Source organism: Grampus griseus (genome assembly GCF_964374135.1).
Source record: "Grampus griseus genome assembly, chromosome: 12".
NCBI classification, from domain to species: domain Eukaryota; kingdom Metazoa; phylum Chordata; class Mammalia; order Artiodactyla; family Delphinidae; genus Grampus; species Grampus griseus.
In genome coordinates, this window is record NC_139006.1 from 79,515,679 (window position 1) to 79,587,767 (window position 72,089).

General features: G+C 38.8%; 1 protein-coding gene across 1 annotated transcript; it reads right to left on the bottom strand.

Annotated features, from left to right (window-relative positions):
• Positions 1–23,742: 23,742 nt before the first annotated feature.
• Positions 23,743–35,866, bottom strand: DSEL (dermatan sulfate epimerase like). Its single transcript, XM_082667677.1, has 2 exons — positions 31,682–35,866; positions 23,743–23,789 (listed from the first exon to the last, which is right to left on the bottom strand). The coding sequence occupies exon 1, from the start codon at positions 35,327–35,329 to the stop codon at positions 31,691–31,693; it is 3,639 nt and encodes a 1,212-aa protein (XP_082523803.1). The 5' UTR covers positions 35,330–35,866; the 3' UTR covers positions 23,743–23,789; positions 31,682–31,690.
• Positions 35,867–72,089: the final 36,223 nt, after the last annotated feature.

Below are 72,089 nucleotides of genomic sequence, written 5' to 3' on the forward strand. Positions count from 1 at the left end.
AATTACTACCATGGTTCCCACATTTCCCTTCAAAATGCCACTTCAAAACAGCACAGGGGGGGCTTCCCTGGTGCCACAGTGGTTGAGAGTCCGCCTGCCGATTCAGGGGACACGAGTTCGTGCCCCGGTCCGGGAAGATCCCACATGCTGCGGAGCGGCTGGGCCCGTGAGCCATGGCCGCTGAGCCTGCGCGTCCAGAGCCTGTGCTCCACAACGGGAGAGGCCACAACAGTGAGAGGCCCGCGTACCGCAAAAAAAAAAAAAAAAACATTACAGGGAAGCAGATGTTCGGTGGGAGGAGGAAGGTTGAAGGAAGTCTTCCCTGCATGTGTTCTGTGCGTTTTGATTTTACTGTTGTGTGTGGTACCAGATGGTGCTTCTTCACTGATGAAAGGAAATATGGGGGACCAAAGGAAATCACCACTAATGAGTGAATTAAGGTGGGAAAAGTGAACTGTAGACTCCTTTGAAGCACTTTTACATAAATACAGTTGGTGTGAAAGAGGCTATTTTCTGTGTGGCATTCAAAAATGTCCTGCTAGGGCCTTCCCTGGTGGCGCAGTGGTTGGGAGTCCGCCTGTCGATGCAGAGGACACGGGTTCGTGCCCCGGTCCGGGAAGATCCCACATGCCGCAGAGCGGCTGGGCCCGTGAGCCATGGCCGCTGAGCCTGCACGTCTGGAGCCTGTGCTCTGCAGTGGGAGAGGCCACGATAGTGAGAGGCCCACGTACCAAAAAAGAAAATAAATTAAAAAATAAAAAGTCCTGATATGAGACCGTAATTATCCTAGAAGAAAATTACCATGCTTTTAAGGCTTACCTTGGAAAAAAAAAAAAGGTCAATATATATTTAAAAAGAAGATACAAATATATTATGGTACCTAAATATGTATTTGATTGAGAACTAGAATACTACCTAGACTAAATTTTTAGAAGTTCAGAAAATGGGAGGATCAGTAAGAGAAATTTTATGAAAGAGAGATAGATAATACATATGTTGGATGTTAGAAAGTGACTTGGTCTTTGAGCAAAGACTAAATATTGAAAAGATATGAGTAATCTGAACTTGAAATTGATAATATTAAGCTTAACATACTTTAATATTTTTGCTTCCTAAGTAATGTAGACTGACCTTACTTCATAATTTCCCCAAATATGTGGATGTCCTTTTCTAGGAGGACTAGTATTGGCAAAATTTTGTTTAAAAAATTAGGTATATTGGGCTTCCCTGGTGGTGCAGTGGTTGAGAGTCTGCCTGCCAATGCAGGGGACACGGGTTCGTGTCCCAGTCTGGGAAGATCCCACATGCCACGGAGTGGCTGGACCCGTGAGCCATGGCCATTGAGCCTGCGCGTCCAGAACCTGTGCTCCACAAAGGGAGAGGCCACAACAGTGAGAAGCCCACGTACCACAAAAAAAAAAAAAAAAAAATTAGGTATAATAGCAATTGCTTCTTGAACTTCACAGAAAAAATGTAAGTGCACATATGCAAAAGATAAATAATTTGTGTACTTTATTAAAATAAATTGTAAAAATACACATTTTCGAACCCATAGAAACACACACATTATTTAATGTGGCCTTTGTATCAGTCATCCTTAGAAGACAACTGCATAGTGTGTATTAGTGTTCTCCTTTTACAGATGAGGAAACTATGGCTCAAAATGGTTAAGTAACTTGCACCAAGTCATACTACAAGCAAACCAAGTATTAAAAGTTAGGAATGCCGGCTCCTAAGACCCAGGCTACACAGTGCCGCTCAGGTACCGCCCGCACTGACGTGGACTGCATATGGCTCCTCCTTGGTAATCCGCCTTCCTTTCTGCACTCAGAGCCCGTTACAGTATTACAGCCTCCACTTTATCCACATAGCCTTCCACCAGACTGCGAGTTCTTTGTGTCTTCCTGAAAATCTGTACCCAGTGCATAGCATCTCAATAAGTATTTTAATGACTGTTATTAAAAAAGCAAAGCCCCAGGTTGTAGTGAAGGGATCTTGATTTTGAGCCAGAATGACTCAAATGATATTTTGAGCTGAATTTAAAGCTCAGCTGAAGCATTTTTAATGATGTGTCACTTTCATAAAACAATGGTAATTTATCTCTCAAATAACTGCAAAAACTTTCTTTCTGCACATAAAATTTTCTCTCAGATGGAGAAGAATCACACTGCTAAAAAACCCACTTGGTAAACGTTCGTTTCTTTCCATTCCTTTCCTATCATACAATCAAGATTTGATTATTTCATATTAAAATTGTTTCATATTATTCTGTAACTAGATAAATGGTCGATATCTTACAAAAATCCATGAACAGTAAAAATAATATAAATTTCAAAATTATTTTCCGCGGTGGCAGAGAGACTGTATCGTGGTTATGTTTATGGCCCCAATATCTAATTTAATTAACATAAAAAAGCATTAAAATTTATTTTCTCTACTAATCCATGATGTGAAGTGTCAGTTCTGAATTTAGCTGATTTTTCCTTCCGTTTGGCACGCAAAGCACAATTTGAAGCTTTCTAGCACACCAAGGAGAGAGGGGATGGGAAGAAGTTTTTTGTAAGGAGACGGCAGGTTGGGGCCAACAAAGAATCCCATATTTAATTTTAACTTCTTACAGGCATCATGCTAAAACGCCCCTGAAATAACCCAAAAAAGTCAGGACAAGGTATCACATCATGATCTTTTATTAATGATGCATTAGAGGATTGAGAGCAGTTTATGTCCAAGTTTAGCACAAATCAAGCCGAGAGAAAATACCAAGCTGCAGAAAAGCAGGTCAGATTAGCAACTGGTATCAGGAGAAGAGAGGAGGGGTGACAAATCACAACCTAAACGACAGGTAGGAAACCCAGTGGAATCCTGTGAAATGCTGAGAAAATCATCAGAAAATTTTTGGAGGTCACTGAGATCGTAAATGTTATGTGGCATCAGAAGCCAAATTATGTATTTGTGCTTAAAAAAATTGGTAACCCCACAAAGCTGGATGTCTTAAGAACATTTCATTTCATTATAGGAATATCCTCATGCAAGCCCAAACATGTAACTTTAAATGTGGGATGTTTCAATCCTAGCAATATGTATCTTGAACATAGTTCAGGTGTATTAGTCATAGAGCCGAACTTAAGAATCAGAATGCTGAGTTCAAGTTCTGGATTTTTCTAAGTGACATGAAAAAAATCTCTAAGCCTTTATTTATTTCACTGGGAACGTATAATAGCTTAAAACATGCCAGCTGTTGTTCTAAGAGCTTTACGTGTTCAACTCAACCAACGTTTACAATAACCTCATGGTAGATTCTATTATCATAATCCTTTTACCGCTTGAAGAAACTGAGGCACAGAAATATTAAGTAACTGGCCTGAAGTCATGCATTGTAGAGACAGGATTTGAACTCAGGAAGTCTGGCTCCAACCAAATGGAAATGACTTCCTGTCTTGTTGTGGAGATTCATTTATTCTTTGCCTCAACCAACCTTTGCTTAGTTCCTGAGATGTGCATGGTTCCATCCCTGGTCTCAAAGAGCACATCACGCCAGAGGAGAAAGGTCTTCTATCCCACACCTTATACACAGATGCCTCATTTTATTGGGAACATACTTTGCAATTTATAGATTTTGGTGCAAAGGAAAACAGGTATTAGTAACATATTTATAAATAGTCAGATAATTATTTTTAATTGTTCCTCTCAGTATTTTCCATAGTTTAGACCAAAATTCTGTTTATTTATTCCAAAAATATATGTAAAACAGCTGTCACCAAAAGAAATAGTTTGAAACTGAAAGCTATTTGAACAAGTGGTAGAGCAGATTATTTGGAAAATTACTTCTTACAGTTCAATTTACTGGTGTATGCCTTGCTATTTCCCGACATGTTTCAGTATAGTTAAAATACTATATAATGTTACCAACTTTCTTTTTAACTGACTTTAATAGGTTTCTAAAAATTTGTATTTATATTCAAACATAAATGCTCGTTTGTCTTTATCCACACTGGTTTTAACGTTTTGAGTGAAGAGATAGATTTGTATTTCTAATGAAATGACTGGTCTTTGGGTGGAGAGGGGAATTCTTCCAACCCCCTGTGGTGGTTCCACCGGGAGGGGCTTTCACTGTGCCTGGTCAGTGGTTCTACTCTTACTTCTCCCCGCGGGGAGGTAGTGGATCTGAGAGGGGAACTGGCACATAGCCCACACTCTGTTGCACCCAAGAGTAGATGCTCTAATCTCTCCCCCCTGTGCCAAGAGTACTATCAGGGTGGATTCCCACGAGAGGTTTCCAACACTGCTTGGGAGCAATGGGAAACTTTGCCTGTATCCGGCCATAAGGATCAGGAAGCCCATTTCTCCCCATATTCCTCCAGTCTAGTCATTCTCACTAATAAAGCTTCCATTTCAATCTTTAGCTACCTATTCCTCTGTTGACTCTCTCTGTCTCTCTGTTTCTCTGTCTCTGTCTCTCTTTCTCTCTCTCTCAGTAGAATCAGAACTTAAGCAGGGAAATAGAAATGCAAAGTACGTCCCTCCTCAAGACTTACCAGTCTAGTCAATAATGTTGCGTCCATGTAGATTAAACCTCAGGTTTTCACTGGACTGTGACCTAACAAAACCTGGGTCCTCTTGCCCACCCACTGCAAAGCCAGTCTACTGACACCAGCTTGTGGTGAAGGAAAGGGCAGCATTTACTGCAGGCACAAGCAAAGGAATCCAGGCAGCTAGGCTTAAAAGACCTGAACGCCCCTATGGCTTTCAGGGAAAGGTTTTTAAAGATGGGTGAAGGAGGGGGCTTGTGGAGTGTGTGATCAGCTTGTGGACACTGTTCTGATTGGTTGGTGGTGAGGTAATCGGGAGTCAACATCATCAACCTTCTGGTTCCAACTGGTCTGGGGGGTCCACATGCTTGTGGGCTGCGTACAGTTAACTTCTTCTGCCTGGTGAGGGTTTCAGCATCTGCGAAACAGCCTAAAGGACCATGGCTCAGAATATTATCTATAGCCTTTGAGGAGGAACAGAAGTTTCTTGACTTTAGGGGCTAAACTGTTAATATTTTGTCTTGCTTGACTGTTTTCCTTTGTTCTGCATTTTCTCGCTTCTCTGATTAAATTTACTCTTTGGAACTCAGGGAAGGCCTGGGAGGCTAAAGTTTTTCTACCAACAAGAGACAGGCAGAGGATGGGGGAATCTGTCCCCAGAAGGCCCCATAGGGTCCTGCTTGGTTATAAGACTTGATTAACACATTTACATATGTATATATGTCATGTACATATATGCATTGTGTAAAACACAAATTGTGGTGTGGAATATCAGCAAACTTTCAAATATATTTACTAAGCTACAAATGGTGCCGCCTATTGAAACAAAATGGTGGAAGAGTCCCTGCTATCAAGAATCTAATAATTTATCAACCATGACCGTACTTGGGTAATGGTATTACATACAAAATGTATTACATACATACAATACAATGGTATTACATACAAAATAAAATGCATGGTGACAGGCAGGATAATGCCCACTAAAGATGTCCACATACCAACTCCAGAACCTGTGACTATGTTCGCCTATATGGCAAAGGAGAACTAAGGTTTCATATTGAATTAATGTTGCCAATCAGCTGACTTTGGGATGGGGGGATTATTTTAGATTTTCCAGGTGGGCCCGATGTAATCCCATGGATCCTCAAAAGGAGAAGAGGCTGAGAGAGGAGGCAGGATTAGAGAGATGGCAGTGTGAGAAGGACATGGCCCAGTGTTGATGTCTTAAAGATGAAGAAATGGGCATATGAGTCAAAGAACATGGGTGGCCTCTAGAAGCTTGAAAAGGCATGGAAACAGATTCTCCCCTAGAGACTCCAGAAAGAAACACTGATCTACCAGCACCTTTATTTTAGCCCAGTGAGACCTATAGTCAGACTTCTGACCTCTGTAATATAAAGGTAATAAATTTGGGTTGCCTTAAGCCACCAAGCTGATGGTAGTTTGTCACAGCAGCAAGAATAACCTTATACCTACACCTACAGTCAAACTTTTATGAAAGCACAGAAAAATGTGTACCCAGTCTTTCTTGGATGCTTCGTGAATATTGGCCATAATCAAAAGTCAATCACAAGCAGAAATTTTCTCTCATTTTAGGTATGATTTTGTTAAGAGTTTCACAATTATAAGCCTCATTGCCGTTACAGATTAAAGGATTTAAATTCAAGTGGCAAGAATTTATAGGTGGGTAATTTCTGTAACATGTGCCCTCTGGTTTTCTACACGACATGATTTTGTGTATCAGCTACATGAAAATAAAAGCAATTTGGGCACATCTTTAAAAAATGTTTAAGTAAACATTATAATTTAACAAACTCTGCTAAGAACTGTCAAAAGAAGCAAGAAAAATGAACACTTTTTAATACCACATTTGAAGTAGTTTCTCCTAGCATGAAGCCAAAATATATTAGTGACTCAGCACTGTGACAGCTAGCACCCTGGAGATTAGCTCTTTAAAGTGTAGAGACGGACTGAGGAAATTAATGGTATTTTTGTCTCATTCAAACTAAATGTCTGCATATAGAGTACTGCAATGATATTTCCTAGCACATAATCACATTTTCAAATTTAGTCAGATAATATGGTAAGGAATGCTAATTTTACTTTCAAATCTCCTGGCTTGCATAGCTAACTGATCAGGGCACCAAATACAGTTTTGCCCTGTACCAAAGTATTTGAATTTTCAAAATCATCTTAATACTTCCATGCCTGGAAGGAATTATTCACACACACTTATTAAGTGAATCTTGATTTTGCACATTTGTGAAAAATTATCACCAAACACAAATGTAATAGAATATTTTGAATTTTATTCTTTCATCAAATATCCACACCAGAAAAAAGATGAACTCCATTTCTTTTATCAAAGTGTAACTTTAATTAAAGTTTATAAGGTTTATAAGATTAATGGCCAGAACTCACTACTGATCAAGGATTGAAGATAAATTTTTAAAATACAAAATCACTTTATGTTAAATAAAAGTGAATTGCATAAGCTTACTGAATTCACTTCAAATTCTTGTCTTCCAGTCCAGTCAGCACACCTCTCTCTGAGACTGGCTTCTCTACTATGAGTTCTGTGAAATCAAAACACTGAGGTTGGGCTTCCCTGGTGGCGCACTGGTTGAGAGTCCGCCTGCCGATGCAGGGGACACGGGTTCGTGCCCCGGTCCAGGAAGATCCCACATGCCGCGGAGCGGCTGGGCCCGTGAGCCATGGCCACTGGGCCTGCGTGTCCGGAGCCTGTGCTCCGCAACGGGAGAGGCCACAGCAGTGAGAGGCCCGCGTACCACAAAACAAAACAAAAAAAACACTGAGGTTAACCTCCATGGGTGGTGATGTCATTTATCCAATCTAAATTATATCAATTAACAAGCAAAATGCAAGTTCGTCTGTCACTTTAAAAACATTATTGACAAACACAGAATTGATTCAAAATGTGCATACAGGAGTTTAGTACGGGGATTGTTAGTTCAGTAACAACTTTGGTGAAAGTTGGAGGACAACAAAAAGTTACAACTGTAACAATATTTCCTTTATTAATTACTTATGTGCACAATTTCAATGAATAACGTGTATAGTTTTGCAACAGTTCTTTTTTCCTACTACATATTTGATTGGATTATTGAAATGTGATCTTATGTCTGTCGAGTCTAATAATAAAATGGTTCTGGTTTCATTTCTCTCTCTTTTTTTTTTTTTTTGGGTACACGGGCCTCTCACTGTCGTGGCTTCTCCCGTTACGGAGCACAGGCTCTGGATGCACAGGCTCAGCGGCCATGGCTCACGGGCCCAGCCGCTCCATGGCATGTGGGATCTTCCGGGACCGGGGCACGAACCCGTGTTCCCTGCATCGGCAGGCGGACTCTCAACCACTGCGCCACCAGGGAAGCCCTAGGGTTTTTTTTAAGATTTCAAATATTGAGGTTTTTAGCTATAGAATTTCCTTTTATTTTTTAGTTTTTATTTCTCAACTGAAATATTCCATTTTTCAGGTATTGCAAATTAAGCTCCCTTTATGCCATGGAGCATGGTTAAAACAGCTGCTTTAAAATCCTAGTCTGCTAACTCAAAAATCTGGATCTTCTCATAGTCAGCCTCAAAAATATTGTCTTTAACTTCAAATATGGGTCACATTTCTCTGTTTCTTCATATATTGTGCAATTTTAGATTGTATCCTATGTGCTATGAAAAGTATTTTGTTGGAGAATTTAGATTCTGTTACTTTACCCTAAAGAGACATTTTTGTTTCATTTTTAGTAGGCAACTAGTTCAGTTGTTCTCAGATTGAAAACTCAGTCTTTTGAGTATCAGGTATTAACATTAAATACAAAATGGAGACCAGACTTGAGAATTCCCTGAGAAGACTAAACCATTTAAGCCATGCAGACAAAATTAAATCTATTTCATGAACATAAGGGAAACAACTTAGGTTATTTCCTGTAAATGCCTCTGACAATCATAAAAGAAACTTAAGTCATCTTCCTAAAAACAATATGAAATAATCACTCTTAACCAATCCCTTGCCATCTGGAAACCCCCGTTGTAATAACCAATCTCTGTAAAGGGTAAACAACTTCCTCATTTTCATGTTATAAGCCATCCTGTAATTTAATGAAGCCCTTTGAGCTTCACATCAGTTTTTACTTTTGAAAGCTCCTGATTTGCAAAATGTTCTTATATGCATGATAAACTCTTACTAAAGACTGTTCATTGATTTAGTGACTTTAATTCTGCTAATTTCTGGATTTTTGACACAGATCAAATCTTTGCTCCATAATTTCATTTTTATTTATACAGCCAAGACTCTGCCCTTAGCTCTTGTGGTTTAGGGATAGGCCAGATATGTAGGCAGAGTTTATGCATGTAATTTGTGCCCCCAATCTCTGGCACTCCCTTTTTCCAGTTTCTTCTTTCACTGGAAAGTGGCATTTTATCGTCTGTTGGCATTTTAGCTTCCGTGTATCGTGCAGGCGAGGCCTGCCTTCAGGCTAGAAGTGGTGAAATGAGAAAATCACTAGTGCCACTTCCTTTTTCCAATGGTGAACTTCTTTCAAGTTTCTGCTACTCTTGGATCACTGTGCGGTGTCTGCCAGTACTTGTGTGTGTGTTTGTTTATTATTTATTTTTTAAAATTTTCTCCAGAGTTAATAGCTGCTGTCTGTGAGAGGGTTGAGGCAATCACAGCTTCCTTGGCCCTTATCAAAAGTGAACTAAGTATATTTTGGAGATTACCCTTGTTGGTCACTTCGAACAAGGGTCACTTTTATACGAAGTGACCCTTGTTGGTCACTTCGTATAAAACAAGTCTATTCAATACTCTGTAATGACCTATATGAGAATAGAATTTAAAAAAGAGTGGATATATGCATATGTATAACTGACTCACTTTGCTGTACACCAGAAACTAGCACAACATTGTAAATCAACTATACTCCAATAAAAAAAATTAATTAAAATATAAATAAACTCAGGCATGTAAATGCTGAGTCATAGTTAGAAAGCCTTTTCCTGTACCCAGGTTGAAGAAAAGATTCTAAAGTAATCAGATAACTCTAGCACGGAGACATTTATCCTAATGCTTTCTCAAATATTTATTTTCTCCAATTCTCATTACATTTTAGTTTTTTTAAGAATTTACAATCTATGCTCTTACTTTTTCCCATATTTATTGAGATGCAATTGGCATATAACATTGTATAAGTTTAAGGTGGACATCATGACGTACACGTTTCAGAATATGTACATATTGAGAAATGAGTACCACGGTACGGTTAGTTAACACATCCACCACCTCACATAGTGATCATTTTATTTTTGTGGTGAGAACATTTAAGATCTCTCTTAGCAACTTTAAAGTATATAATACAGCGTTATTAACTATAGTCCCCATGTTGTACATTAGGTTCCCAGAACTTATAACTGAAAGTTTGTACCCTTTGATCACCTTCACCCATTTCCCCCATCCCCATTCCCCTGGCAACCACCACCTGCTCTCTATTTCGATGAGTTAGACTTTTCTAGTTTCCACATATAAGTAATATCATACAGTATTTGACTTTATCTGACTTATTTCTCTTAGCATAATATCCTAAGTTTCATCCATGTCATCGAAAATGGCAGGATTCCTTCTTTCTTATGACTGAATAATTTTCATATATATATATATATTTGTCGCATTTTCTTTATCCATTCATCTTTTGACAGATACTTGTGTTGTTTCCATGTGTTAACTATTGTAAATAATGCTGTAATGAACATGGGGGAAGGGTGCAGATTTCTCTTCGAGACACAGATTTCTTTTCCTTCAAGGCATATGCCCAGAAGTGGAAATGCTGGGTATTATGATAGTTCTATTTTTAATATTTTGAGGACCCTGCATACTGTTTTCTATAGTGGTTGCACCAATTTACATTCCCATCAACAGTGTACACGGGTTCTCTTTCTCCACATCCTTACCAGCCCTTTATAAGTCTTATGTTTTAGTAATAGCCATTCTAACAAGTGTGAGGTGATATCTCATTGGGTGTTTTCTTGTTTTGTTTTGTTTTGGTTTGTTGTTTTTGTGGTACACGGGCCTCTCACTGTTTTGGCCTCTCCCGTTGCGGAGCACAGGCTCCGGACGCGCAGGCTCAGCGGCCATGGCTCACGGGCCCAGCCGCTCCGCGGCATGTGGGATCTTCCCGGACCGGGGCACGAACCCGTGTCCCCTGCATCGGCAGACAGACTCTCAACCACTGCGCCACCAGGGAAGCCTTCTCATTGGGTTTTGATTTCCATTTCCCTGATGATTAGTGATGCCAACTACATTTTCATGTACCAGTTGACCATTCTTCTTCGGAAAAATAACCTATTTAGACCATCTGCCCATTTTTTAAACAGATTTTTTTTTTTACTATTGAATTGTACAAGTTCCTTGTATAGTTTGGATATTAACCACTTGTCAGAGATATAGTTTGCAAATATTTTCTTCCATTCCGTAAGTTTCCCTTTCATTTGGTTGATTGTTTCTTGTGCTTTGCATAAGCTTCTTAGGTTTATGTAGTCCTGCTTGCTTATGTTTTCTTTGTTGCTTGTATTTTCAGTGTTAATATTTAAAATATCATTGCCAAGCCCAATTCAAGGAGCTTTCCCTATGTTTTATGTTCCTCTTCTAAGAGTTTTAGAGTTCCACGCATTACATTTAAGTCTTTAATCCATTTCAAGTTAATTTTGGGGAGTGATGTAAAATAAAGGCCCAGTTTCATTCTTTTGCATATGAATATCCAGTTTTCTCAACAATATTTATTGAAAAGATTATCTTTTCAATAGTAGCCTTGGTTCCCCTGACAAATATTAGTTGACCTTACATGCACGGATTTATTTCTGGACTCTCGATTCTGTTCCATTGTCTGTGTGTATGTTTTTATGCCAGTAACAATATTGTTTTCATCCCTGTAGCTTTGTAATATACAGTTGACCCTTGAACAGCATGGGGGATAGGGGTGCTGACCCACTCACTGTCAAAAGTCCGAGTATGGCTTTACAGTTGGCCCTCCATATCGTTGGTTTTGTGGATAAGGCTATGGTTTCAGCCAACCACAGATCCTGTAGTAATGAAATAATGTATTTTTTTAAAAAAATCCAAACATAGGTGGACCAGTTCAAACCCATGTTGTTTAAGGGTCAGCTTTAGTTGGAAACCTGGAAATGTGATGCTGCCAGCTTTGTTCTTTCTCGAGATGGCTTTGAGTATTCAGGCTCTTTTGTGGTTCTATTTGAATTTTAGGATTTTTCCATTTCTGTGAAATATACCATTGCAATTTTGTCAGGGATTTGCACTTAATCTATAAGTGGCTTTGGGTAGTATGGGTATTTTTAAAATATTAATTCTTCCAATCCATGAACATGATAAACTATATCAGTTAAAGTCATATTCATTTTCTATCATAAGCGGCTTATAGTTTTCAGTGTACAGATCTTTCACCACCTTAGTTAAATTAATTCCTAAGCATTTTATTATTTTATATGCTGTTGTGAAAGAATTGTTTTTCTTATTTCTTTTTCAGATATTTTATTGTTAGTGTGTAGAGATGCAACTGATACTTGTGTGTTGATTTTGTATCCTGCAACTTTACTGGATTCATTGGTCATTTTCAAGTTGTTTTTGCTGGAGTCTTTATGTTTTTCTGTATATAACATCATGTCACCTGCAAGCAGAGATGATTTTACTCCTTTTCTGATTTAGATGCCTTGTCTCTCTTTTTCTTGCCTGATTGCTTCTGACTAGTACTGTGATGACTAGGAGTGGTGAGAGTGGGCACCCTTGTCTTCTTGTTCCTGATCTTAAAAGATTTCAATCTTCCACCATTAAGTATGACGTTAGCTTTGGGCCTGTCATATATAGACTATTAATGTTCTTGCACATTCCTTTTACACTGAATTTGTTCAGATTTTTATCACGAAAGGAATTGAATTTTGTCAAATGCTTTTTCTGCATCTACTGAAATGATCATATGATTTTTATTCATTCTGTTAATGTGGTATACCACATTTATTGATTTTTGTATGTTGGACCATCCTTGCTATCCAAGGATGAATCCCAGCTGATCATGGTATATGATCCTTTTAATGTGCCGTTGAATTCAGTTTGCTAGTATTTTGTTGTGAATTTTTCATTTGTATCTGGGAGATTGTGCTGAAGTTTTATTTTCTTGCAGTGTTCTTTTCTGGTTTTGGTATTAGGGTAATTCTGGCCTTGTAAAAGGAGTTTGGGAGCATTCCCTCCTGTTTTATTTTTTGGAGAAGTTTGAGAAAGATTGGTGTTAATTATTCTTTAAATGTTTGATAGAATTCCAGTGAAATCATCTGGTCCTAGACTTTTATTTATTGGGAGTTTTTTGGTTGCTGATTCAATCTTCTTATTATTGGTCTTTTCAGATTTTATATTTCTTCATTGATTCAGTCTTAGCAGGATACATGTTTTTAGCAATGTATCTATTCTTTGAGGTTGTCCAGTTTATTGGTATATAATTGTTCACCATAGTTTCTTAGGATCCTTTGTATTTCTGTGGTATTAATTTTAATTTCTCTCCTCTTACTTATGCTTTTATTTATCTGAGTCCTCTCTCTTTTTCTTGGTAAATGAAACCTAAAGTTTTATCAATTTTGTTTATCTTTTTGAAGAATTAGCCCTTAGTTTTGTTAATCATTTCTATTGTTTTCCTATTCTCTATTCCATTTATTTCTATACTAATCTTTATTATTTGCTCCCTTCTTCTAACTTTGGGCTTAATTTGTTATTTTTCTAGCCCCCCTTGAAATATACTGTTAAGTTGTTTATTTGAGATTTTTTTCTTAATGTAGTCATTTATGGTTATAACCTTTCTTCATAGAACTACTTTTGCTGTATCCCATGAGTTTTTATATATTGTGTTTGTCTCAAGATATTTTTTGATATCCCTTTTGATTTTTTCTTTGAGCAGTTGGTCTTTCAGGAGTGTGCAGTTTAATATTCAGGTATATGTGAATTTTCCAGCTTTCCTCCTGTTACTGATTTTTGTTGATTGGTTCAGCTCTGCAGATGTGCATGGCCACTGGCTGGGATCTCTACTCAGATACCACTATAAGCAGGAATGCGGTCCACCAAGATCTGAACACTGGTTGCTGTTAAGTCCCACCCCTCTTCTCCATTTCTGATCCCCAGTTATTGAGCTCCGCCTATTCCTCCAGTGATCCCCATGAGGTGAGACCAGAGTGGGCCCCCTGGAAAGTGCCCTGCAATGACAGGGAAGCTGGATATCCACGTTGGGCTTTTTTCCCCCACTGAATAGCTTGCAGGCCCAGGGCGCCCTCTTCATGCAGCAATGTGCCAGCCTTGGGGCCCAGTTATGTGGTCAGAGTGTAGCCTCTCCCCTTTCCCTTCTAATGCTGTCCCTTCTCAGTCTCTGGAGTCCAGAGGGCTGCTTCAGCCTCTCCCCCACCCCAGGTTCTTGGATTCTTATAATGGTATTTTGTCTACGGATCATTGCTAGTTGTTCTTCTTGTGAGAGGGACTGAAGTCGGGAGTGACCTTTGTCGTCACCTGCCTTGAGGACTGACTTGTAATGCACTGTGGTTGAGTCTCTGGACACAAATCTGGGTAGTGGTCTTCCTGTCCTGAGTGGCCTGCTGCCCTGCAGGCTGAAGTTGCTCAGCATGAGAAGGAGCTGAATTCCCTGAAGCAGAGGCTTGTGGCAGCTGTGTTGGCAGAGCCAAAGCTGGAGCCGAGCCAGAATGCATGGTTCTGGTGTTGCAGCTGCCACCAAAGGCCGCCATATTCTCTTGTTGACTTTTAGTACAAAACCAGTTTCATTCAATTAAGAAAAAAAACATGAATACTTTTGCTGCTAGTTGCAAAAGTTCAATGTCTTTTTAACAGCCTTACGTTAATAGCTGAAAAGTAAGTTACCTGCTACAATGCCTTATAAAGTAATACTTCAGTGACTCTCAGAGATATCCTAATCACCAATAGCAAGTAACCTAGGTTCATCTTTACTGAAAAATTTGGGCAAAATGTTATTTAGTCAATAATAATCTGTGCTCAGGAGGGCATGCATACATCACGAAGCCTCTAAATGATTCAATTTGGGAGTTACTTTTTCATTTATATGAAAGATGAAAAAAACAACCTAGGAAACAAAAGTGGCAAAGTTAATGATGACACCTGGGATTCATCCTATTCCTTTGCATTGAGTGTTCCAGTTCTTTACTGATGTGAGAGAGTACTTTCAAGGATACTTGTTTAACTGGAGTCTGTTTGATTAGGTACGAGTCTCCATGCTGAATGGTCCCTACATGCTGTGAATAGTTATCACTAGCATATCAAAAAAAACCCAAAGTGTCTGGGGGATTTTTTCTTTCTTTTATCTGCAGGTTTCCTCTGGAAGAGGCTGGTAAGGAGTATGTCCTGGGATATGAGTTTTATTTCAAGGTTACTGAAGTATCACAAGAGTGCAGTCAAATGAAAAACTGATGAATAATATCCAGAGGGCACTGACAGCAAGATAACTCTATAGCTTCAGGAAACTTGAGAAATGACGATAAAGAAACACTTTACATCTAGTTTGTTGTTAGTGAGAATAAAAATATATTTTGACAGACAACCAACATTTTTGTCCAAGTTTAAGTTAACTTATTTGTAACTGTCTAATTCACAATGAATACCTATCATTTTGTGGTAATAAAGTCTCATGTTCAAGAGATATGTAGTCTTTAAAACACAGATTTGTTGCCTAAAAAGTACTATAAAATGAAATACATTCAAGACCATTTAGGATATTCATGTATTTTCCTTTAATGGTAAGTACTGGGGTGACTTTCAGGGCGTTCACTACCAGTTTTGTCATTAACAATGTGCCAGTTAGAAAGATCACTCATGTTACCTAGGTATTATTTTCTTACAGCCAGACTAGGTGATCATAAAGATTCTTTTCAACTCAAAAATTCTTTCTTTCTACTTTAAGGCTGTCTACTATTTACTCTTGTCTACTAAGTTGAAAACTCTAGTAAAGCAGCCGTAAGATATACGAATTAATAAATAATCGCACAAGAAAATAAATGAAAAAGCGAACACACATGTTCTCATCACTCAGCTTAAGAAAAGTAAATATTATTTTATGTTTATAAACCCCTGTGTGGCTCTAAGCAAGTTAGCCTTATATTCAATGGCTAAAACTGAGCCAGAAGCCTGCATGTTTACTCTCAGCTGCTGTCAACAGCAGGGAGACAGAATTTGCAATTTGAGTTTAGCCAGGTTAACCTTTAAAAATGAAAGGTTATGTACTCCCTGTAAATTTAATCCTAGAAGAATAGGAGGGAAAATATATTTGAAGAAATAAAGGACAAAATTTTCCTCTATTTGGCGAAAGACATAAATTTACAGATTTAAAAAATTCATCAGTCTGAAGCAGAATAAATACAAAGAAAACAACCTGTACTCACATCATCATCAAACTGTTGACCATTAAGCTTAAGGAGAAAAATCTTCAAAGGAGAGATTTTTAAAGAACATTTTAAAAGTACATGGGAGAAGTGATATGAATGCAGACTTTACATCAAAAATGGTGGAAGACAGAAAACAGTGTAATAACGTTTCAAGAGTCTAGAATATTTTTAACCTAGATTTTTATGTCCAGTGAAAATATCTTTCAAAAAGTAAAGCAAAATGAAAATATTTTCCAGTGAGAGAGAGAGAGAGAGAGAGAGAGAGAGAGAGAATGCTTTGTCAGCATATCTGTACTGCAGGAAATTTTAAGGAAATCCCACAGGCTGAAGAGAAATTAGTAACGATATATATATTATGAACTGACTTGACCTAAACAACTATAAAATATTTCACTCAACAGTGTCAGCATATTCATTTTTTCCAAGTGCACAGAGCACATTTATCAAGACAGACCATATTCTAGGCATAAAGGAATGCTCAGTAAATATAAAAGGATTGAAATCATACAAAGCATCTTCCCTAACCACAATGAAATTAAATTATAAAATAAAGGAAGATTAGAGATGAAAACTCTTAAGTATTTGAAAACTAAACACACACTTCTAAATATCCTGTGGTCAAATAATGAATAATAAAGAAAGAATCAAAAAGTCTAAGAGCCAAGAGCACTTAACCTAGTCATGTCTGGGTCTGCTGCAGTGTAGCCCTTTTAAAAGCAGCCGACATAGAGCACCCAGAAGTAAAAAGCTAAAGGAAACTAGGACGGTAGGAAAATCCTATCCTAAGAACAAAACACAAAATAGTAAATCAGGAGTGACAATGGTTGTCAACTATATTCTTGATGTACTACTTCCTTTTTCATTCACAATACCTTAAAAAAAAATAAAACAACAACAAAAATGACAACCTAGCTCATTTTCTAAGTTTGGTGCTAAGTACTTACTTTGCTTATTTTTGACCACTGGATGGGCTTGGAATTGGGTTGGGTTGTTTTCCGGCTATTTTATTTTTCTAGCTATTTCCTGGAATGATCTGTATCAGTTTCCTTATTAATCTTTCATTTTATCCATCCATAATTGTCATTTCATCATTTCATAAATAGTCATTGAAAGAGGATAGGAAGAAAAAAAGAAGGAAAGAAGAAATTAAATGTCTCTATTTCTAAAATTTATAAAGAAAACTTCACAAGTCTAATTATCTAAGCTTTGAATTACTTCCTCTGAAATATTTTTATATTAATGAAATAGATTTATTTGGAACTTTGTATTGGAAGTGCTGAATGAAAAAGTATTCACATTTTTAAGCTTTTAATATTTATTGCTATTTATTATTTATGAAAGTTCTGTGAAGAGAAGCAGTATTTAAAAACCCAATTTGATCCATAATAATCAGAAGTGTGTGTGTGTGTGTGTGTGTGTGTGTGTGTGTGTGTGTGTATGTGCATAAAATGTTACTGTATAAATAGATAATATGTGGATATGTGGATATAAACATTAGATTGAATAATTTGAAACTACTGATATTTGATCACTGTTGACCTATTATAAAGACCATTTGACATAGTTCATTGGACTAGGTGGATATAAATTTTATTTAATATAAAAATAAGATCATTTTGTAGTTGTTTTGTAATCAATTAATTTTTTAGAGTATCAGGATATTTCTAATAAGCTAGTATGCATCTTCACTGATTTTTTTTCCACCTTTAAGAAGTTTTCATGTCCTGATATTATAAATGATGCTATAATGAACATCCTTTTGTATACATCTTTCTACACTTTTTTTTCTCTTTTGTTTTCCTATGGGATAAAATGCTTGAAATAGAAGTAGTAGGCCAAAAGGCAAGCTTTGCTGGTGGAAGAGGGGAATCTTGAAAATATCTGGCAAACAGCCAACTTGTTTTTTGTTTTGTTTTTTTTTTTTTTGGTACTCGGGCCTCTCACAGTTGTGGCCTCTCCCATTGCGGAGCACAGTCTCCGGACGCGCAGGCTCAGCGGCCATGGCTCACGGGCCCAGCTGCTCCGCGGCATGTGGGATCTTCCTGGACAGGGGCACGAACCCGTGTCCCCTGCATCGGCAGGTGGACTCTCAACCACTGTGCCACCAGGGAAGCCCCCCAACTTGTTTTTAATGAAGAATATACATGTATATTACCAAAGCAGTAGCCAATAATTTATTCTTTGGTATATTCACCAAAATGTATTTTCTTTTTATTGGTTTATAAACTAAGATATAATATTGATTTCTTTTTAAGTTAAATTTATATAGTTAATAATGAGATTTATGGTGTTCATATTTCTTAGTCAATTGTATTTTTTTGACTTTCCAAATTGCTTTTTATCCAGGCAGGTGTTGTTTTCTACTCCCATGCTGTGTAAACTAAAAAATAAACAAAAGAAACACAGTTTTGACATGACTTTAGAGTTAACATAAATTTGTGTCTATTAACTTGAGAGAAGGAAACTTTAGTGGGTTGAAAAAGTAAGTCCCTCACCTGTGGCTGGGTACCAGGCTGGTCACTGGTGACTGCTGATTCCTTTCCTGAAGGAGCCCAGGACATTGTGGATGTGAAGTGACCTGTAACCAATCCCTCTTTTTCAAAATTTGAAAGTAGAGAGCCCTTGGAAGTTGGTTCAGCATGACCCTCAAAACAATTAAGTGTGCAAGAAAGGACAAGAAAATATCTGAAATAATGTTCCCCTGAGAGGGGATTTTAGGCTGGTAATCCAGGCACAATAAAAATGTCTAATGGTTTTTGCAAGGGATAGGGTAGGGGGGTGGGGGGTGATTTCTGCATAATATAGACCTAATGTAGGCAGCTTTTCTAGACCCAAGAACAGTGGACCAGTAGATTGTGCTTTTGAGAATAAAATTAAGCAAAAAAAAAAGGAAATAAAAGGTGAATTAAAATGAACTGGCCTTTTGTACACGGGTCACCAATGTGAACTGTGCAGAAACAGTATAAGCATGTGATTCTAGTCTCTGTAGAAAAGTGTCATTTGTTGAGTTGGGCAGGACTGATCTTCTACAGTGACACTTTATACCAGTGAGAAACAGGGAAAGTTTTGGTCACATGGGATTATAGTTCTTTCTTCATTTGTTTGGAAGTAGTCCTAAACCTTTTGATTAAATCCCAAGTAATTTTAGACTTTTTTTTCCCCTGTATTTCTTTTTTTTCCCCCCATTTATTTAGTAGTTGGAGGACAGGTCTTAAGTAGAAGTAATTTGGAAGCTGAGATATGAATTGTTAAAATAAAAGGAAAGTGACAGTATTTGTACTCTGAATTGGTGAAACAGATTATCTGCTTTATGCATGTTCTGTCGCTTTTAACTTCTCTTTTAAAGTTGTAATCACTTTTGCTTACAGATATGTAACATCTTTTCCACATTAAAGATATTAAATCTGTACTTGTGTATAGTAAAATCATGTTTTCTAATTGGTGCTCTTTTTTATTTTTTCCCGTTTTTTTCTTTTCTTTTTTTTTTTTTTTTGCGGTACGCGGGCCTCTCACTGTTGTGGCCTCTCCCGTTGCGGAGCACAGGCTCCAGACGCGCAGGTTCAGCGGCCATGGCTCACGGGCCCAGCCGCTCCGTGGCACGTGGGATCCTCCCAGACCAGGGCACAAACCCGCGTGCCCTGCATCGGCAGGCGGACTCTCAACCACTGCGCCACCACAGAAGCCGAATTGGTGCTCTTTTTTAATGCTGTTATTAGTTTGTTATTTGATATACAGCAGAGCAAAGCTGTACTATTTAAATACCTCTTACTGTAATAAACAATAAATCCAGTTTGCTCCTGGTGGTTTTGGCTGGTGGAGATTGACAAAAAAGAATGGGGCATATAATTAAAGATAAAAAAGAGAAACAACAGAAGTTAGAGTAAATAAAGGAAATATGTAAGATCAGGAGCCAGTTATGCAATGCCAAATAAACATAAAATATTAGGTAAGAACAAAAAAGGCTAAAAATTAGTCTCTGAAAAGGCAATTTAATTTATGTAACTTATATAGAAGGTAATTTTTGGCCTATTATTGTCAATATCTACCAGCCAAAACCCACCAGGAACAGAAAGAAATAAGGCACACATACTCAGTATTAGGGATGGAAAAAACATGTGTAGGGGATGAATATTTAGAGGCAACAGAATGCATTTTGAGCAAATTTAGGTCAATAAATGTGAAAAAATAAAAAAAAAAAAAAACAGGACAAATTCTTTAAAAACATAACTTGCCAAAACAGGCTTCAAAATAAATACATGAGGTAAGTAATATAAGCCTATAACCACCAAGTAAAATCTTATATTTAGTTAAAATGTTCCCACAAAGAAAACAGAATGCTCAGATGATTTACAAATGAGTTTTAACAAACATTCTTGTATTAGATCATTTCAATCCTATGCAAACTCACCTATAAAATATAAAAATAGAACATCCTCAACTTTATGTGACAAGTATGTTGACTTCAAAATTAGACAAGTTTATTATGAGAAAAATCACAATTACAAATGTTGATATAAACATCTTAAATTAATTATTAGCAAACTCAATCCAGCAACAAATATAAATTTAATGAATCATTCCCAGGCTGGTTTTATCACAGCAAGCCAAGTTTGGTTTAATCTCAAAAGAAAAAAAAAAATTCACAAAATACACTACCTTAACAGATAAAGGCAAAGAAACATGATTATCACAATAAATGCAGCAAAAGCATTAAATAAATCTCATCATGCTTTGATGATAAAAAGTCACTTATCAACTGCGAGTACAAGGGAATACAACGTCCTGATAAAGTGAATCTATGCAATACACACGGCATCCATTCATTTGCTCAGTGGTGAAATGTAGAAGCACTCCATTCACATTAGGAACAGTACAGGAATATTCACATTACCAGACTCACTCAGTATTTAACAGGATGTCCTAACAAATCCAGTAAGAACATTAAAAAGTTATAAGATTAAAAGGAAGGAAATATATTCTCATTACTTGAAGATTACAAAAGCATCTGTATAAGTATTTTGAAAAAATTTACAGGTAAATTATTAAATTAGTAAGAGGATTTATAAGTTCCCTGATACAATATAAATACACAAAAATCAATCGTATTTTCTATATACTATAATCAGTTAGAACATATAGTTAAAAATAAATATCATCCACTGTAATAACAATATATAAAGTGCTCATATCTAAATCTATCAAAGGATTAAGAAATATTGTATAAAAGGAGCGATATACCATGCTTATGAACAGGGATTAATGTAAAGAGGTCGATTCTCCCAAAATTGATGTAATGCATTTACCATTAACATGTATTGTTGCTTGCTTTGGGGGACTATGCAAACTAATTCTAAAATGCACATAGAAGAACAAAGCCTAAAGAAATGAAGAAAAAGAAAGGAAGAAGCCTTGCCAGATTTCAAGGCTAACAAAATGACTATAGTAATTAAGATAGTACGGTATTGTCACTGGGTAATCGAATTTGCCAGAAGAATACAGTAGAGAACTGAGAAATCAGCTCACACAAAATATAAGGACCTGATATGTAGGGAAGACGGCATTGAAGATTAGTGGAAAAGAAAAGGTACTGAATCTCTTCAGTCTAGGACAGCAGGTTATTTATACAGAGAAAAAAATCTCAGAATAGACATAACAATTAATATAAAGCAGATTAAATATTTAAATATAAAAGACAAAATCTGTGGCAGGGACACTCTAAAATAAGCCCGTTCTTCCATCTCCTGGGATTCATGCCCTCGTGAAGTCCCTTTCCTTTGGGTGTGGGCGTAGGGGGACCTCTGACTTGCTTCTCACCAAAGTTGACTGGGTGTCACTTCCATAATTATGGTAATGTGTTAGCAGTTTCTCTATTGATTCTCTCATCCTGGCTTTTATGAAGTTACCTGCCAATGGAGAAGCTCACATGGCAAGTGACTCAGGGTCTCCAGTCAACAGCCAGAAAAGAACTGAGGCTTTTAGTCCAGCAACCCACAAAGAACTACATCTTGCCAACAACCACGTGAGCTTGGAAGTGGATGCTTCTCAAAGGAGATCCCAGGCCCAGCTACTTCATTGCAGCCACATATAAGAGCAGAGGACGCAGTTCAACCACGCCTGGATTCCTGACCCACAGAAATTGTGAGATGATGAACATGTGCTGTTCTAAGCCATTACATTTGTGATAATATTGTTTTGCGGCAATAGATGATGATGAGAATATTAAAATGCTTGGAAGAAGATAGAGGAGAACATCTTCAGTGCCAAGACCTTAAGAAAGATTATTTAATAAGATGCAAAAAAGTACAAGTAATAAAGAAGAACACATATTTGTTTACATTCAAATTAAGAACACCTGCGTGTCAAAATATATCACAAAAGTCCTAGTAGAAAGATCATGAAAATATAAACCAAGAAGTTATTCACGAGTATAACCAAAAAAGGATTAGTATTATTAATATACTATAAATGTCAATGAATCAATGAGAAAAAAAGAATGCAATGGAAAAATGTATAAAAGACATGAACATGGATTCCATTTCACAAAAGAAGAAACACAAATGGAAAAAGTAAGGACTACTGTGTGTGTGTGCACGTGTGCGCATGAGTGCACATGCTGCATGCGTGTGCCATGTTATTAACAGAACTTCAAAAAAAAAAAGAAATGCAACATTCTTTTACCCCACTAGACAGAAAAACATCTAAAAGTTTGAAAACGCCAAGTACAGGAGAAGTTTTGGAGCAACACAAACATTTCTACAATGGCTAGAGTGTCGATTTGTACAAACAATCTGTAAAAATAATAATTTGGTACCAAGAATAGTCGAGGATGTGCTTTGAGCCCTCAATATATATACTAGGCTGTAGTGCGGCTGGGTGGGAAGGTCCTGGGTACAAACAAAACACAATGACAAAATTCTTGTATGTGTGCATTATACAGCATCTATAAACAGTTTTATATATAATGTTTGAAATTGCAAAAATTAAAAATATTCCCAAAATCCAACAAGATGAAAGATACATAAAGTATGGTATTTCAGATAATAGCATATATTGGAACCTACCACGATGAAAATAAGTGATCTCCACCTACAAACATCAACATGCATTAGATAAAATTTTGAGCAAAGAAAAGCAAGTTTGCACAAGAATATATGCAATATGTTACTGTTTACGTAAAGTAGACAAACATGCAAAAATATACAATATGTTGATAAGGATAGAGACATATGTGGTGGAGCTATAAAGAAGAGCAAGGGGATGGTAAACACAAAATCCAGGATAGACGTTTCCTCTGGGATCGCTGGTGAGAGCAGGAGAGTACGGTAATGGAAGGTCAGATATATATGCTTTGTACCGTATTATAGAGTGTGTGAGTATAGGAATTCTGACTCTAAGCCCCAGCTCTGGCCACAGTTACTTATCAATATCATAGAAGAGGGCTTCTGATAGGGTCAGCACATCTTTTCAGTGTCAACATATTGGCATAACCTATCTTGCTTATCCATAATACCTACAGTTTGATAAGTAGGGGGCAGTAGAGCTGGCATATGCAAGAATCAGCAAAATAGTGTCTTCTAATTTGCATACAGTGAACCTCAGCAGGGATGTGGACAGCAATATCCAAGGAAAACCAATGAAAGAAAGAAAAGGAATTTCTCTCTTCAGTGGTATGAACCCTACTATCATAGATCTGTGGCACCTGGTCCCAATGCAGAGGTGCATGCTCTCTTGCACTCCTTGCTGGAAGGCTGAGTTTCTGGCTGGAGGCTCTGGAGTTTGCTGCTCAGTTGTTATCTACAGGCATGGAAAAGAGAAAGCATCCAGACTTACAAAGCACCAAGCAGAATATAAAGGACCGTAGAATTTTACCCCAACCCGAAGAATATGTGTGAATGACACATGAATTAAAAGAAAATAATATTCTATAAAGATGAGATAATTTTATATTGATAAAATCATTTGTTATGTTAAGGTGTTAAGGTATATAATCATGATATGTGTAATTTGGATATGCTACCTCAGATTGGTCTTCACTTATTCCATCATAGCCAGTGGAGTAAATGTCATGTTCACACATAGTCTTAGACACCCCCAGCTTTTATGCATATTTCATAATAAATAAGTGGAAAAATTAAAATAAAAATACAGTGATTACAATCTATAAGATCATAATTATCTACTGAATGAAGTTATGAACATAAATTATGATTAATGTTATACAAATGGCACTTGTAACATGAAATAAAATTTCAAGTAGTAGCATCATACTTAAATTAAAAAAAGTCTCTATCTCGGGCTTCCCTGGTGGCGCAGTGGTTGAGAGTCCGCCTGCCGATGCAGGGGACACGGGTTCGTGCCCCGGTCCGGGAAGATCCCACACGCCGCGGAGCGGCTGGGCCTGTGAGCCATGGCCACTGAGCCTGCGCGTCCGGAGCCTGTGCTCCGCAACGGGAGAGGCCACAATAGTGAGAGGCCCGCGTACCGCAAAAAAAAAAAAAAAAAAAAAGTCTCAATAAAACTCAGAAGGAAATACGATATTCTCTGGAAGAACTCAAACCATACTCTAGAAATAATGAAGACATTGAAGTACATGAAAATTTGAATAAATTTTTCTCTTAAAACGTGAACATGAAAAAAGCACTATTTCCAAATTAATATATGAATTGTATAAGTGTGATTTTACATGTTTGTGCAACTCAGCTGATATATGGAATACTAAAATAGGTGTCTATTTGGTCTACATACTATGTATGCTCAAATTCTCTGGAAACATTTTAATATTTTCTTACTGGGAAAATGGTGCATCACATTACATATGGGTTTGATATATAATGAATTGGAGATGATCACAAAGAGGAAACACGTATCTTCTATTAATTTTCACGTGTGATTTTATTTAATCCTTATATCAACTCTGGGGGAGTTTTATAGATGGGGAAATGGAGATTATAAATTAAGAAAATTGCCCAACACATCACAGCTGGTCATTATTTACTGACCTAGGGATTTGTATTCAGTTTTATCTAATTTCAAAGTTCATATAATATATAAAAGTGTTGTGAATATAACATTTTTAATAGAAATCTCCCTCTTCAAATTAATCAAGGAAATGGGAGAAAGATGCAAACAAACCTTGTGAAAAACCCACCAGTGCAATCTGTTGTTTATACACAGAAAACCTTTCACCTCTTATAATGGAATCCTGCCAAGTTCTTATGTGTGGATACAAGCAAATACCTTTTTACTCATGCGTTCAATAATGGGATTTTTGAGAGTTTTATAATTAATGTGGGGTGAAAGATAACGTATAACTGAATATATGTACATTTCATTTTGGTAAATCTCGAGAGAAATAACACGAGTTCCTTGGCGCACGAAAGCCCACCGCAAGCGTGCTGTGCTCTAGTTAGCACTGAATTAGCCAGGGCACCCACGTTAATGTCTGGAGTAAAAATGAAGAGCAAAAATCACCTATTTTGTTTGTGTAGGGTTAACTTTTATTAACTGCATTATTTATATGCAGTTGTCTTTTCATGGGTATTTTATGGAAGCAGTTTCATCACTTCTTGGTTGTATTGTGTTCTTATTTTAAAATCCCAAGAACTTTAAACAAATCTACAACAAAATTAATCTTTTGAAACAAGCAAAGGAATAACTGAATACATAATTAAAATAATAAATAAATACTAATAAAATTGGGCAGTAATATTTCATTGTAGTATAACAGAGGTTGGGAGCATCATTTGCATTATGCAATGAATAAGGTAAGAAGTGCCTTCAGCGTTGTTCACAGAAGGATGTCAGATTTTAATGCAGAGATTAGAGATTTTATGTTGTTCATTTACTAAATGAGAAAAGTGACAGTGATGGGAGCTGAATTAACTTCCAAAAGAAGAAATGGAGAGCATCATGGGTGTCACATGTGCGTGAATGTTTGCTTCCTTAAATCATTAGGAGCAAGGTATATACCCATGTTTGGAAATAGAGAGGAAGACAATATATGGGAAAACACCACATTTTCTAGGACGTTGGAAAACCTGAGACACTTATAGGTGGAATTCATCAGTGTTAAGACACTTGAAAGAAACATTTCATCTCAAGAGTCACAGCAATACAGAAGTAGTTTAAAGAAAACAGAAAGAGCAATTGCAATGTACTGTAGAGAAGATGTGCTCAGATTACAATTTATCCTTTTTTTCTCAAGTTTTAGCTATAATAAGGTTTCAAAGAGATTCTTAAATAATTCTTACCATAATGAACACAATTGTTATAGGAATGATTCTCCTTGTGCACCTTACTTTGTGTTCAGATTTAGGTTCAGAGTTCCTTCCTTCCATTCTTTGCTCCTTTGTTCCTTCTTTCCTTCCCTCCCTCCTTCCCTTCCTTCCTTTTTGGTATTATTTACATGGTGGGGAACAGAACAGGTGGGATTTTTTTCCCAAAACGAATTCTTTTAAAATATATTTGATTGACCGTCAGCTCCATAGGTTTTGTTCACTGCTGCATTCTCAGGATCGGTTAGCTGTGCCTGGTAATGTGAATCTGGAGGTGCTGAGAGGGGAGGGAAAGGAAAAGAGATGCTACTGGCCAAATGGAGCCTGGATGAAATACACTGAGCTATCCTCCTTCGTACTGTTATTACTAGCAGTGATCTGCATGCAGCCCAGTCAGACCGCACTCACACATCCTTTTCTCTTCAGGGCATCCCTTGATATTCAATTATGGACCACATTTCTTTGTGATAAATGTGCCGGGGTAGTTAAGTGAGGGGGTGGGGGAATTGGGAAAGAGCAAGTGTCAGTGGTTTTGTTTTGTTTGCGCTTCTCTTTTGCAAGGGCTACTCGTTGATGGGACATCCTGTGACAACTATAGAGTCAAACCTAATGAGGAAAAGCACAGGTGGTGATCTCTGTCCAAATTTACTGAAACTCCATAACTACTCCCTTTCCTCGTAACCACTTTTTCAGAGATAAATCCTGTCTACTGCAGAGTAAATAACACTTTGCGGTGCCTTTCCTCGGATGGTAATGACTACCTGGCATGCCCTTCCTCTCCTTCTCTTCTTGATGAATTCTGGAGAAACCATCAGTTCTTTGGGGCAGGGTCAGAGTCAACCAGTTTTTGTGTTCTCCCCTCATGCTAATCAATATCTTGACAGTAGATACCCCAAAATTACTGTGAATAAGTGAATTGATAACGGAATTGTAAACCTGCTCCAAATTCCTTCACAAAAACATATTCCCTAGAGAGAGAATATGGGCTTCAGATTCATCTGTAAAATGAATACCAGTGAGTTGTTGTGAAGATTGTAATGATATACATGAAAACCTTACAGTTCTGTGCAGCACATACTAAGAGACTAATTCATGATAGATCCTTATCTTTCTTAAAAAAAAAAAAAAAAAGTCTTCACTCTGCCAACCCTGTGCACCACCTACTAGAATATCTCAAGGGGCCTGCAGGTACCTTCCTTTTAGAGATCTCCTGCTTGAATAGATACCCCACCAGTGGCAGGAGGGGCAAATGTGGAGCACAGGTGCATAGTACGGGATGTTCTTGCCACTTAGTAAGTTGGGATGATGTACATAGAAAAGTGAAATGGACTGAGGGCAAGTCAAAGACAGGACTTGGAATTAAGATAAGGGAGTAGAGGCATGGCTCACCCATCACTAAGGGTGCTAGTGGCCGAAATTGTGGGACTGCATTTTCCAACTCAGCTCCATACAAAATCCTAGCACAATTACCCAAAGTCCTAAAGAAAAGGGCTGTTACAAATTATCCCAACCATAGCCAAGTTGCTTTTAGCTTTTTATTTGTTTATTAATAGAGGAGTTGTGTTATACATATAGCTTGAATAAACTTCATAAATGATCTTCAGTACAGGTTTTCTTTGCAGCATAACTGGACAGGTGTGAAAGAAAAACGAAAATCAAAAACGAAAGCAAAACCCCCACGGTGTGGAAGGCTTAGCTGAACCTATCTTTGGAAATAGAATTAAACATGTTACTTGGACTAAACACAAGCTCATGTAAATTATAGCTAAAGCAGCTACAAGTTAACTAGAGAATGTGAGAATCTACTGTTTGATGTTCCTACCATCCTTTGTGCAAAAAAAAAAAATTCAGTTTAGTTCTTAAAATATTATTTGGATTTTTCTGCCAGCGTGAAGGGAAATAGAGATATTAGTCAAGTACTGAAAACACTGCCTTAGCAGCTATTTTGACATACTTTGGTTTGCATTTAAATAAGCAGTAGGTAGCCCGCATATTAAATTCCTTGATCTGTCTTAGATTAGGCTCCCTTACCTCTGTAAGTGGTGTTATAACATACTGCCTTCTATTCACATTTTTTGCTAAATTAGTGATTTTTTGTAGTTATGACCAGAGTTAAGTCAATCAAACAGATTCTAAAACCACTGTTAATGTTTACTTATAGATAACTGAATGTGATAGACTTTATATCAAGAACGTCTAGGATCTATGATGCACCAAACTGCTGATAAATGACACCAATCAAAAGTCAGTGGCAGACAGAAGGGGTGGCGTTTCCACAAAAGGGAAAAAAAATTAAACATAACTAGTGTGTGTGTGGAGAGAGGTTTTTCTTCAAATATGAAGATATTTGTGCCAGATCCCATGCCATGGCTGGGTACTGGACATAAATAATTATCCCGTTCTTGCCAGGCCACTTATAGTGCTAAGTCTTCTGTTTTCCAAAACGCCAGCCAATCAAATGTCTAATATTGCGGGTTTAGGCTGAGTGTGTATGAGTTGTTGTGCCACCTGCCTAAAACTCATGCCTTTCTGGGTTTCTAAAGATTAAATTTAAGTATAATCATAGATTTATCTTCTTTCTCCTGAACAGATTCTCCCATTTCCTTCCTTTCTGGAATTGACATTACAGTAAATTCATCTCTGGATATGGCCTATTTCATCCTAAGTGAGTAATTTGCATTATTTCAAACTTTTGAAAACTAGATCAACATTACCACTATATTTATGTTACTTTTGTCAGCAAAACGGACACATTCTTTCAAAATTTCAACATTTCAATGATATTATTTTAATAGAAGCTTTAATTCCAGTTGGGCCTAAGTTTGGGGAAGTTAATGAGGAAAGGAATTGATTTTATGGAAAAGACATTTTTTAAAGTGTTTCCTTTGGAAGTGTCACACAGTGATAATCGTTGTTTTAATTATTTTCAAGACGATCAGAATAAAAATAAGTGTAGAGTCTATTCACATTTCTTCCCAGGATAACACCCTAGGAATGTAGGACTTAGACGTTCTGAGATTATAATTGAGATTATAAGGCAGGGGCTCCCAAGCATGAACAAATGGACGCATATGCAACGGCTGGGCTGTCCCTCACCCGTGTAAAACATTGCTCAGAAATAGAACCTGTGAATAGAAGTCTTCTCCTCCAGCTAAGTTTCCCTTGGGGTGGGAGTGGATGAGTGGACAAGGAAATTCACCTTGACCTTGCTATGTTGTAAAAGTTAAGATACACTGTGAAGATCATCTTAAGTGTGTTCCTTTCTTTAGCTATACATAAGATATTCCCATATTGTTCCCGTATCCATTCACAGAACTGCTCTTTCTTTTCCATTTTCTCCCCCCCCCCAGCTGCTCCATATACTCACCCTGGCTCTCTTCTGCCTGTGGGCATGTTTCTGTACAAAGTTAAAGGAAAGGCAGTGGTACAGTTTCTGTCTTCTCTGCTGTTACTTGCACACGTTTGTAATTCTTACCTTGATCAGGCCTAATATTACTTGCAACCCAGAGCCTTTTTATTTGATCTGATTTAAGATCACACATCCTGGGAATTGAAAGCAAACACCGAGACTCTGGCCAATAATGGAAACAGTGTTATCATCCATGTAGAAATGTTACATGCTTGTTGATAACCCTGAGATAGGACGAATAATCTTCCTTGAGAATAATAGTGTGGATTCAGGTCTTCAGTTGCCCTCTCAACCTGTATTAATAGGATTTTCATTCATTTTGACACTGTAAAGAGAAAGCAGGGAAAGCTACGAGAGGAAGCAGATGGGGTTGGGGGGGGGGAGTGGTCAGTCTGCTTTCACGCTGTAATGGGAGAAAAATGACAGCCCAGTTAGCTTTAGCTGGAATGTAACATACCCACAGCTTTATCACCCTGGAGGCACATTTTGACATAATAACAAACTACTGAGAAAGAACCACTTTTACCTAGGTCAGAATGACAGACTCCCAAGTGTTAGAGCATGGGCGACGGGGAGGGCGTGTGGAAACTACAGTCTGAAGCATTAGGAAGAAGGCTGCAGTCTGTACAGAGATTTTCATCAAGTCTCCACACTGCCTAATAGTTTTCATCCAATACCTTGTAATTACTCCTCTGGCTTCTAATGGCATAGCATTTTGATTTCAGAGCCTACCAAAATAAGATGAACCATACTTTATGACGACTATATTTATAATAAGATGCAGATGGTAAAGGAAACAGATGCCTCTGACATCATCTCCCATTCGCCTTCAACTTTTGCCGACACTGGCAGTCTGTGGACTCATTCAAAGGGATGCAAGATAAGTCAGGCAGTTTTCCAATTCTGTTTCCAGTCTAAAAAAACACTGGCAGCAGTGGCACTGCTTTCTTTGAGTCATACAGTGATAATTCCACAAGGAGAAATCTGATTCTAAGGCTATGTCAGGCTTTGATGCAAAACAAATCATCAGGACAGAAAAAAAAAAAATTCCCACAAATATCAGGAGTTTAGCCATTAGTAACTACTGACTGTTTTGCGTGACAGCAACAGAAAGAAAAGGGTGGGAGTGGTGACGGTGAACAGCTACAGCTTCAAGGGAGCAAGAAAGAGAGCGTTTTAAAAAGACAAGCAGGTCTAAAATACCGTACCGGTCCTTGGCAGCCACTGTTCCAAGACTGATTCTTTATTACTTCTAAATAAAAAACTTTGAGGATTTTCAGGTCATTGTTTCTGACCTCAAAAAAAAAAAAAAAAATCCATTCTGTATTTCCATCTATATTTTCCAGAAGGGATCCTATAATTCTGATAGGAGTTTTCTCCATTTCCCCAGTGATATCAGTGAACATTATACACAGTAAAAGGATGTGTGTGTGTGTGTGTGTGTGTGTGTGCATGCAAGATAAATGCATTAGGACACCTTCTGAAAAAGATAAGGAACTTTTGCAGTCCATCTTGAAAGCAACAGACGCTTGGGTATAGCAGCAACTGCAAGGCCTTTAGCAGTGTGTGAGGTTCGAGATAGATCAGCACAGTTACAGATGAAGGAGAGAGTTAAGACAAAAACCTTTAAAATCTTCCTATCTCCCCTGACCACTGTAATATAACTTCATCTACACCTCTGCAGCAGAAAACATTTTAGCAGAAAAAATTCAGAAACAAAGGCAAGGAAAAGTGGTGACATGAAAACGAATCCTGCTATAGGCCAAACAGGGCGCTTATTTTAAACAATCTCTCTGTGCAAGGAGCAAGCTGATCACTCACTCCACACACACACACACACACACACACACACACACACACACACACACACACACACACACACACACACACACACACACACACACACACACACACACACACACACACAGTACAAGAATATACAAACTCTTCTAATTCATATCCACAAACTGAGTTGGAAATTATTAGTGCAAATTTCTGCTGACCTGCAGCATTTAGTCCATAAACTTTGGATATCCTAGACGATCCATCAGTGTCCAGCAGATGTTTTCAATCAGTTTAATTTCATCTCTAGGCAAGTTCTGTTTCCAAACATTCGTATTAGTTGGTGATATTTCCCCTTCATAGGGAAGATAGAAAAGGTTCGTGGAGGTGGCAAACAATATTTGGTTTAAACTAGCAGGAGACAAAGGAATTCCAAGAAAGGCAAAAATCCTCTCAGTGGTTTTCTGAGGAAAATGCACAATATCTTCAAACTTGATCATCTGGTAGCTGGTAGGCAGCAGGTCTGTGTTTATCCTCAAGGCTGCTGCAGTGTTTGCTAGCCACACGTGAGCCAGCAGAGACACTGCGTGTGGCTTGGATTTTGATAATTCTTTCCTCAATGATTCATACTCGGAAGCATAGCCCGAATTTAAGTTACATTTGCCTTTACCTCCCTCTATTTTAAACAATTTAGCTAAGTGCTCTGGTACATTCTTCAAAGAGTAAAGACTTGGTTTACTACTGTACAGCATCGAATAAATCCACGCCCGAGGGTCCCTCACCACGTACAAGGCCCTCATCGAAGCTCCTAAAACTTCGTGGAAGAAATGCAGCTTTAAGGTCCAGCTCCCACTGTTCAGGCTGAGCACGGGCCGCGCGCTGGGGTAATGGACCAGGTGTCTTCTCAGAGCCCGAATGTATTCAGCGTCTCTATCAAAGGCGCCTTTCATTCTGCTTCTTTGTTCTGGCAAAGACTCTCTCCTTTTCAACTTCCTTTTTTTGTCCTTATTCGTGGTAAAATATTGGGCCAGTTTACCCCTGCCGGGTTCGTGCAGATGGATGTTTTGCAAATGGAGTTTTGTGTCTTGGACCAAGGACTGCAACCAGCCTCGGAGTAAACGGAAATGCACACCATGGACATCCGACGCCTTCCATTCACAGGCATCCACAAAGGAGTCGATCTCAAAGTCAGTTTCAGGGATGTCAATGTAGGCTGTGGGAACCCTGATGTAGAGAAAGTCACTGCTGTTGAAGAAGAGTTGTTTGAGAATTTCAGCTCCTGAGCCAGGAAGTGAGGTAATGACGATGTCAGGAAGATCGATGCGGTGCCCTTGGGGAGACACAGGCTTTGGGCTCGCTTCGGCCTCTGGCCTCGCCCACTTTGCACAGATGGGCTGAGTGCAAGTGCTCCACACATCCACCAGCTCAACGAACCACAAGGCAATAACAAGGGTGAGGATCCACCGCATTAGCTTTCTAAAAGAAAGGTAAAACCGCCACTGAAAAGTTAAGATCACCAAGCTGACGCACAGAATCAACCCAACTGCTACATTAAATTTAAATCCAAAGGGAAAAATCACTCTGTCACGTCTTACGGGCTTCACAATGGCTTGAGTGCCCAAACCAAATCGGGTTATTTGGACCTGATCAGCCACACTGGCAAAGCCGCCAAATCCCAGGTAATCGAACCTTGTTTTCAAGTTGTGGTAGTCAGTTACAATGGAAACAACGTGTTCAGTATTATTGACATTGAGAGAAATCTGAAGTCCAGAATTGGAATTATCAATAAATCTGCAGCTGGAAACATTGACATATGGCCCATAAAAGACATATACGATTCTTGTGATTGTGGATTCCATCTGAAATGTAACATTAACAAATTGAGTCCACCGTTTCTTAAATTCAGCGGCTTGCTCTGCTTCCTGTATACTAGCAATGGGGCTACTGCCGCGATGATCAAACCAAAACATTTTGTAATGTGCATCCCACACATCCATCATGGCGCCGTTATACCTGTTCATGAACCTATACGGGATGTACTTAAAATCAATATCCAGATTATGGAAGAAGGCACTGACAGATTTTATTGGGGAATCTTCTTGCCTCTCGACATGATCAACAACTAGCAGAGTCTGAGAGTTTAAGAGAAGCAAAGCCCGATACACACTTTTCAGCTTCATTGCTGAGGAATAAGCTGACACTGCTTCCCCACTCACAAATACCATGTCCCCATGTTGAGAGGCGGTAATGATTTCCCCCGCTGCATCACCAACCTCCTCGCCGGTCCACTTAAGCCACTGTGCACATTCTCCCAGCTGACCTTCCCAGGGCTTATTACATTGGCTTGTGGGTGATGGCGCAAACACCAGTACGTTGTTAAGGTGGCTCAACTTGGGTCCATAGAGAGCTTCAGAAACAAATACCTGCCCATTGGGGGCAAAAGTGAATGAGTTCTGATCTGGATGTTCATGTCCTGGGTTAAAGCTTCTCCACCCATCAATCCAGGAGTATGGCTGGAAGTGAACTATGTCATAGACAGCTCGCCCTCCTAGCTTCCCAGATTTAAAAGACACAAAGGTATTGGTCTGTGTGTTTGGCAACCCAGCCCCATAAGTGACAACACCCCAGTTAGGGAACGTGTGCATTTTTGCAGTACCATATTCCGCAGGAGGCCGTGGGGTGAGCTGGGGATCATACCAGATGTATTCAGTGTGAAGAGTACTCCATCTCTGGGCAGTGGAGGGGACCATCGGTCCATCTTTAGGCCGGTGCCTTCTGATTTGCTGAGCTAACCAATTGCCAGCTCCGTTCTTTAAGACGAACTTATCCAAAAAAACTAACTGGCTCTCGGGACCATAAAACCAATTATAATTGGAATCTGCTATACCCACAGTTCTTTGGAAGCCTGGCAAGAGGGTGGCGTAATAGAACCAAAAGTGCATTTTTAACCAGTTATTATCCAAGTTGTTGATATTAAAATGGCGCTGGGCCAGAAAAACATACTGTGTGACTGACTTAGCCGTGTAGCTTCCATAGGCAACACCTTCATCCAAAGTACCATCGACAATATGATTCAACAGAAACATCATCTTTTCCATCACATCTACTACAACCTGTTTCCATAGATTTACTTTAGATCCTTTATCCACCCCAGTTACCAAGGCCCCAGTGAGTAACGCTATCATATTAGTAGCTTGGTGGTTATGAAGAAGTTGTTTGCCCCATGAGCGGACCTTGGAATACTCATACATTTCCTCAGTAATAACCCATATTTTTTCTAGGTATTTTTGCCTTCGATGATCATCTAATAAGTTATATAAAAAGTCAAAGGCAGTGGCAAAACCTGTTAAGGAATGGCCAACTGGAACCTCATCCCCTGGTGCATTCTCCACCAGCCAGTCTTTGTAGCCCACCATCCTGTCCATATATTCCAAAACAAATTCAAAGGCAACTTTGTCTTCTGGGCATAACAAACAGTACAGTGCTAAAGGGGGCAGATTGTTACCATAAATTTCATTCCACTTGGCAGCAAAATCAGCATGCTTGGGTGGAGGTAGGTAGTATGTTGGGTTGGACAGCATAACCATCACTGCACTTCTGATAGCTCTAAAAAGATGCAAATGGCTTGTGCGAGACTTTTGCCTCATTGCTTGGATCTCTCCAGCATCAAAATATAAATGTGGATGAAGCATAGTTTTCTTCAGCTTTTGGTTGGGTCTGAAATCTTGCACTTTCTGTGTCTTAAGCTGATCTATGTCATCTGGGAAAACTGCCCAGTCAGAGTAATTGCTCACAGATTCTTCAAAAGTAGAGAAAGCAAACATCACTAACAGTAAAAATAAGAAATGTCCTGTAAACATTAACGCCATGATCCATCAGGGAGCTCCTTTCCTTAGGCATACATGTCAAACACAGTGCTCAATGTGTTTCCCATCTGCTGAGTATAAAACATACATTTAAGGCCTTGATAAAACACAGACTGTAAATCGGATATGCTGTGAAATCCAGCTGACATTCGGCTCATTCAAAGCAAGTACAGTTGCCAAAAAGAGAAAACTTACACTGTGGATCTGTTTGCCTGATGCAGTGTTGCTTCCAATAAAACTTCAAGGAATGTTAAAACCTCTAATTTTCCAATATCACACAGTGAACAGGGGTGGAGATAGTCAAAAATACCATGAATTCACAATTTACTTCCTTGACATAAATCTACCTAACACAAAGAGTCAAAAAACACACATTGTAAAAAAAAGAAAAAGCACTCCAAAATCCACGTTAAGAAGTCATTCCTGGAGCAGGAAACCATCATCATACGTGTCTGATGCCTTTGCCTGTGTGTGCTCAGAGAAGCTGACAAAGTACTGCAATTCTTGGAGCTGACTGGGTTGTTACTCCTCTCAGCTTTTTACACTTTTTGCTTTGAGAATTTTTTCTTCCTCCATTTTTGGGGCAAAAACATCCTCAACAAGTATTCAAAGTCCTACTTGGTTTTAAAACACTCAAGATTCCTGTCCTCATTTCAGATCTGTCTTTTTTCAGGCTTACTTACTCATCAGCCTATTACGACCCAGAGAAAGCATTTTCCCATCTTCTTTTATCAGCTTCATCGGTACAGCTATGAAAATCTAATCTCTTCAGCCACCTAGGTACTTCTCTTCCAATCATGAAGTAACCACCAACTGGGAAAGAAAACTCCCCTTTCACCAACAGTGACGTGTCTTTTCTGTTCCTTTTTCATGACATACTCCTTTCTGGGGGAAAAACAAAACAGAAATTCTCTGAGGCTACAAGTATGCTGGGAGTGGACATAAACAGAAGATTTAAATGTTCTAACGTCTCCTGATAGAAATTTTATCATCACAATGAGATCTGTTATTAACTACAATCTAGGTTAGACCAAATGGTTCTTTTTTCTTATACTTTTCAACGCATATATTAGGATAACAATGGTGGCAGAAGACAAGCGGCTACAAGATGTAACTTTCCTAAGAGTATTTATTTTAACTGTGGCTTGCTTTAGTCATTTAAAATGTTTTTATTCAAATGCAGTTAACAGAAGATGAGTCCTGCTGTCATTCTTGTTTTGATCACAGAAGACTCAGACAAAAAGCAAAAGTTTAAAGGACCATTATGATTCCGGTTGAGGGTTTAACGTTCAAGGGCTCAGAAGGTGTCTTTGCCAGGGGAACTAGTAAGAGCAGTCACTTTTCTCGAAGGAGAAATCATGACAGTGTGTGGGAGCGAGGAACAGCGAGCGGTCCTGCACCAGTCTCTCTCCCGTAGCCCGGTTTTCCATCCTTACAAGAAGCCACCAGAGGGAGCTCAGACCCACACTCAAGGAGCAGCTTCGCGGCTGCCCGTCTTCGGTTCTGAAGAACCTAACCAAGTTTCAGTCTTGGACAAGTCTGCTCTCTGCAGGAAACATGAACGCTAGGAGTTCCCTGATCCGCTCCGCCTGTTGCATTTTTTCATTCGCTTCCTACGAACATGCCAACTCCATCCTCTGCTCCTCACCCCCGACCTCTGGCTGTGGTTTGGGGATAAGAGACCCCTCAAGGGCCAAGTCCGCTTACCTTGGCAGGTCCGGACGGGGTCTCCCGGCAGCGGTGGGCCCGGAGGAGACGGAAGCGGAGAGTTGGAGAAAACTGCTCTGCGCTGGGAGCCGGGCCGCGCGGCCCCCCGCAGGGCTCCTGGCACCCCCGGCCCGGCGCACCCCCGCACTGCAACAGGCTGCGGCCCCGCGCTCGCGCCCCGGCCGGCGCCGCGCGGACACGCCCGCCCTCGGGGAACGCCGGACGCCCCCCGGGCAGCCCCGGACCACGGAAGGCAGATCCGCGCGCCCTGGGCGCGCTCGTGGACGCCGTGTCCAGAGGGGCGCTGGCGTGTCTAGAACGCGATGCCGCCGCGGCCGCCGCTCCTTGGTGCCAGCTCCGGCCGTGCGGCCCACGGAGGGCGAGAGAAGGCTAGGCGGGCCGGGGGCGGGGCGGGAACGACGGGGGCGGGATCAGGGGCGGGGCCTCGGGGCCTCGGGGCCTCGGGGCTTCGGGGCTGGGGGAGAGTGACAACAGGAGGCTCAGGCTGGGAGTCGAGGGCGGGGCTGGAAGGATGAGGGGGCGGGGCCGGGGGAGGGGCCGATCGCCCCCGGGATCAGAACCCGAGGGGCTCGGGGCGCGTGTGTTTCCGGCTGCTGTGGCGGCCTCGCGCTCCCGCACGGATAGAGCCCGAGGAGGGGGAAATTTGGGAGTGCGAGCGTCTGAAGACGGCTCCCTGCCGGCAGAGTCCCGCTTCTCTTATCCCTTCGGTTGTGGGGAGAAGGCCAGTCTAACAGGGCTAGGAGTGGGAGGAAGATAGAGGCGGTTCTGGGCCTGATTACAAACGATGGGGGAAGCGGGGGCGGGCGGGGTGACGCTGTGGGCTGTCATGGATCACACTTGAGGAACAGCAAGGGCTGAGAAGGGGAAGAATGTGAGGCAGCCTGGCTGAGGTTGCTGTCAGTCAGAAATGCAAAATCAATATACCGGATTAATGTGAGACTGACTTCAGGAGCACAGACACTACAGATCAGGGGGAAACAAAAAAGACTAATCAGCTTTATTGATCGGAATAATTTCTCCGGCAGTATAAAGATGGAAAGGTATGGGACAAACAAGTGGAAGGAACCTCTCTTATTAAAGAAGTGAAACCTGGAATTCAGTGAAGACCCACAGGCAGCGAAGACTGTGTGGCTCAGTTATGCGGCACGTGTGTGCAGTTCCAGACATTGGAAATCGTAGAGCAGCTGTGATTCCTGTGGTACTGGACATATGGAACTTCTCACAGACATCTGAGATTACACTTGGGCAGGAGTCAACCTAAGGTCTACCCTCTGCTATCACGAATAACTTAATAAGGACAGGAATACAGTGAAATATCAGTTGTTGCAAATAAACAAACCCCTCCCCAGTTGGGGATTGATGACGCCTTCACTTTCGTCCTACTCCATCCCATTTTGGGAAAATGGACAGATATGTGTATTAAAAAGTAAGTGTCTTGCTTAGATCACTTCCTGGTAAAACCAAACCGTAGACCGTTGCTAGCAGAATAAATTCCAAAATAATTTACCTTGGGCGGAAATGTGACCTCTACCTTCTCATCAGTCTTCTATTTTATCCCCTTCGGAACCCAACCCCAGTCCAAATGGCCAATCTTGCTTTTACTTTGCTGCTTCCATAACTGTGCTTATGCCATTCCTTCCTGCATAGCATCCTCCACCCAACACCCCCATTTACTAGGTGAAATTGTTTTTGACTCTTGATGTCCTCTTATCATACTTGTCTCAGCTCATGCTTAAATTCTTCTGTAAATACACCCTAGATTTTTCCCTAACCAGAATGAACTACTTCAGCACTCTATGATTTATATCTATATTCAGCCTCAGCTCATTTGTTTTACGCTTAATATTTTCCCTGGCTCACTCCTGTGCTCTATTCAAAGCTCCTTCAGGTCATGGGCATTCACTCAGCGCCCACCCCGATAAGGGCTGTACCTGTGTTTGAAATGAGTTGAACCTTCAACAGTTGGGCTCACGAAGAGCATTGTCTCCTCCACTGAGATTCATTGTGAAACAAGGATCCTCCTTCAAACTCCAGAGGCAAAACTTCCTGTAAACATCTGGACTGTCCCCCTATGTGACCCACGATGGAGAAAGATGACCCATGGCTTCCAGCCTCACTTACGGGAGAAAGTAGATTTGGAGGAAAGAGGAGCCCAAATGCACAGATTCTTATAATTTTCTGCAAAGAGGAGCTTTGGAAACCGACTAGGAATTCGTGTTAGTAAATACAGTGAGTAAACATGCAGACCATTTCCCAGAACAAAATGTGTGCGTGGGACTCTTTCATTCTGTGGATGCAGAGTGCCTCACGACATGAGGGCAAAGTGAACCATAGAGAATTATTATGAGCACTGACATCTGCCAGGGGAATATTTCAACTTTCATCCAGTCCTTTTCTTTTTTTCTTTTTTTTCGGAGTTAACATCAGTATGATCATTTTTACTGTACAGATGAATGCATTCAGGTACAGACATTGTGGCTTTCAGGTCTGCCCCATGCATCTGCGCTGAAGCTGTGGGATGCAGCGAACCTCTCAGCATTTCTAGATGAGCTTTCAGGCTAATTCACTTTGAACTGGCATCGTCTCCAAGTTGTGAGTCCATTGAAATAAAACAGGAGCTATGGCTGAACAATTCAAGTCATTGGCAGAAAGGTTGGTAGGTAAATGGCACTATGAAAAATGAAGAGCGTCTTGTTTCTGTGAACTAAAAATGGATAGCTCCAATTATTGCTCCTTCCACACATGAAGATGGTACAAAGTTAGTTAATTATAAATATTGCATCCAGCCGTAGAAGGGATGAGCTGTATGTTATGTTATTGCGCATTAAAAATCTTTATGAGTGTGGCAAGAGATACATATACCAACAGCTGATACATTCAGGATCCTGGAGCAGTATCTTATTTTAATGTAAGTGAAGACCCATACAGTCTATTGCTCTAGGGATTTCCTGCTATATCCTGCTATATAAAAAGATCTTAAATCTACATGAGATATTACTTGTGATTTCAAAGCACTTAATGAAAATCTATGTTTTTTTTAATTTGAATATCTTTCAACCCTACCCCCAGCCACCCTGCTTACAGCAGAGATAATGCTTTCTCGACTAGATTCCCCAAGGCAGGAGGCTTCCTTTCCTCCTCCCTTCCTCTTTCTTTCTGTACTTTTTTCTTTTCTGATCTTCTCTTTTCACTTATCTTCTGTTTTTAAATTCTTCAACACCTAGCTCAGAGCCCAGCAGTTTGTGATGAGTGTGTATTGACTGTTGAACATGAATTACCACCCGCATTTTAAGGCAGAAGAGGAAGAAGTTATAAACCTCTGAACCTCTGGTTGCTGAGTTCTGAGCAGAATCAGAAGCTCCTGCTCTTCCCACGGTGCTGAGGAACTTGCCACCGCACACCTGGCATCGGAGCTACATCTTGGGGGTGAGTTAATTCAAATGAAATTTCAGAGGGAAGTCGGCCAACATTTTAAGGAGAATTTCTGCAAGAATTTTATGTCTTCAGATAGGTAAAAATTCAAGTTCAGAGCCTTAGAACATAAGGTAAATATTACTGATACATTGCCTTATAGAAGGATAAAGTGCAAGCAATAAAACAAGGCAAGACACTACAATAAGTCCCCTTGACTGAAATCACATTTGTCCATGATCTGTTATTCTGATGGACTCTTAAGAACTGGGGCAGGGATGTCTGAGAACTAATTGCTGTGCATTCAGCAACTGACTGTGCACGGATCTCCGAGGCACAGGCTTGTGCGGAGCTCGGGCATTTGAACCTGGGGAAGACTTGGTTATTCTTCCCTTAGCATATCTCTACCTGGACATGGTTTTGTCTGTGAGAGCTCAGATGCAGATTTCTTGAACCACTTATCAAGGCCAGAGGTATATTATACTGATCTATGAGCACGGTTAGGACTAGTTTTGCCCCAGAGTTTGGCGAGATACCAGCTCTGATGGTACAGAAACAGACACCAAACTTGAGCTGCAAATGTTATTGCACAATTGGCCAGCAGTAATAGGCAACACCAATAATAAAGACAAAAGCACAGATTTAAAGCAGGCAGTAGAATCTGAAAATACTCTTTCTGCAATTGCTTTGAGTACAAAACATCTCAAAATGACAGGGATTTTGCCTGCAGAGTTGCTAATGAAGATGTGACCGAGAGTGTTCCCTGAGTTTGTTTATCCAGCTGTACAAGAGCCTGTATGACAGTAACTGGATTTGCACAAATTTAAAAATACCAAAGCCACCTTCTGAGGAAAGAAGTTTCCCCATAAGTCCACTAAAACCTTGTCTATATAAATGAGAGGCTTTATTGCTACCACATCTGCTTGCATATAGTTGTGCTTCTACTATGAAAGAAAATTTTAAACTAGGTGAAACTTACAAGGGGAGCACATGATGGGGTCCTTCCTCTCTCCCTCCCCACTGTCTGTACCATTGGTCTCTGTGGGGGCAGTTTTGCCCCTCAGGACCTTTGGCAATGTCTGGAGAAGTTTTTGCTTGTCACACTCAGGGATAAGGAGCTGCTGGCATCTAGAGAGTAGAGGGGAGGAGCCCTGTTCAACATCTGACAATGCACGGGACCACCCCGCCCCTAACCCCAAACAAAGAGTTTTCCAGCCCAGAATGTCAATACTCTTGAGTTTGAGAAACCCTGCCCTAGCTCAGTGACTCTAAAAGTTGATTATGTGCAAATGGTCGGTAGTTGTTCAAATCAAGACTTGAATTATTGCCTGCGTTTTCTATCAGCTCTTTGTCATTGGTTCCTGAGCCAGATGTCACCTAATTCGTTCACACATGGCTTTTTGTTTAGCAGGTACTGGGTCCGTTTGTCTTCTCTTGACCAAAGACACCACTAAACCCAGCTGTTTCACCTCAAATGAAAGCCTGGGCTAGGCTTCCAGGCACAACTGGCAGTAAATCGATGCCTTCAAAGCAATAAGGGAAAGAAGTGACTTCAGGGTTATCAGAAATCCCCTTCTGATGTTAAAAACTCATACCCTTCACGTACACATACCACACGCACACATGCACTCCTCAAACATTTTTTTAATTACCTGAATTTTTTTCTTTGGGACAGTGCTTATCAAATTAAAATTCTTGGACCCCCCAGTATCAGAAAGACCAAGGTGTTGTTAAAAATGCCACTTTCTGAAATCTGTCCAAACCCTATGGATTAAGAATCCCTGAGTATCCAGTCTGGTAACCCACACCTTTAAAATGCTCCTGGGAGGCACGCCAAGTTTTGAGTTACTGTTCTAGGACAAGGATTCTTTTCTTCACCACACACCTGTGCATGTGTCTCTGCCGGTTTGTTTGGGTATGTGACCGAAACATCCCGAGGCTGACAGGACCACAGGGATTAACCAGGGATAGAAGTCGGTGTTGTAGAATAACCCAGAGACATGTGGGTAACTATTTCACAGCTAGTTTAATTATTTTACATGCTAATTGTTTATTCACATCTGAAAGAGTGAGGTAAACGGGATTGCTAAGACAGGAGAGAAAAATTAAGACAATCTGGGAACAGTGGAGCTTGTACATTATTGGGGCAAATTGATTGACTGGAAGGTAGCAGAGAAGTTTGTCCTGGGTCCTTGAGTGGCCAGGGTGCAGTTCTTTATGGATTCCCCAGAAAGCAGTGAGAGTTTAGCCATGAGCAGTTGTGACAAGCTGTCCTTGTCTGATGTCAGCCAGTATCTTCCACTCAGTGCTGTCACCTGAGTCAGATTCAGCCTGCACGATGTCCTCGCTGGAAAGCCACTAGGAAGTAAGGTCCCTCTCTCCTTCCATCCAAGGCCAGGCAGGAGGCGTTTCTCTTTGCTTCTGGGCATTTGCTTCATTTTTCTGCTTTTCTGAGGATCAGCTCTACCAGATCCTTCATGGGGATCTGACTAAACCTGGCTGCCCCTCAGCAAACAAGTTTATACCATCTTGATCCTATCAGCAGGCAGAAATAATTTCTCCTTTTTGAACTCCAAATTCGAAGTCTCAGGAGAGAAAAGATGACTGCACAACACGGTCAGGGTTCTATCACAATGCACACAAGAGATGGAAAGCAGTTCAGGGTCACGTCGTTCAAACATTGCTCCAGGGGCTGACACTAGTGGGTTTAGGGTATCAGTCATCACAAGAGAACAGAACTGGCTCATACCTAAAAAGTATCTACGAGGAAATAACCCGCCAGAGGGCCATGCTACCCTTAGAGGCATGTAGAAAGGAGGGGACTTGAGGGCAAGTCGTGGAGGTGGTGGAGGTGGAGGTGGGGATGAGACAGGGGAAGGCAGGGCGGAAGGTTGGCATTTGTTGTTCAAAAATGCCCACACGTTGTATAATGCAAGCTGACTCCTCTTCCTTATCCGTCTTTGAAAATTATGGCTTTGACAGAGTTTATTAAATTCGCGTGGTTTTAAGAATCACCTAGAAGCTGCTTGTTAAAAATGTCCAATGTGAGATCTGGGGCCCTACTCTAGAATCATGAGGGTAGGGTAGAGAAGGGGATCCAAAGAATTCGTATTTGTAAATGCCATTTTGATCATGCAAAACTGGCAAATTACCCTTAAAGAGCTGACCCATGTAAAATATTGCCAGGTTCTTACAAGAGAACATAAATTGGTTTCAGATTTAGAGAGCAGAGTTTGATAGGCAGAGAGGGGAGGGAAATTAAGGTATGTTTGAGAGAAGCTTTAAAGCTGTGTGGTCCAATATAGTAGCTGCTAGCCATGTGTGGTTAGTTAAATTAAAATTAAAGTTAAATGAAATTAAAAATTCACTTCCTTAATTGTACTATCCACATTTCCAGTGTGCAATAGCCACTTGTGATTAGTAGCTGCAATATTGAACAGCACAGGTCCAGAACACTTCCTTTGCTGCAGAAAGTTCTAACGGATAATGACACAGAGGAGGAGTCAAGGAGGGAGAAAGATGGTGTAAAACTTATGTCGGTGTCCCCATCATAGGCCTATGCAGAGTTCATACGTAAGTGTCATAATGTTGATGATGTTGACATACTCAGGCTGATGATAATAATGACACTTACTGAGCACGTGTTACTTGCAAAAGCCTCTATTGTAATCCTCCAGACAACCTGAACACTTACTGTGGTACCAAACTGTCTCACTAGGTAACATATGTGGGTAACTGTTGATTGTTGTCATGTGGAATTTAGGACCCCATATAGCCAGATGATCTGATTTTGCAAGGAAAGCCAGAAACCTAGATTTTTATGTGAAACAACTTGATTTTTTAAATGGCTTAATTTTTTTTGACAATGCAGTGAAGACCAAACAAAATATGTCTGTGAGATGGATTCAGTTCATGTAATGCAAGGTTTTGACGTTTTAGAAGCTGGATGCACTGAAAATTAATTTCCTGATTTAACTATGTTCGCCCCAGCAATGCAACTTCCACTTTAATGCTGGAGAGAACACTACCATTCTTTATCTGAAGTTATCTACTCCTACAACCCCTCTCAGTCTGAAACAGTCCAAGTCTGATGACATATTCAAATAATCTTATTTATATCTGCAGAAATATGTTAAACTTTATTTCTTCCATTTATTCAATAAATAGTCACTAAGTGCTCAATAAGACATTCTGCTAGGAACTGCTTGGGAAACCTTTATGAGAAAAAAAAATCCTAGCCAAATGGAGCTTATTGAATCTTATGGACAGAAAAGGCATAATGGAAAGTCATGATAGCTGTGAATTGCTACTTCGTTTTCTGTATTTTAATCACTACTTCATGAGATTTAAATACCTTTTGAAGGAGCCTCTATGTCTTGCTGTCCATTATTTTGGATAGCACATTTAAATTGACAAGGATGGAAGATTAGTAATGACTCAGGAACTGGGAAAATGGATAAAACCCTTAATTTTGTAAGAAATCTCTAGGCTGTTTGCATTTTTTCAGAGCTGCGCCCCTTCTGTTATAATACCTGGAGTCCAGCCAGGCACAAAGCTCGCTGGCTGACTACTGCAGAAAGGAATCCTGGAACCTCTCTTGCTGACCTGTTTCCCGACTTTCCAGCACAGCTAGCCAGAGACTTCCTATAGACAATGAGGGAATTCAAAAACAATGAATGTGGTAGTTCAGCTATTTATCTGGGGACCACTGGGGATGAGACTGAGCCATTTTCCTGCAGCTGGCCACGGAGGAGGCTCAGTATGAAAGAACAGGGCCATGCAGTTGGCATATGTCTCATTCTGGGCTAAAGCTTTCTATCATAGGATTCAGTCAGACCCAAAATGCAAGATGAACATCATCTCTCTCGTTACTTATAATAAATAGAAAAGAGATGGACAGATCATGTTTTCCAAAGGTGCTTGATGATAAGAATGACCAAAGGCACTTAATAATTCCCTGTGCTGGAAATGCAGATTCAGGGTCAGGGATGGAATCAGGAATTCAGTGTTCTTAGTGAGTACATTAAGTTATTGTTACCACCAGAGAAGTTAGGAAGTACTGGAATGGAAGGATAAAGAAGGGTTCTCTCCCTGTAATGGTATTATTCCCAGTCATCTATTGTATATCAGCTTTCATCAGTTTATGGTTACATGCCTAGACTTTAGAGTGAGATGGTCCTGAGTTTGAATCCAAGCTGCGAGGCTATACTGTCAGTTGCTATGAGACATTAGGTCACTTATGTAACTTTTCTGAATATAGATATCCTCATCTGTAAAGATGGGGTTACACTATTACTAACTTCGTTGTGGAGAGTTGAGAATTTTAAATGAGAAGAGGCAGGTAAAGTCCTTAGTACAGAGTCTGGAGAATGTTCACTGGGCACTCTTTACAGTTAAAAAGCAATTTTACATACTTTGTCTCATTTGATCCTTTTACCAATCATGTGAATGATACATGATTAACTCAATTTTGTATACAAAAACTGAGGAAGAGAAATTCAGGATAGAAAACATTATATCTATATATGTTTGGGCTAGTGTGACAAAAATAGTACACTGGTGTCTAGCAACTTGCTTTCTGAATTTGTCTAATTTTAAAGACTGAGAACATTTTTAGGAAACATTTCGTTCATTTCTCTCACTTTACAGGTGAAGGATCTAAGACTAGTGAAGTAAACTAATTTGTTCAGAGTGAGAGAGAGAGACAGTCCTAAAACTGGTACCAGAATCAGGTTTTTAAAGTACATCTTGCAAACCTGTCATTGCATTGTTGAGGATGTGATTTATCTTTAAGCAAATCCGGTGATACATATTTTAGATCTGCTTCTTTGACATTAAAAAACATAACTCCTAAATCACTATTCTATATGCATCTTAAAATAGAGCATATTTTCAAGGGATTACCTAGTGTACAGTTGTACCAAAATTCTTTCAGAAACCTCTTAAATACGTAGGTTCCTATGTCCACCAGAGATCCTTTTTGAATCAGAATCTTGATGGGGAATGAGAATTTGCATATTTAAGTTTACTAATTAAAGTTTGAGTACTAGCTAATTAAACTATTAATTCCTTGAGATCAGAAATTGCGTATTTTCCTTCTTCTGTATTCCCATCAGTTCCAGCCAGAATTTTAGGCAAACACTCTGCACTCAGTTAACTCCTATTGAATTGAACTGTGATAGAATCAAATTATGGTAAAATGTTTGGATTATATAAAAATCTGTGAGGCACATGTATGGATGAATCATTTCCAAAGATATCATTTATAAAATTTGACCTGAATTAGAAGCATAATTCTCTTGCCGGATATATTGTTTGTCTGGAGAGTATATGTGTGTGTGTATGTGCGTGTGTGTATATATATATATATATATATATATATATATATATATATATATATATATATATATATACTCTTTCTTTCCTATATATATGAAAGAAAGGGAAAGAGAGAGAGATTGGAGAAAATTAACCTTCAGACAAATGAAATCAAGTTTAATGGAGAGGGGGAAAAAACCCAAATATCATGCCAATTTTGAGGAATGTTAGCTTGGATATTAGTTATCTATTGCTGCATAACAAGATATCTCAAAACTTGCCAGCCAAAAATACACAAATGTTTATTTTCTCCCAGTTTTTGAGGATTAACAGCTGGCAGCTGGCCAGGGTCTCTCAGGAGACTGTAGGCAGGAGGTCTGTGTTTTAACCACATTACCTTGGCTGAGGTATGGTGAGGCCAGACTCGGATCAAGAGAGAGAAACTGGAAAGAGCTTCAAGTTTTCGTTACTCTCAGCACCCTGGGGAGAACCTAGCAGGCCCCGCAGGGCCATTTGGAGGAGCAGCGGGCGGGCCACAGGGAGGGGGAGCAGGAACTGTGGGCGCGAGCCTTCAGTGTAGCTTCTGGGGGAAGGGACGGCCAAGGCAGGGGTAGCAGGTTTGGGATTGTCCAGTTTAAATCATTTCGGCAGGTGCTGGGCTGAGGAACTGTTTCTGGTTGTCTGAGACCTGGCCCTGGGATGATTCAGGTGGGTGCAAAGTGGTCCTGAGCGTGAGACCCCAATAAGGCAGGTAGTTGGAATGTGGACTTAAGCTACTGCTTAAGGGGAACTGACTGGCTTCTAGCCAAGACCTCAAAACGAGACAAGACAGCATTTTAAAAGACTATGTTACAGTTTGTCAGAGCGTCAGTCTTCTGAGGGCTTGAATGGGGTTGAAGGGTCTGCTTTTAAGAAGGTTCACCCACATGGCTGTGGACATGAAGCTTCAGTTCCTCACTGAGGATACCAGGAGGTCTCGGTTCCATTACATGGGTGGCTCCAAACATCGTGTGACTGTCTTCACAACATGGCAGCCAAAGTCCCCCAGGATTGGTGAGTCCAGAATGAGAGATGCGAGGAGAAAGGTACACTCCTTTTATGACCTAGTCTCAGAAGTCATGCCCCATCATTTCCACCTTACCCTGTCTATAGAAACAAGACTTTTAGAACAGCTCATACATTTTAAGCCGCACAGCTCCATTGACAGAATTCTTTCCAAAAAAAGTGATAAGAACATTTTCTCTCAGATTCCTAAGGCAATGCTGACTGGGGGAAGAAAAAATGTTCAATTTATTTTGTATGTATTTTGGTCAGTATTTTGATTCCATTACATTTTGGTATAAAAAAGTCATGGTTGCCAAAAACAAAGGTCGTTTCTTTCCATAATTTTCATTTGTGATCAGAAGGTAAACTCTCGAATAACGTTATGGATTGTCATATCAAAACAGCAGCTTAAAAAAAAAGCCATATGTAAAATGATTTGCCCAAGAAAAACGTGAATATGTCATGTTTATTTGTTCATTTATTCAACAAGTATTAATAGAGTTCCTCTTACATGCCCAGCTCTAGAGTAAGCATTGGCTAATAGAGTTCCTCTTATGTGCCCAGCTCTAGAGTAAGCATTGGCTAATACAGTTCCTCTTACATGCCCAGCTCTAGAGTAAGCATTGGCTATACAACAGGGAAAAGAGAGCTGTGCTTCCGGTTCTCACGGAGTTTCTGTCCTAGTGCAGGAGGAAAAGTTCTATTGAAATATTCCACCTAATGTTTGTATAATTAAAAACTGAATTGCAGTGAAAAATGTACATGATGCTATGAAAGTGGATGAAGAATGCAGAATGATAGGGAAGGCTTCCTGGAGAAAGTGGCCATTAATCCTTGAGCTGTTGTCTGAACAATGAGCTGGGAAGGTGATGAGGAAATCGACTGAACTTTACAGCATATATTCTATAAGTTAAATAATCTCAATGAACAAAGAGGCCCTGAGGGTTTACTATCTCAGACAAATGATAGGACCCTTTTAAAGATCTTCAGTATTTTACCCTCCTGTACCACGCATAACCTAGTTATAAATCTAAAGATTTTACTGGACAAATACCGTGGTCTCTTTCAATATATGTTATCAGAACTTCTCACTTGGCTTCCTGAGCGTCCTGGGGTGCATCCTTCCCTGATGGCCACAAGGAAAATTTGGGGGATCTTAGTTATACTTACATATTCATGAAAACTTGTCGTTTCTTTGGTTAGTGTACTTAGGTGTGGTGGTCTGGTCTCCACTGTGAACAGTCACCTGTCCCTTCCCTGCACTGCAACTATCGTACATGAAATATCTTTTTTTAAATAACAACCCAGGACTTCACTGGTGGTCCGGTGGTTAATACTCCGCCCTCCCAATGCAAGGGCCCTGGTTCAGTTCCTGGTCAGGGAACTAGATCCTGCATGCCTCAACTAAAAGATCCCGCGTGCTGCAACCATGACCCAGTGCAGCCAAATAAATAAATAAATATTTAAAACAATAATAACACTGAACCCATGGAGTGTTTCCACAGCAATGACTGGGGAGAGGGTCACATTTCTTGTGCGTGGAATAGCAAGTGCAAATACCTCTAGTGGGAGTGGGGTGGGCACGTAAGGGAAACAAAAAAAAATTGTTTACCTGGGAAGGAGAAAGCTTAGGGTAATGTGATGTGAAAGAAGAAGGAAATGTATGAAGTAGATAAGCCAAATACGATCTAATATATAGGGTAATACTCAATCCCATTTTGCCCAAGGCAGTCCTATTTACATTAGCTCTCCCAGCATCATGGTAAATAGTACGGCCCATCAATCTTGAGAGCCTCCTGGGGTTGGATGATGTATTTTATGGTCACACTATTTGAGTTAAAGATTTTGGTCTTTATCTTAATAATGATGGGAAGCCATTAAGAGTTTTGACCATAGAATAAAAGGAATAACAGATTTTTGTTTTTCTGATATCTGTCTGGCTATAGTGAGTAGAATGAGTTAGCAACGCAGAGTGTACAGGGAGACCATCTACTACTGTAGTTCTGGCAAGACGTGGCAGCTTAGACTGTATTGGTAGCAGTGAAGATGGACGGAGTGGCCTGATTCAAGAAACGGGCCATCTCTCTGCATTGCAGTCCTTCTGTACACCTCTGGTCAACTGACTCTTTCTTTTTCCATGACATTGAGTATAAGCCTTTTTTTTTTTTTTTTGCGGTACGCGGGCCTCTCACCGCTGTGGCCTCTCCCGTTGCAGAGCACAGGCTCCAGACGCGCAGGCTCAGCGGCCATGGCTCACAAGACCAGCCGCTCCGCGGCATGTGGGATCTTCCCGGACCGGGGCACGAACCCATGTCCCCTGCATCGCCAGGCAGACTCTCAACCACTGCGCCACCAGGGAAGCCCTACAAGCCTTTTTAATTCGCTTACAAGCTAGGATTCCACCACCACTTCCGAACACCTTTCTCTTTACTCTCGGCTGAAGAAATTGTTCCCTTTTCATTGGAAACTAAAACCAATAAACAGAATCTCTCTCATCGTCCAGCTATAAGATCTGCAAATTTGCCTACAGACACACAAAAGCTCTCTTCTCAGATTACACCATGGATGGTATCGCTCCTTGTACTGAAAGCCAATAAAGCCTCCTCTGATTTAGATCCTGGAAATTATCCTCTCTCCTCTGCACAGCACTCAATGTCTCGGTTTTCTCACCTCTCACTCACTTTTGTAACCCATTCTATTCTGCTTCCTTCCCTTGCTGTTTCCTGAAAGTGTTCTAAGGACAGCAGTGGCATCTGGAGATCTTTTCCAGGTCTCATCTTACTTGTCCTCTGGGCAGCAGATGATGTTGCCTCTCCTTGAAACCATCACTTACACTGGCAACTTTCCCAATTTTTTCCTCTACCTCTTTGCAGTCATTACATGTTGGAGGACCTCAAGGCTCCTGGACCATCTTCTTACTCTGTCCTCCCCACCTCTATAATCTTATACACGTCCATATCTCTAATAACTATTCATAGATTGTTAATTTCCCATAACTATATATCCAGGTCAAGGAAATCAAATAGTACCAACTGAAGGTCTTACAAGTGAAACAAACATTCACAAAGCCAAGCTCAAATTTGTGATTTGCTCCTATGCGAAACCTGACCATCTTCCTCACTGGTGTTTTAAGGAGTGTCATGTACATATAGTCACATAAGTCAGGATACCAGTCATCATTTACCCCTCCATCTCCCTTAATTTATCTTTTACCAAGTGATGTCAGTTTGATCCCCTGAATACCTAAAATAATGATGGTTTCTCTATTCTCTTATTTTCTACAGTAGCAATGAGTTGCGTGGGTACATTCACAGAGAAAGCAGATTATAAAATCAACCCAAGGTTAGGTTTTGCCTTGAACACAGTACAAGAAGACTGGTATTTATGGCAGTGCTGCTGAGATGATGCATGAGTCATTAATCTAGCTGCATCCAGAAGGAACGATGGACGTGGCAAGCTTCTATATTGAAGTTGAGATGTGACTGACAAATGGCCTTTAGAGAAGTAGCTGTACAAGTGAGCTGGAGGAAGAGGGGTTTTCAGGAAGGAAGAGTCTTTCCTTTTCTTCTTCTTTTTTTTTTTTTGGTTGGTATTGGGACTTTTTGTTTTTGTTTGCATTCACATTTTTTATTCATTCAAGCTAGGTTCAGTGCTAAAGGCTGACCAGTGAATCAAACAAATAAAACCCCTGCCCCTAGGGAGGCTTATTGTACCTTGGAGGGGCACAATAAACACTTAAACAAATAAACCTATAATGTTATGTAGTAATAAATACTAAGAAGAAAATAAAGCAGATTGAGGAGTAACAGAAGCACTGGAGTGCTAATTTAGAGCTATCACCCCTCTCTGAGGAGTGATATTTGAGAAGAGACCAGAAGAAGGGATGGAAAAAGGATAGAGAATTACAGACCAATGGGTCAGCTGGTGTACAGGCCTGGGGACAGGTTGCTGAGGCAGACCAAGGATCAGCCAGGATGTGGGGTATGGGGATTTGAAGACACAACCGAGCACCGGACACGGTCTGTGGCCCCTGGTGTGGCCCGCGGATTGTGTTCTCTGTGTGATGGGAGTCCATAAGAGTATTTTGAGAAGAGACTGGAAAGATGTGAGCAATGTTTCAAAGGAGTTTCTCTGACAACCCTTGGGAGAATCGGCTTTGGTGGAATAAGAATGACATCAGCAGAACCATAGCAGGATGTAGAAATTCATAATTTAGTACGATGAGAAGGTCTGGAATGTGACCATAGGTGGAGATAAAAGGGTTCATTTATTGGAACAGCTGAGAGGCCACGGAAGGTTCATCACATGGATTTTTGCAGGAAACAGGCTAGAATATCCCACAGATGAGGAAGAATCACTGTGATGTTCTTAGTGACAATACAGAGGGGTGAAATGTCATAGAGGTGAGCAGCGTGATTTTAGATAATCCTAGAGCCAATTATAGCTCTTACATGAAGTTGTACCAAGAGATCAGGTGTATCTCAGTAATAGTATCTGAGAACTAAACAAAAAAGAGGAGACACTTAACATGATGAATAATGTTGAAATGTGATGAAGTCTGCCTATGTAGAACACCTGCCTCCCTGCTAGAAAGAGGAAGAGAGAGGATGTTAGGACCATTTATTTAGATGCTTAGAGCTGAGGCACAGGTTAAAAGTAATTCCAGTTGTGTTACTGTTTTGTCAAGTACATTTACTAAATTTTTAAATCATATAGTATATTTAAATTAGACTAGATTTTATATTTCTCCTTTTACTTTAAAAGGGGGAAAAGAATCTTTATGTAGAAGGATCTTTGATAAAAGATGTTGCAAATACTAGAAAAATTTTAGACTCAACGTCAGAAAATTAATTCGACTCTTTTTTCTAAAAAAGAGATAAATATTTAGGTTTAATAACTGCTTTTGTTTTGTAATTCATGCTACTTTTAAAAAATGAAGTTCAGTCTCATGTAGATTAGCATTTTATTGTTTCCCTTAAAATTAATTTTAATGCTATCCTTAACATCATTTTAAGTCAGCATTTTTACTGTTCACTCACAGATTTTTTTTCCCTATTACGCACAGATTTAGTATTACTCTTCTGTCATTCATTAATAGTCTGTCTAAAGAGATAGGCATAAAAATTCGACAGAAAATATGACCACCAAAGTTTTCTGCCCTTGTGGAAAGGATGTCACCTTGGCCTGCAGTAAATTATCCTTAGAGGCTTTGCCAGAACCTGGTACCCAGAGTTAGGAGAGGTAGTCTGGCTCCTGCCTTAGAGCACATGCTGATGAGAATCTCCCCACGCTGAGGTCAACAGGGTGGAAAAAAAGGTCCTGCATGAATCCTAAATTTTGAAATTATTTTTCACATGTCTCTTGTTTATGTGCTGCTTTTGGCAACTTGAAAAACTTCTCTCATTCTTTCTGAAAGAGTAAAGAACAGTTATCACAGCAAGAACTTTACACTAACAGGGGATTATTTCTTTTGAACTTTGCTGTTACAGAGTTTCCAACATCTCATGAAAAACAATGCACTTCCTAGAATGAAGGTGTATTCTTACCCTGCTGCCTTTGAACTGTTCTTCTGTGTTACATAGTAATTTAGAATCAGAAATTAAAAACTTCTTATATACATAATTTAAAAAGTCATGGGGTATTTAAAAATGGATCCAAATGATCACTTTTTTCCCATTCATTTAGTTAATTCAATTTCTATTATTCTTTCCAGATGCCATTATCTTTGCATTTCATACTTGTGCTATGAATAGTATTGTTCAATGTGCATTTAATTTGGACTCATTTTTGCTTCTCGAGTACATATTATTTTTTAAAGCATGAAACCCAGTGTAGTTCAATAGCTTCAAATATTTCATTTTTTATAATTGCTGTTCAAGTTTTTAAAACCTTTTAAATTATAGAATCAAATGACTACAGCAAAGGAAAAAAACCATGATTTCCTCATTTTCTACACATATATTCTTCTTTTTCCATAAGTCTTTCCATAAAAGACTTGTTAATCTGTAATCGAACTGAATCACATGATCTTTATATTGTCAAATTAATTACATCACTTGCCCTTGTGAGGATCTAAGAGTTTTGGATATAGTGGAATTAAATAGATTGAAAAAAGTCAAGTGAATTAGAAACAAATCAAATAATTCATCAGAGACCTTAAAGAAAACTACATGCACACACACACACACACACACACACACACACACACACACACACACATATATATTAAAAAAAACTCTTTACTTGTAAGACTATGAGCATATTCTACAACCATACAGATTATTTGGAAGCGAAAGGGAAGAGCTTGGTGTAAATAGATTTAATTTTTTAAAGTGCCTCTGTATAATTCCACTGTTTGGTTGGCATTATATGACTCTTGCTTTCAAAACCTTGCACATATAGTGAACTTAATGGTCTAAAATTAAAATAGTTTAAAATTAAATTTACAGTGAATCATACAAATGTTATATTTTACCTAATCAAACATAAAATTAAACTTCTATAAATATTTTGTATTCAATCTATTGTTAAATAATATGAGGATGTTTTAAAAATAAATAGTTTTATATCACTATTACTGAGCATCTTTTACTATACAGAAAAAGTTGGCTTATTCAAGTTACCTCAAATGCTAGGACCTTAGGGTATATATAAAAATACAGAAGTATAGAAAGTATTTTGTGAGCATCACAGGAAACTAGAATTTTGTTTAAGGTCCCATGAAGATCTGGAATTTAGATATATTGACAATTCTGATCTCCATTTACTGGCTTTCTGCCATTATTTTTCGATGATTCTGCTTCTATGGCACTTGACATTAGCAGCTCACTCAGTCCTCTATATTTGGCTCCTATTAAATGAACTCCCCAACCACTGTATTTCACTGAGTTATTCTGTATGGGGACCCCTATAGCCAGTGCTCTCATCCAAGTCCTATTTTAACTATGCTGGCCAGTCAGCTGTGACTGAGTGGACAGAGTTCTGTGGTCAAAATGGTGATGACTTGTTTGAGGACCCCTTGAAAGGGGTCTGTATATGCAAGCTTCTTGCATGACTGTGTTATAGAGTAGCCCTAGCGCTTTTGCTGATTCTTGATCCCCAGAATTTAGAACAGGAAGGGACTTTAGTGGTAATATAAGCTAACCTCTTATTTTGTACTGGGGAAATGATCACGGTTCCACTTGCTGATCTTACCATCTTTGCAGAATTCAGAAATTCTAAACTATCATTATTTCAGAGGCTGCCTTTGCAATGTAAAGAATGAAAAGGGATTATAAGAAATAGAGAACTTCAGGAGTAATAGCAACAGTAGACTTTTAACTAAGCAATTGTTAGCGATTAAGGAGAATCAGTACCTATGATATAAACACCACACCACAGTTAGACTTTGGGGTAAGGAGAGCAGCAAAGGAAGGAAGGACCCAGACCCCTGGATACTCTTGGATTCAGCTCAAGGAAAGTGTGCTTCTGGACAAAGCACTGGACTCGCTCAAAATGCCATCTACAGCCTTGCCCAGTTAATACTGTAGGGATAACATAGGTCAATCTATTATAGAAAAGTGTTCCTTTGGAGCTATTTGAATTACAAAGGGAGGTCATGCTAATTATTAAGGTTTATGGTATTCTAGAATCCTTGTGAAGTTGGTGATATTTTTTATAGTAGAGCCATTTCTAAGCAAGGCAAATTCATTTGCTGAGTGAGATTGAAGAAGAAATGGGAAAGGAGACAAACTGCTATCTGATTTACATAGCAGCATTTCTTTCTTTTTTTATAATGCCAGAACATTTGAAAACAGAAAAAAGTGAAGAACACATAGGCAGTTTTGCAAGAACAGTGTCAAGTTGTGTTGTTTTTTTTTTTTTTTCTCCACCAAACTGACCAGATGTTTTTGTATTCTGGAGAAACTACCTCTATAACAATATCTATTCCAGTCAGATTAGTTCAAACAAAACTATAGTCCATGCAGATGTCTAACGTGGTGGCAAAAGGGCATGGGACTGAGTTGATTTAACAAATATTTATTGCATGACGAAGATGTTCTAAACAATGCAGTATATTTGTTATCACTAGATTTAGAGAAGAGATTCCTAAGATGAGTAAGTCATGGTTACCATCCTTGAAAAAGTCACTGTTTATTCAAGGAAGAAAAATGTAAGCAAATAATTACATTTGTGGAAATAGTGCTATGTTACCAAGCTAGATCCAAAGTGCTGAGTTAACCATTGAGTTTTAGGATTGAATATAGTTATTTTAAATGGGGAAGAAGGATGCAAAGATAGTAAATTCAAACAGTGAAATTAACAGTAGCTTTTCAGAACTTATAAGCATTGTAATATAGTCTATCAAATGATAAATTCATTGATAGAATCTATAATTCCTGCCAGAGAAATTTAGGAAACCCAGCCCCAAACTGAAAATCATTCTTAAGGAAAGAATATGGATCAGCCAAAAATATATATAAATAAAAGAAAACGTAATTAAAAATTATTATTTGGGGACAGAAAGAAATTATATATGTATGACTTATTCATTCACTCACTCATATTTTATTTACTCATATTTCATTTATTCATTTATTTATGCATGACATTCATTCACTCATATTTCATTTTATTTCATTTCATTTATTTATTATTTCATTCATATATTTCATTTATATATGACTTATTTATTCACTCACTCATATTTCACTTATTTAATGTTGACAAAATACTTTAGAGACTGACTTCATTTATTTTTAAGGGTCAAATAATTAAATGTTCTAAGTGATAAGAATACATACTCTATAAAATTGTATTATTTTGCAAATTCTCTGCTGGCCAGTCTGAACAGGCAATATTTGATCAGTGGGCTGACAATTTTTATCCTCAGATACAGAATCAAAAGGTTAAATAATATAAATGTTATAAAAATATAAATCTAACAAAAGTCCACATGCAAATATTCTACTTGGTTTTATCACTGACAATAAAGGCTAGGAAGGCATTGATGTAATGCCTTGATGGCTAGTACAAGGACTTTTAGAAAAAGTTGAAATCTAAAGTGTTTACATGTTAACAATGATGTCACATTGTGTTGAAAAATACCATGCGGAATAGTAGATAAAGGTATGAGATTAAATACCAATGCCTAATTTCTTCCCTCTTGATACTTTATGCAAGTTTAGAAATGAAAATGTTTTGCAACACAAGATCAGGGGAACCAGAGACAAGATAAGAACAACAAAATTTTGAAGTAAGAGTAAGGGTTTCAACACGAGGAGATTTGTTGTTTAAGATGCTGATTCACTGTGTAAGAAAGTTAGTTGAAACCTGGACACATACAGACTGAAAGTGAGGGGATGGAAAAAGATATTCCATGCAAATGGAAATCAAAAGAAAGCTGGAGTAACAATATTCATATCAGATAAAATAGACTTTAAAATAAAGAATGTTACAAGAGACAAGGAAGGACACTACATAATGATCAAGGGATCAATCCAAGAAGAAGATATAACAATTATACATATATATGCACCCAACATAGGAGCACCTCAACACATAAGGCAATGGCTAACAGCTATAAAAGAGGAAATCAACAGTAACACAATAATAGTGGGGGATTTTAACACCTCACTTAAACCAATGGACAGATAATCTGGACAAAAAATTAATAAGGAAACAAAAGCTTTAAATGACACAATAGACCAGATAGATTTCATCGATATTTATAGGACATTCCATCAAAAAACAGCAGATTACACTTTCTTCTCAAGTGCGCATGGAACATTCTCCAGGATAGATCACATCTTGGGTCACAAATCAAGCCTCGGTAAATTTAAGAAAAATTGAAATCATATCAAGCATCTTTTCCAACCACAATGCTAAGAGATTAGAAATCAATTACAGGGGAAAAAAACGTAAAAAACACAAACACATGGAGGCTAAACAATACATTACTAAATAACCAAGAGATCACTGAAGAAATCAAAGAGGAAATAAAAAAATACCTAGAGACAAATTACAATGAAAACACGATGATCCAAAACCTATGGGATGCAGCAAAACCAGTTCTAAGAAGGAAGTTTATAGCAAAACAAGCCTACCTAAAGAAACTAGAAAAATCTCAAATAAACACTCTAAACTTACACCTAAAAGAACTAGACAAAGAAGAACAAACAAAACCCAAAGTTAGAAGAAGGAAAGAAATCATAAAGATCAGAGCAGAAATAAATGAAATAGAAATAAAGAAAACAATTGCAAAGATCAATAAAACTAAAAGCTGGTTCTTTGAGAAGATATACAAAATTGATAAACCTTTAGTAAGACTCATCAAGAGAAAAAGGGAGAGGACTCAAATCAAAAAATTAGAAATGAAAAAGGAGAAGTTACAACGGACAACGCAGAAATGCACAACATCATAAGAGACTACTACAAGCAACTCTATACCAATAAAATGGACAATCTGGAAGAAATGGACAAATTCTTAGAAATGCACAACCTTCCAAGACTGAACCAGGAAGGAATAGAAAATATGAACAGACCAATCACAAGTAATGAAATTGAGATTAAAAATCTTCCAACAAACAGAAGTACAGGACCAGGTGGCTTCACCTGTGAATTCTATCAAACATTTAGAGAAGACTTAACACCCATCCTTCGCAAACTCTTCCAAAAAATGGCAGAGGAAGGAACACTCCCAGACTCCTTCTATTCAGGCCACCATCGTGCTGATACCCAAACAGGGCAAAGGTACTACAAAAAAAAAAATTACAGACCAATATCACTGATGAATATAGATGCAAAAATCCTCAACAAAACACTAGCAAACAGAATCCAACAACACATTTAAAGAATCATACACCATGATCAAGTGGGGTTTATTCCAGGAATGCAAGGATTCTTCAGTATACGCAAATCAATCAACATGATACACCATATTAACAAATTGAAGGAGAAAAACCATATGATCATCTCAACAGATGCAGAGAAAGCTTTCGACAAAATTGAACACCGATTTATGATAAAAACCCTGCAGAAAGTAGGCATAGAGGGAACTTTCCTCAACATAATAAAGGCCATATATGACAAACCCACAGCCAACATCGTCCTCAATAGTGAAAAACTGAAAGCATTTCCACTAAGATCAGGAACAAGACAAGGTTGCCCACTCTCACCACTCTTATTCAACATAGTTTTGGAAGTTTTAGCCACAGCAATCAGAGAAGAAAAGGAAATAAAAGGAATCCAAGTCGGAAAAGAAGAAGTAAAGCTGTCACTGTTTGCAGATGACATGATACTATACATACAGAATCCTAAAGATGCTACCAGAAAACTACTAAAGCTAATCAATGAATTTGGTAAAGTTGCAGGATACAAAATTAATGCACAGAAATCTCTGGCATTACACTATACACTAATGATGCATTACACTATACACTAATGATGAAAAATCTGAAAGTGAAATCAAGAAAACACTCCCATTTACCATTGCAACAAAAAGAATAAAATATCTAGGAATAAACCTACCTAAGGAGACAAAAGACCTGTATGCAGAAAATTATAAGACACTGAAGAAAGAAATTAAAGATAATACAAATAGATGGAGAGATATACCATGTTCTTGGATTGGAAGAATCAACATTGTGAAAATGCAATCTACATATTCAATGCAATCTCTATCAAACTACCAGTGGCATTTTTCACAGAACTAGAACAAAATATTTCACAATTTCAGTGGAAACACAAAAGGCCCCGAATAGCCAAAGCAATCTTGAGAAACAAAAACGGATCTGGAGGAATCAGGCTCCCTGACTTCAGACTATACTACAAAGCTACAGTAATCAAGACAGTATGGTACTGGCACACGAACAGAAATATAAATCAATGGAGCAGGATAGAAAGCCCAGAGATAAACCCATGCACATATGGTCACCTTATCTTTGATAAAGGAGGCTAGAATATACAGTGGAAAAAAGATAGCCTCTTCAATAATTGGTGCTGGGAAAACTGGACAGCTACATGTAAAAGAATGAGATTAGAACACTCCCTAACACCATACACAAAAATAAGCTCAAAATGTATTAAAGACCTAAATGTAAGGCCAGAGACTATCAAACTCTTAGAGGAAAACATAGGCAGAACACTATGACATAAATCACAGCAGAATCCTTTTTGACCCTCCTCCTAGAGAAATTGAAATAAAAACAAAAATAAACAAATGGGACCTAATGAAACTTAAAACTTTTTCACAGCAAAGGAAACCATAAATAAGATGAAAAGACAACCCTCAGAATGGGAGAAAATATTTGCAAATGAATCAATGGACAAAGGATTAATCTCCAAAATTTACAAACAGCACAGGCAGCTCAATATCAAAAAAACAAACAACGCAATCCAAAAATGGGCAGAAGACCTAAACAGACATTTCTCCAAAGAAGATATACAGATTGCTAACAAACACATGAAAGAATGGTCAACATCATTAATCATTAGAGAAATGCAAATCAAAACTACAATGAGATATCATCTCACACTGGTCAGAATGGCGATCATCAAAAAATCTACAAACAATAAATGCTGGAGAGGGTGTGGAGAAAAGAGAACTCTCTTGCACTGTTGGTGGGAATGTAAATTGATACAGCCACTGTGGAGAACAGTATGGAGGGTCCTTAAAAAACTACAAATAGAACTACCATATGACCCAGCAATCCCACTACTGGGCATATACCCTGAGAAAACCATAATTCAAAAAGAGTCATGTACCAAAATGTTCATTTCAGCTCTATTTACAATAGCCAGGACATGGAAGTAACCTAAGTGTCCATCATTGGATGAATGGATAAAGAAGATGTGGCACATACATACAATGGAATATTACTCTTCCATAAAAAGAAACAAAATTGAGTTATTTGTAGTGAGGTGGATGGACCTAGAGTCTGTCATACGGAGTGAAGTAAGTCAGAAAGAGAAAAACAAATGTGGTATGCTAACACATATATGTGGAATGTAAAAAAAAAAAAAAGGTCATGAAGAACCTTGGCGCAAGACAGGAATAAAGACGCAGACCTAGTAGAGAATGGACTTGAGTATATGGGGAGGGGGAAGGGTAAGGTGGGACAAAGTGAGAGAGTGGCATGGACATATATACACTTCCAAACATAAAATAGAGAGCTAGTGGGAAGCAGCCTCATAGCACAGGGAGATCAGCTCGGTGCTTTGTGACCGCCTGGAGGGGTGGGATAGGGAGGGTGGGAGGGAGGGAGACGCAAGAGGGAAGAGATATGGGGACATATGTATATGTATAACTGATTCACTTAGTTATAAAGCAGAAACTAACACACCATTATAAAGCAATTATACTCCAATAAAGATATTACAAAAATAAAAAAAGTAAGATGACCCACATTTGAAGTTATAGGACTTGAAGTACTGTATCACTTGATAAAAGCACCCAGATAATTTCATGGAAACTGAATATTCTAATTTTTTTCCAAGATGATCCTCACTAACTTTGACTAAATTGATTCATTAATTTAAACTGACTGTTGAATGGAACAGGTTTTGGCTTAAGTAGTTCTAATTGTTCAGTCATGCAAACCAGACAGTATAATTTAGGTTATACATAGTAGCTTGTATTGGCCATAGTATCTTGTATTGTATCTTGAATTGCCCATTATAACTATTACTCAGTCTGTTACACTAATGATTGTTTTCTTGTGTTTCAGTGTCGGAAAATGGCTTTTATATTGGTTTAGCACGTTTTCAATGAGTTAAATGAATCGAATAAGAAAACATGACCAGTTTTTAATTATATGACAAATTTAACTTGAAAACTCTTGTTTGGAAATCAGATTTTCCAGTTTTATACATAAAATACATACTTTTATTATATATAAAGTTATTCAATGAACTGTGGTTTATAGGGACAAAGTTCACTATTACAATCATAATTATTAAATTATAAATATCAAAATTAAGAGGAGTTGTACCACTTAAGCAAGATATACATTTTATATCATTTGAATAGAAAATGGAGATGGCAAGAAATTAATCTTATGTATCTCAATAAGAATGAAGGCATTGACCTAGTAGAAAATATTTTTTTTCACAACAATTTGATCTGCCATACTCTTATCTGAAAAAAATAAATCAGTTTTGAGAATTTAAAAACTTGATAGCTGAAACTGATTATCAGTTTCAACATGCTTGTTGATACACTAATGCCTTGAGTAAGGAAATGGCATGTTCCTTATGTCAATTTGGTAACTATTTTGCTCCTGTAGAAAGTGGCTATGCCATAGGGACTTCCCTGGTGGTCCAGTGGTTAAGATTCCACCTTCCAAAGCAGGGGTTGCAGGTTCGATCCCTGCTCGTGGAACTAAGATCCCACATGCCTAGCGGCCAAAAAACCAAAATATAAAACAGAAGCAATATTGTAATAAATTCAATAAAGACTTTAAAAATGGTCTACACCAGAAAGAAAGAAAGAAAGAAAGAAAGAGAGAGAGAGAGAAAGAAAGAAAGAAAGAAAGAAAGAAAGAAAGAAAGAAAGAAAGAAAGAAAGAAAGAAAAACAAAATGGCTGTGGCATAAGTGAGTGTGCAGGGACTCTGGTTTTCTCAGCATCCTACAGAATCTCATACTGATCCACTGCATTATATTATCTTGATCTGGAGTGTGTGAAGCCTGAAATTTCAGGAACCTATCAGGATCTACCCTCCAAAGTTAAAGACCAAATACAAATCCTTATAATCCTTATCACGTATAATGATGTGTAAAAATAGGTGGGTCTGGGTCACATTGAATCTTGGAGAAACATATCACCCTTTGGGTGTACTACTCCAAGCCACCCATCAGGGTATTAGTAGTAAGCCTCATCTATGAAGGAGACCAAGAGAGAGAAGACCCTAGCTTATCCACCTGTAATGCAAGCATCTTGGATCCTTGGTCCACTCACACCAGCAGACCCAGTGCTGCTTGGAGTATCTGGAGCTGCTTGGGATGCTATATGGAACCTGTGGCAAAACAATAGGGTTGCTGCTACAAAGTGAGGGTAGGAAGGAGTGTGCCTTGAAGTCAGGGGATCCTAAGGATGCCTCTCAGTTTTGCCATGTTCAATGCTAACCGTTAATATAAGACTATAGTTAACCTTGGACAGGCAGGACAACCATGCATTTAGATAGACTAGGGGTCATGAGTCCAGGAAGTGGATACATGGAGTGGTTCGTGGAAGAATTAAATTATAAATAACAACCATGATATCCTGACCAACCCACTGGAGACATGAATAGTACATTCTCCTCATTTGTTCTCATTTCTTTACTGTGTCATATATATGCATTAAGTAATTTCTTCACTCTCTTCCCCTAATTATATGTAGGGCATTTGTGGAGTGGTTAAATTTTCATATTTTTCTCATGTTACTGAACCTCAAAGTACTAACATGATTGAACTAGATAAGGAAGAAATAATTATTAGAGATTCTAATAATTATTGAAGCTGATCCAGAGGTTGATGAGATGTGGGACCTTTCATCAGAAAGTGAACTTGTTGGGCTTCCCTGGTCGTGCAGTGGTTGAGAGTCCACCTGCCGATGCAGGGGACACAGGTTCGTGCCCCGGTCCGGGAAGATCCCACATGCCGCAGAGCGGCTGGGCCCGTGAGCCATGGCCGCTGAGCCTGCGCGTCCGGAGCCTGTGCTCCGCAACGAGAGAGGCCACAACAGTGAGAGGCCCGCGTACCGCAAAAAAAAAAAAAAAAGTGAACTTGTTTTCATTTTTATAAGGAAATTATATTTTCCTGGGATGGGGAAGTGTAACCTATTACTCTCATTTTTTTGAGTATAGGAGAGTGTTTGTCTATATTGGGGAGTTTTAAGTTTGGGCTAGTTAAAGTCTGTTGGAATCCTTCTTTGTATTTTGAGGTTTCCATACATCTCCTGCAGAGAATCTAATATACTACGTTTCCCAGTTTCCCTTACCACCAGAGTTTATACATGTGACTTGGGTTTTGCCAAACTAACATTCCATTAGGAAACTCAGATTTGCTAATACGTTATTGAGGAAATAGGACTTGAAGGATCTTTCTGGTCTGAGTGGTCTCAGGGCAGCAAGCTCACATCACGATGGTGGATGGCAACACTGCCTTCATGTGCTTCCTTCCATAGATTCTGCTTTCATTGTCTCTTCCAGATAGGATTCCTCAAGGATAAGAGAAGCTAAGCTTAATTTCTTTTCCACAGTTACCTTCTAACTACTCTGTGTAGTCCCTGCTACTCAAAGCAAACTTTCCAGAACCATGCTCAAAGTTATTTAAAAGTAAAAAATTTTAAAAACTCACAAGAAAAAAAAAACTCAGATATTTAAAAGATACAAACATCATGGTATTTTGTAGTGCAAGGGGAAGAAACTGGCCACATGTGACCTCGTGTGAGTTCTTTAACCTCCTTCAACAGTTCTCTCAACCGTGAAGATAAATGGAGCTGTTAATAAATACTTAAAGTCATTATGTATGGCAGAGCCCAAATAGAGGTGCTTAGCAATGATCTTGGCAAACAGCTCACCTTCTGTAAATGTTAGTTCCCTTATCTTACCTTTAGAATCAATTAAGAGATTATACATCCGTTCCAGAGCTTAATAGACATAAATAATAGGACAGCAGAAAAAGTACATGAGTAAGAAAGAGCATGAGATGCAACATTTCTTCTGACCACACAAAAAAAGGGGAAAAGACTACAGTATAACAGAGTCTTGATTTTCCTGTCAATGAACTGTACCATTTTGGGCAAGCCATATACTTCACAGGCCCCTAATTTCCTCTTCTGAGAAGTGAAGCATTTGGGTCATCTGATGCCCAAATCTCTTTCAGCTTTATGAAATTATATTGATTAATAGTAAAGATAAATTTCTCTATAGTAACTTGGATTTATTTCTTAGAATATGGAGGTATAATTTAATTCTTATATTTGCCTTGTATTCTTTAAAACCGGATTTTGTTTTTACAAGATTTTAAAAATCAAATTTACATAATGTAGCTTAGAAGTCGGTATCCATCTAGTCTGTGTTATTCTGAGCTGGCCTGAATTTTTTAAAAGATTCCTCATTTTTCCTGCTTTTTATGGAGAGTAATATCACCATATGGTCATTTTGTAATGATTTTTTCAGGTTTCTTGCACAGTGAAATCATTAGAAATATGCTGAAAATTACTATTCTTTCCTCACACACTCAAGTAACTATTCCTTTGGCAAGTGTTTTATGAATAACTCCCAAGTATTCACCCTGCTTTAGAATTGAGGGACAGCCTTGCTTTCTTCTTCATTAAGTAAAAGAAAGCTTGCCAGACGTTAAGTACCTCAACTTCTTGTCTCACCTTTTTAACAACGCTATGAGCATCTGCGCTACCTTTATGTAATTTCCTCTGGTCTTGGAGACTCTCCCTTTCAAGATAAACCTTCATCTGCCCTCCTGCTTAATCACATCTCCTCTGGGACTTCATTCATTATCTCCTCTCTCTCTAGTGGGACGTAGTTGTGAGTTTGTTAAGAGCCCAGATTCAAAGTCAGCCTCTCTCACTACTAGCTGTTTGGACTTGAGCATATTATTTAGAATTCTGTGCCTCTGTTTCCTCAGCTATAAAATATGATAAAAATATAACTTCCCTGTTACGACGTTTGGTGAGCTTTAAGTGAGATACTTGTAAAGTGAGATACTTGTAAAGTACTTAGAAGGAGGTTTCAATACTTGTTGGCTATCATTTTCTCTTTCATCTCTCCCTCTCATGTCAGCTGAACATATTATGCACAGTCTCTTCCACCAGAAGCTCTTTTTTGCTTTTTTTTATTTGGATGCTGCCTTAAATTGCTCCGTTCATTCTCATCTAAGTAATGGAGAATTTACATTTGCTGGCTTCACCCAATCACAAAGTCCTAGTGATTTCACGAACTATTTCTCAAACAAATCTCCTCCTCTCTATATTACTGCCCTAGTTAATGTTTTTTATCATCTCTCACCTGTTCTAAGCCAAGAGCCTCATACCTGCTTTAAAATAGAAGTGCAGTTTTTTCCGAAAAAAATATATAATTCAGTGAAAGAATAAAGTCACAAGAAAATGAAGATATGGCCTTACACATCTACAATGTTAGCATTAGTTAAATGAATTACAGGTTTGATGACCTTCTATTACTAGGTAATTCTGAAAAAAGAAAAGAAAAACCATGATGACAGATTCAATCAAGTGCTGGTAAATTGTTTCTTTATTGAGTCAGGAGGCAAACATGGATCATCTGATATTACCCTTTATTGGAGGACACATCATTTCCAAACATTTTAATGCAATTTGCCCTTAGAATTAGCGACATTTATTTTGTTTTTATTTTCCTTTACTCCATAATGTTTTATTTATTTAAGAAACAGACCATTTATTTGGTAACAGGAGGTGCTTTCCTTTGTGACTATTCACCATAGCATATAACAGTGAAGACAAAAAAATGGCGATCATTCACCAGAGGAAGATTAATCAATGGATTAATAAACTATGATCCTATTAATAATTCTGTTGTAAAGAATAATTTTTATTGATTTTAAAGGTAAAACTCCACATCTTTAATAATATTAATGGCTGCTTCAGTGTGAGACATATTGTTAGTTTTTCAGGTCTTGCATTTTATTTAAGTGTCTTATTAGAATCATTTTATTTTTATTTATTGGTTCACAAAAAATTCCTAAAATTGATGATCTGTATCCATTGCCTCTATTTTCCTCCACCCATGCATTAAGCCTTTGAAATATGAATTTATCTCCAACACTTTAGTAAAATGGCTCTGTTGTATTAAGTCATTTAAATTCTCCTGTCTTTCTTGGGTAATATGAAGCCACCTTTTCTTGATCTTGTCCTGTCTCTCCTCTTATTGCATTTTGATTTCTTGATGTTGGCTTATTTTCTCCCTCATGTTCTCAAAATCAGGGTCTAAGAGGAGACTAACCAATTCTTTTCTAACACAAAATTCAACATTTCTAAAATTTAGTACATCATGCATCCTAGCAAATGCCATATCTTTCCAATTTTTCAGTAAAGAAAGTTAAGACTTGGAACTGCAGATTACCGCAAAGTGGATATAAGATGATTAAATAATAAATTCCAAGTAGTTTCAGGCCAAGATGGAAAGGGAATGAACCATTTGGATATGTAGGAGTGCAAGGACTTTGGCTGTATGCAGAGTCAAGGTCAGCCCCATTTTGTAAGCTGTTCCTGACAAAAAAATCAGGAACCATAAAATCATCCCACCAACAAAGTACCACAAAAGACAATTATAAGGGAACTGAAGCGAGGACACTAAACCATGTGCAGAAACAAATCGAGGCACTCAGGGATGTGACAGACTGCTGAGGGAGGTGCAGAGCAGAGGTCGGAAGCACACTGCAAGTACAGAGAAGCTATTCCTTGTCATAAGGAACTGGCAGCGGTCACCGACAGCATGAGGACTCCACTTAAATTGTGCTTTAGAGGAGAGAAGCACTTAGAACGGAAAAGTACAGCTAATGCCAACTGTGAAGCTCATATGCCAATCACAACCAAGGACATTGAGAATTTTCGGTAATTAATAACAAATATTCTTTTCATTCAGTATTCTCAGTTGGAAGCTACAGAATCTACTCTAGCAAGATTGAAAAGCAAATTTGTACTAAAGGAAAATTAGAGAATAAACAGAATTATCCAAGAGGGGCAAAAAATCAGGCTTGGTGCTACTGGGTCTAGAATAATAGAGCCAGAGCTATGCTAAATCACGTAGTGAGACTGTTCTAGTAAAAACGCCATCCCTACCGCTTGGCATCGACAAGGCCACTGATTGAACAGAAGTTCTGACACAGCCCCCAAAGAACCAGCCGTCACACCACTGTGCTTGCCCAAAGATCAGTCTGCCTATTTGTGGCCATTCACTTCATGCTTCCCCCTCCCACATCCAGTTCTCGTTTGAGTGCATCTATCTGGTATAACCTAGATAACAGACCCTCTCACCACCAGTTGGAAATTTAGGATTTAGATATCTACTTTGGGAGGGTTGGACACACACTACATGAAACTATCAAAGTATTGAGTGGAGTTTCAAAAAATGCTGGACATTCAAGCACAACAGATGGTCACCTAATTCCTGACACATGGAAATGACCATTCTCCTGAAAGGTGTCCATAAAGGCACCCCAAGTGGACAGAAGGCAACCTACCTGTGGGTGATGAGAGAAGTTGAAATAAACTAGACTAGTGGTCCTTGACTTTAGTGTGCATGGAAATAATCCGGAGAGTTTGTTAAAACACAGATTGCTCAGCCCCAGCCATAGGTTTTGATTCAGGCCTGGGCTGGGACAGGAGATTCTCCAGTTTTAACAGACTCCCAGGCAATCTTGATAATGATAATCCCAGGACCACACCCTGTGAACCACTGGCCTATGAGGCCATAAACTTTTCCTTCAGCTGGTTAAAATTTTCACAAATTCAGTCTTGATGCTGAAATGAAAGTCAGTAGCAAAGGCACAATTTATGTTATTAATAATTTTATATTTTCAAAATAAATATACTTAAATTAACTGTATTTTTTAAAGACAATTTTTTGGAGCAGTTTTAGTTTCACAGTTAAATTGAGAAGACAGTACAGAGCTTTCTCATGTACCCACTGCCCCCAACATGCATGGCCTCCCTCATTATATATATATCTCTCACCAGAGTGACACATTTGTTACAGTTGAAAAACTTACATTGACACGTCATTATCCCCCAAAGTTTACCTTAGGGGTCACTCGTAATGTATGTTCTATGGGTTTGGACAAATGTATAATGTATACATTTCACTGCCTTAAAAATCTGTACTCCACCAATTCATCCTCCTTCCAACCCCACTCTAATAACCAATGATCTTTTACTGTCTCCATAGTTTTGGCTTTTCCCGAATGTCATATAGGAGTCATACAGTGTTTAGCATTTTTGGATTGCTTTCTTTCACTTAGTAATGTGCATTTAAGGTTCCTCCATGTCTTTTCATGTCTTGATAGCTCATTTCCTTTTAGTGTTGAATAATATTCTATTATCTGGATGTACCGCAGTTTATTTTTCCATTCACAGACTGAAGAACGTCTTGGTTGCTTTTAAAATTTGGCAGTTATGAATAAAGCTACTATAAAGATCCCTGTGCAGGTTTTTGGGTGGACCTATGTTTTCAGTTTCTTTGAGTAAATAACAAGGATTGTGGTTTCTGGATCATATACTAAGAGGGTGTTTGATTTTGTAAGGATCCACCAAGCTGTCTTCCAAAGTGGCTGCACCATTTTGCATTCCCACCAGCAACGAATGAGAGTTCCTGTTGCTCCACATCCTTGCCAGCATTTGGTGTGGTCATTGTTCCAGATTTTGGCCTTTCTAATAGATATGTGGAGGCACCTGATGGTGGTTTTAATTGCATTTTATTGACGACATATGATATGGAGCATATATTATTTTTTATTTAAACCTGTTATTATCTATTTAAATTCTGGGGTTAGAGGGTTCCTTCAAGGAATACTAAAGGTATATATCTAAACTGCATGTTTTCAATCTGACAGTAGCTCTCAGAATTCAAGAGCATAGCAAAAGCAGGCCAGCTGTGTATTCCTACTGGGTACATTACATGTCACAGTATGAAACTTTGAAATAATTTGTTATTTAGTGTAGATTTTAGTAAGTCATAAGAGGAAAAAATTGGAGCCAGCACGCCCAAGTGTTAATTTTAAAGATCTTATGAATTTTGGAAACCATGTTATTGAGGGAGCAGGAATATTTAAAGACAGTGTACCAGATGGAAATGAATATGCTCTATTTTCATTTGTATATTTTGTAAATAAAAGCTGATATATCTGAGGTTCCCTCATGAAAATGAAACGTTTCTATTGACACACAATTTGCCTAATAGACACAGAAATTTGTATCTAGGGACTAAAATGAGGGTATGATATAATGGAAAATATCCTCAGTAGTTAACTACTATTTTTATTATTTTTTTCTTCCCTCTAGTTTATCAGTTCAGAAAGCAAAAAACAAAATAAACCATTATGGTGAGGATTGGTGCCTATGTTTTGGTTGATATTGTCACATATTATTATAATTACACTTTCTATGGTCCTAAATAGTAATAACGCTTCAAAACCACATATGACTATATGCCAATGAATATATTTCTTCTTTTTTCATAGACATTATTTTTCTGCCTTTAATTTCTCTGAGTCGAGTGCAATTATTTCAAAGCCAAGAAATCCCTCATTAAAAAAAAATTCCTCAGTAAATTTTGAGGTTTAAAAGTTTTTTTTTTCACAAGTTTGAGAGAAAAATGCCATTTTTCAAAGCATAAAATTCTTGATCAAATATAGTTCTAACTGGATACATTCATGTTTTCTATTAGGTACATAGGCATAGTAAATTATGCATTCATATTACCTATAATGCTGAATTTCTGCACCTTGAGAGAATAGGTAGCCCCTGGTGATAATAATTACACAACAGATGGCTCTTCCTGAAGCAGAACAACACATATCATGTGATTTAACCATGAAGAAAATGAAGAGAGGAGTTATAAAAATAAATGGAGATAGGCATCTGATTAAGTGACAGTGCTTAGCAATATGTTGAATCAGACACAGGCAAACATTTATTTTTTCCCCCATAAATTTGGCTGATTTTCATAGCTCCATCCTAGGTAAGGATTTAAACAAACCTATCGGACGTCCCTGGTGGCGCAGTGGTTAAGAGTCCGCCTGCCGATGCAGGGGACACGGGTTCGTGCCCCGGTCCGGGAAGATCCCACATGCCGCGGAGCGGCTAGGCCCATGAGCCATGGCCATTGAGCCTGCGCGTCCGGAGCCTGTGCTCCACAACGGGAGAGGCCACAACAGGGAGAGGCCCACGTACCGCAAAAAAAAAACAACAAAAAACAAAAACCTATTCTGATTGTATCTATCATCATGTACAATCTGTCTTTGTGAACATTAAATATATTTTAATATGCTTTTGCCATAGTTTTTAAAATATGATCTTAGGTATTTTAGGTTACTGAAGCATGAACAATACCTTTTTAATGGAGGGGACTCAAAAGATACTTGTTTTGTTTATCTGGAAAAGTCAAATGTCCTCTCTTTAACAGCGTTATTTGGATAAAATTCATGTACCATAAAATTCACTTTTTAAATGTGCAATTCATTGGTTTTTAGTGGATTTATATTTACCGTGTTTGTGCAACTGTCACTACCATCTGTCATTTCAACACCCCAAACCACGTAGCCATCCATAGCCACTCCTCACGGCCGCACGTACATTCAACACCCCTCCCCTCCCAGCCTGAGACAAGCAGTCATATACTTCCCGGCTCTACAAATCTGCCTATTTGGATACAGGGCAAAAATGGAATGATACAATGTGAGCTCTTTTTTGACTAACTTCTTTCACTTAGCATAATAGTTTCAAGGCTCATCCATGTTATAGCGTGTCAATGCCTCATTTATTTTTATGGCCTAATAATACTCCATTGTATGGATAAACCAAATTTTGTCTCTCTATTCCTTAGTTGATGGATAGCTTTGGCTATTATGAATAGTACTACTGTGAACATTCGCGTACAAGCTTTTGTGCGGACATAGGTTTTCAGTTATCTTGGGTGTATAGCTAGGAGTAGAATTGCTGGATATTATGGTAACTCCAATTTAAAATTCTGAGGAAATGCCAAAATTTTTTTTTTTCCAGAAGTTTCTGCACCATTTTATATTCTCACCAGCAATGCATGAGAGTTCCATTGTCTCCATATCTTCACCAACACTTGTTATAGACTATTTTTTTTTTAACTTTAGTCATCCTAGTGGGTGTGAAGTGGTATCTCCTTGGGGTTTTAACTTGCATTTTTTTTTTTTTTTTTTTGCGGTACACAGGCCTCTCACTGTTGTGGCCTCTCCCATTGCGGAGCACAGGCTCTGGACGTGCAGGCTCAGCGGCCATAGCTCACGGGCCAAGCCGTTCCGCTGCATGTAGGATCTTCCCGGAATGGGGCATGAACCCGTATCCCCTGCATCGGCAGGCGGACTCTCAACCACTGCGCCACCAGGGAAGCCCTTAACTTGCATTTTTTTAATGAGTAATGATATTGAGCATCTTTTCACGTGCTTATTGTATATCGCACTTATACATTGTATATTGTGCTTATTTGTATAACGTCTTTGGACAACTGTCTCTTCAAATGCTTTGCCCAGTTTTTAATTGGGTTATTGGTCTTTCT

Bases quoted from the DNA above. Each gene is read 5' to 3' on its own strand.
- DSEL (XM_082667677.1), bottom strand. From the start codon at position 35,329: ATGGCGTTAATGTTTACAGGACATTTCTTATTTTTACTGTTAGTGATG.